Genomic DNA, 72,089 nt, shown 5'->3' on the forward strand with positions numbered 1-72,089 from the left:
TGGTTTTGGAATTGGTCGTTGTACTCCTCTGCTATCGCCGCTGGTACTTCGTGTCTCTTCATCAAAGTAAGAATATCTCTTTGCATTTTTAGTTTCATTATTAAGCCTCTACCAAACACCTCCTTAGTTTCAAAATTGTTTTACAGTAATTTAGGTAAATTCATTATTCATTAAAGTACATGGCTGAAGTTGGATTATTTTGATTGTGCTTTTTAGATATTTTAATTTATGTGAAAAGAAAAATTAGCATAAGACTATTGGAGACACGAAAAAAATGGTTTTGGGAGATTTAATTTTAATTAGGATAATTGCTTCTAGACGTAGTGTTAGTTAAGTGCATAGTACCAAACCTAGGAAGGTTACTTTGTGGATCTGTAATGCGACTCTTATGGTGGCTATTGGAATTTGAGGCAATGGTTTAACGGAAAAATATTGAGGAGAGCTGGTGCAGAATGGTGGCATTTTGATTACATAGGCTAGGGTGGTATGATGCAAGTGGATAGTCTTCACAAATAAAGATTAAGAAGCCTTTTGATTATTTGCAGTGTCTGATTAAATTTTTTTTCATGCTACTTAAATGATTGAGTGCACCCGACTAAGTTGTATTTGTCATAGTTTATGTTTGCTATAATGTTGTTAGTAGGTTACTATAGTAGGGGAGGAAGAATTATTATGTAAGGTAATAATGCTTGGTTATGCTTCAATTATATTACAATTAACAAATATAAATATAGCATAACTTGTGGTTGAGGTTGGACTAGGAAGTTTATTGCATAGCAACTTTTGTTGCACAATGCTCTGGTACTCCGGTGCCTTTGAAGTTTATATGCATTCTTGACTATATTACTGATATATAATCCTTGAAAGAGATACCTCAAAAGCAAATCATGTATATCTAACAATATTACTGACATGGATAACTAGTAAAACAAACTAATATTAATATTATATAATTTGAAAAGTTGTCTTTTGTTTTATTTAGGTTACTATACTAGTATGTAAGCTAGTGCAATGCATGGGCCAATTTTGTTAAGTAATTGAGATAGGAACAATTGCAGTCTATGAAACGGCCCACTTGATTTACACAATACATAGCATTCATGCATGAGTAATATGAAATTACATTTATAGAACAACAAAGGCTAATCTGCAAAAGTTAGAAGCAGCCTAGACATCCCTTCCCAATGGCAACAGTCATTTATAGCACTTGGTTGATAACCATAAATATATCACTGTGAGTTGGGGGTAATTATGTTAAAAACATTCCCCATATACTTCACTACAATGATAAAATTAGTTTGTATTCGTATATCCACCTATCATCTCTAGCCAACCCAGGAATCAAACAAAAATAGGTGAATCTTTCAAATTAGAGTTTAATTCCTCTTCCGAATTAGTTTAGAAAATCTTCTACCAGTCACAATATATCCATGCATGATTAAGAGAGGAAGAGCAAGTGGTGTTATTATATATAGTACTACCACTTCATGCATGTGTGAATGAACAGAGAGAGAGAGAGTCCACACACACCCCACATGAAAATGAAATAATGCATGATAACTGAGAGAGGACAAGGAAGGGGAAGCAACTAGAGTTTGTGTCTTTACTGTCTTCGCAAACAGACAACTAATATTGACTTGATTTCTATGCATAACTGAAACATTTACCCGTCACATTCTTAACGCCCGGTAATTTCTTTATTAATTTCCTTTTACCTTTTCTCGATGTAATCTCTTCATTTGATTCTCTTCATCCCTTCATTTAATGACAAGATATTTAACCACTTGGCTTTCTCTGCTGCTCTTGGTGTTACATTGGGACTATTTCAATTGCAGTAGTATGTTGTAATTAACCCACTTGGCTTTCTCATGCTTGTAACTAAGATCTTATTGCTTGCACGATTGGTGATTGAATAGGATAGCAACTTTACAGATTTAAATGATTTTCCTGGTTATTTAAAATGTTATATGTGTCACGATAGTGGAGTGGAGATCCTTCTCCCTGTTAAAATGAAGAATTGAAGGAACTGTGATATAAATTTGGGGGTGAATGGGTGGGGGAATAAATGTAGAATATTTCCATGCAGTATATAGAATGTCTATTGCTGGCAAGAAAAATAGCTTCAGATTTGTGATTAGGCTCATTGTTTTTTAACTGAGTAGGCATCTAAGAGGGGTGATGACATTCAATATGTTAGATATAGAACCAACTAAAGAGAAACTTCATGATGCACTAACTTTTGAATTAGTGAAAAATGAAAGGAGAAATGACCAACTTGGTTAGTGGCATGGAATATTTGAGTTTTTGTGCTGGATATCAACATATTTTCAATTGACAGATGAAGACTACGTATTCTTTAGATAACATATTGAATGTCATCACCCCTCTAAGATAACCACAGTTCAGTATTGGTAGCCATCTAGCATAAATTTAGTCTCTCTCTAGTTTCCAAAACTTTGTCTTTCCATTAACTCTAGAGACGCAACTCATGGAAAATGCAGATTTGACTAACATAATCCCAAAACTGAATCTGATTTCAAGATTGTGAAGCAACTGCATATTTAAATTAAGTATAAAGTGATTCAACCTAGCAAATGCATCACAAAACAATCAAAAGAAGAAAAATATGCTCTTAATTAGATATTCGAGAAATTATAATGATGTGAATTTCCAGGAGAGCCTCACATGTAATTCTTTTAGACAAATTAATTTTGCCTTTTGAAATGTAGGTTTATTGTAGGACATCCAAACTAATAAATGTTTTCAAATAACCAATTCTACTTCAAAAAAAAAATTCTTGTTCTCTCTCTTTGTGATATCATGTATCTCCTAAATGTAAAGTCACAAGTCATTTTACCACCAGTGAACGTGCAAAAAAATGATATTTGTTGTAAAATGTACTTTAATAAACTTAGGTGGATTTTGTGCCTTGAATTCAAAGTTTTATATATATGATCGAATTTTACTTGATATATCCAAGTTTGTGTTATATCTCACTTAACATTGAAATATTTAATTTGTAGGCACTATTTGTCTTGTTGTTTGCATCGTGATCATGACATTCGTTGTTGGACACTATACTGATCATCATCATCGGTACGAAAGTTTTTCATAAACTTTTGATGCTCATTTTTGTTACAAATGTTTTTGTACGTTGTTGTCTGTCATTAATGTACTTTTCTTTATATACAACTTTTGTTCATTATGAGTGAACCTTAGATTCCCGTTTGAGATTGAATATAATGATTTTTGCGGACAATTTGCATTAATCATTGTATTGAATCTTGAATTGTCCGTTTGGACAGTTTGGAAAGAGTCATATTTTTATGGTAGATTCATGCGTTAAGGTTAAGATTATTTTTTTGAATTTGATGAAATTTCAAAACAATGCATTTCTAGTTGTTATCTGAGTGCATACTTGATTGTCGAGGAATTAATGTTACTACTTTCATGTCGTGTACTTAGAGATCAGTGCGAAATGCTGTTGAAATTTCGTCAAATTTAACAAAATAAGCTTAACCTTGACGTATGAATCTACCATAAAAAAAATGTCTTCCTGAATGGGATAGGGCTGCACCTTAAATGAAAAAGTAAGATTTTCATGCATCGAATAACTTTCGGAATATCACGGAGTTATTATTTAGATAGATCAAAGTTGGATGAATGAAAGCTGCATGAGCCCTGCGTATGAGGAAGGCGTGGAACAATTCCTGCAATTTTCTTCGGAAAGAAGTCGACGGATGAAAACGAGAATTTTTTTTGTCTGTGCATAAATTGTTTGAACAGGAGACGACATACATGAGCATCTGTTGTGTGATAGGATTAAGAAGATTTATACAACATGGATATGACATGGTGAATTGACAGACATGCAGAGTGGGTCCCAATTTGAATCGTTTGATGTACAAATGGGAGATCGCTTGGAGGATATGATTCATGATCTTGGACAGGAGTCTTTTAACAAGCACATGCCCCTATGTATGATACATTGGAAACTGATTCAAAGAAGCCTTTGTATCTGGGGTGAAAGAATTCCTTGATGTTGTTGTCAGCAGTGTTAAGTCTAGTTAATGTGAAGGCCAAATATGGGTGGAGTGACAAAAGTTTTAGTTCATTGCTTCAAGTAGTGTAAGATATGCTTCCAGAGGAAAACACATTGTCAAAAAGTTACTATCAACCCAAGAAGATACTATGTCCGATGGATATGGAGTATCAGAAGATTCATGTTTTTCCTAATGACTGCATACTTTACAGACATGAGTTTCAAGAAATGCACAAATGCCCTAAGTATGGGGTATCCCAGTACAAAGTGAAGGATGATAACGAGTGTAGTAGTGACGAAAACTCAAAGAAGGGCCCCCCAACGAAGGTGTTGTGGTATCTTCCAATTATTCCAAGGTTTAAGTGTCTGTTTGCTAATAGAGACGACGCAAAAGACCTTACATGACATGCAAATGGGAGAAATTGCGATGGAATGTTTCGTCATCCGGCTGATTCCTCCCAGTGGAAGAAGATTGATCGTTTGTATTCGGGTTTAGGCAAAGAGGCAATAAATCTTAGGCTTGGACTAGCCACTGATGGAATGAATCCATATGGTAGTTTAAGCACTCAATATAGTTCGTGGCCAGTTTTGCTAGTAATTTATAATTTGCCTCCTTGGTTGTGCATGAAGCGAAAATACATGATGTTGTCTATGATGATATCTAGCCCAAGACAGCCAAGAAATGACACTGATGTTTATCTCAGTCCCTTGATTGAAGACTTGACAAAGTTGTGGGACGATGGGGGTTTTAGTGTTTGATGGGTTTCGAAATGAGACTTTTCATTTGCATGCAATGCTTTTTTATACCATTAATGACTTTCCAGCATATGGGAATTTGAGCGGTTACAGTGTTAAGGGCCATTGTGCTTACCCCATCTGTGAAGAAGACACAAGCTATGTACAACTGAAACATGGTTGAAAAATAGTCTACACTAGGCATCAACATTTTCTGAAACCTCATCACCCTTACTGGCAATTGAAAAAAGCATTTAATGGAAATCAAGAGCATGAAACTGCGCCGATACTGTTAACTGGTGACTAAGTCTTCCAACGGGTTCAACACCTGAATACTATATTTGGAAAGACCCAAAAGAAGGAAAAAAGTAAGACTTGTATATGGAAGAAAAAGTCGATTTTGTTTGATCTTTTGTACTGGTCTGATCTAGATGTTAGAGATTGTATTGATGTTATGCATGTGGAGAAAAATGTATGTGATAATGTCATTGGGATGCTTCTTAACATTCAAGGCAAGATGAAAAATGGTTTGAATACTTGTCAAGATCTAGCTGAGATAGGTATACGAGGACAAATCATAAGGTAAGATGAGGACAACATTTTTAGTTGTCCTTTACAATACACATTGCATCTCAACTTTCTTAAAAATGCAAGGATCCAATAAATCATAAGGTAAGATGAGGACAACATTTTTCAGTAATAGATGGGCAAGTAGCACATGGCATGACCTGCTTGAGATCTTTAATTAGGAAATAGCATACCTCATTCCCTACATAGAACTCTTCTAAGCAGATGAGGCATTCACTACAATTAGTAGGAACAACCTTTAACCTGAACTTTGGTAGTTCCAAAATTAAAGCTTCAACTACTTCTCTCTACGCCAGAATAATAAGCAACACATTGTCAAAAACATAAAATAGATGGTATGACCAATTAATGAAATTCAAGCCATATATAATACATTCCATTAACTATGTGACAAACTGATAGTAAAGTTTACTCTGCTTAACAAAGAATAACATGATCTATTGCTTTACAGAAGTTCTAATATGAAATCAAAAAGACTAGAAACATCAGTTAAAACTACCTAAGCTAGAGTTAGGTAAAGTTCTGGATGATATGCAGCAACATCTTGGCCAATGCCCCATGTTTCTTAACCTGCAGCTTCAAATGCCCAATCAAGCACTCGGATCATTTGCACATTCTCTGTGCAAAGGATTCCCACATAACCCTTGGTTCATTGCAAACACAGAAGGTTCATTGAATGTAGCACCTAGCATGTAAGGAATCTCACCCTCAAGGTTATTACTAGACACATTTAAATACTCCAAACCAGAAATGCTTGATAGTTCAACCAGAATTTTCCCTATCAATTGATTCGAAGAAAGGTTCAACACCATTAAATTCGAAAATTTTGACAATGAACCTGGTATATACCCATGAAGTGATTACTATCCAACAAGAGTTAACTCCAAGCAAGAAACTCTGATATTTCATCTGGGATATCACCTTTCAACCTATTGTGCCCTAAATTAAGCTCTTTTAAACAAGAAAGACGAGAGATATCACCCAAAATGTTACCCTCTAGAAAATTTGACCGCGGCTGCAAAACTTCAAGTTGCCAACAACCACCTATTTCAGGAGGTATTTCACCAGAAACACCATTGTGAGACAAAGAGAGAACCGTCAAGGAACTAAGGAACCCATAAGTTATTGGAATGTTACCAGCAAATTCAATTGAACTGAGATTAAGATACCGCAGACTAACTATGCTGCTAAAACCCTTAGGAACATCACCACTCAAACAGTTCTCTTGAAGCGCCATAACTTGAAGACTCGGTAACCCGAAAACCTCAAGGGGCAACTCACCTGAGGGTTCTGCTTGCTCAAATCCAACATCGTTAGTCTCATCAAATTCCCCAACCAACTAGGAACCCTACTTGAAAACCCACCCTGAGCGGCCTTCGTGCACGCCAAGAGAGTGTGGACAAGACGCACGTCAACTTCCTGATGGTCAACGAGGGCAACATGACCTATGGGCTCAGACGTGGCAGAGTCTGCTGATTACACTAGAGATGGCTTGAGCCGCTTGTTGATGTTGTTGTTAGCCATTTCAATTCAACTCCTGGAGGATAGAATAAGAATTGGTGATTTGGATTTGGGTTATAGGAAAAGAAAATTAGGTTGTGGAGTTTCAAGTGAAACGAGAGAGAGAAAACAGAGAGAGAAAGAATGGTGGAAATGGCAAAGACGGAGGGAGAGAGAAAGAGGGCTTTAGAATTTCTTTAGGGCTAGGGTTTCATCTTTGGAGACTGAGAATACCTATTCCCACTGGAGAGCACGAGACAGTAGCTAGAGGGACACTTTATTAAAAATAACAAAAAACTACTAGAGGGACAACCTTTTAAGACGGTTTTTGAAAAACTGTCTTAGTACATCTCCTATTATTTACAAAATTGCCACCGCCTAACATTCTAAGATGGTTTTCTGGGAACGTCTTAGAATGTGCATCGTAAAAAATCATTTTTTTATTAGTGAACTCCACCAATTTAGACCATCTAAGTTACTATCGTGAGAGGCTAGCCTATTTGCAGAAGTATTTCCTTAACGGTAGGTGTGACCAACTAGAAAATACATAGACTTTGTCAACAACACTGCATTCTTCCAACTGTTCTTTAGCTACTAGGGGACAAACTTATCATCTTTAAAGGCTTGGACAACCAACTAAGAGTCACACTCAAGCCAAAGCTTCCTCCAACCATGAGTGTGGGTAATTTCAATTGCTTTTATAGCGGCAGACAACTTGGCAAACAAATCATTTTTTATACCCATGCCAAAAGCAAAACACCCCAAAATATTAGCATGATGATCTCTAAAGATCCCATCGTAATCAACTAGACCTAGTGATCCCTTTGCTACTCTATATGAGTTGCATTTGACCCATCCTGCAATTGGATGATTCTAACTAACTGCTTTATAGTCAAAGGTTTCCTAGGATGACAATTTACATTAAAGACCTTTAGCTTAGAGAATTCTTAAATGGAAGGAAACATCACACTTCGAGTGCAATCACCAACCAGCTTGATACTAACTGCCAAACACGTAATGGCTTTGTAAAAATTTGGTTGTTGGTTTTGAAATCTAATCTTGTTTCTACTATCCCACATAGTCTATAGAACATAAGTAATAGTTGCCAAATGGTATCGCCAAAAATTTATACTTATGACCATTACCAATGATCCAACTGGTGTTAGAGCTGATAGTGTTCCAAAATTACTTCATTCCTAACCAAAGAGAGGATGATGCATAGTTGTACGACTGGAATATGTCCTTAAGCACTGTAGATCGCATTAGATGGGCCACTTGGTCCTCAGAGGATGAAAACTTCCATGTAAGCAACGAAATAGAAGAACAGTTGATAGCTTTTAGCGATCAAAGACCAAGGCTCCCCTCGTTAAGAGGTTTATAAGTCTATTTCCAAGAAACATTCACTAGTTTTCTATGCTCACTATCATCAGACCATATCAAATTCCTAACATGCTTCTCAACTTCATTGGTCAACGCTTCCAACCATAGATAAACACGAAAAGAGTACATTCAGGCTCCCTCTATGATTGATCTAACTAGTTGAACCCTCCCCATCAAAGATAGAATTTTCCTTTTCCAAAAGGATAATTTATGCTTGACCTTGTTTATAATACTTTAAAGGTGACATCTTCTTGGTTTCCCCTTAAAAATTGGAACTCCAAGGTACCCAAAGAGAGCTAAGTCATACCTGAATCCCAAGATACGAGAGATCTCCAAAAGGCATCTTTGATTAATGTTGCCATGGTAGATTATAGATTTGTCATGGCTTATGATTTGCCCAGAAACGCAATCATCAACATAAAAAAGGTTAACCAACTCCTTTATACTTTTTACCGTTCCCCTACAAAACACAATAATTTCATCAACATACATTATATAGGAAGGTATGGTGTAATTTTTTGGGCTTGCCATAGGTTGTAATTTCCTTGCCTGCACTAAGCCAGAATACCATGGCTCGGTGCCTCCTCAACTATGCAAAACAGAAGCTGGGATAAGGGGTTCCCTTACCGGACACCCATTGTGCAAGAGAAAAACCTAATAGCCTTTTCATTCACTAAGATGGGCAGTTTGGCTGACAGAAGAATAGCTCTAATCCAATCAACAAAAACTTGTGAGAACGCAAATTTCGTGAGCACCATGATAAGAAAATTCCAATCTATCATGTTGAAGTCTCAACAACCAAACACTCTTGATGTAATGATTCTAACTATTTATTTAATGTTATTTTAATATTGTTGTTTTTTTCTTGTACTTATTATCATGTTTATGGCTTGATCAACCATGCTCGTGTAGTGTTATAAGGTTTAGGCATTGAAAAATATTTATTTCTTAAGAACGGGAAAAGAACATCTAGGTAATCCATCTTTAGGAATAGATGATATTATTTAGCTTAAATTATGCATCTCTGTTCATAATGCAATTTGTCTGATTTATCTCTCATGCGAAGAATCATGGCTAGAGTATGCTAGTGGATATAGGTGATAATTGAAATAATATTAAATAGAGAAATATCATTAACATTGCATCAGCCGTAGTTCTGGTAGGCTGAGCACCCAATATGCCCGTAATTCTACATCAAATTGTCACTTCACTGCTCCAAGTGTTTGTTTTCTTACCCTTGCACATATTTGCTTTGTAGTTTAACTTACGTTGAATTTACATTTATGCGTCATCATGTTACAAATATTCAGTTCAATTCATTAATTGCTTAAAATTGGACATATATAAATCCTGAGTACAATCAAAGTTCCTATAGACTCGACACTCGGTCTTACCATTTTAAAGTACTATTTGTACGGATTGGTATACTGGCCAAGGAGTTAACAATAACTTACCACATCATTTTTTATAATTTTAATTTATTTATATATTTTTAAATAAATTATTTAATAATTTATTAATTATATTTTAATTCAAAGTTCAAGCAGTATATAAAAATTAATTATATACTATGTATTAGCACAAATGTTTTATAAATAAGAATGAAGATAGTAATATTTTTATATAATTAAATATTACAAGTTCTTTCAAAAAATATTTAATCTTCTATAAATTACATTGTCCTCTATGTATTTTCATATTTTAAAAATAGTGTTATTTTTTCATTGTCAATCCTATAAAATTAGAACTAAAATATAATAAAATTAGTGTCAATTTATTCTCTATTTTGTCTCTTATAGTTTTTTACAGTCATTTAAAAAATAAAATGTTTTATGGGATAGCAACAAATTTCTTTTACGAAAAATATAAAAGTTAATTAAATAAATTCAAGTAAAAAGAATCATGGGAATAGAATCCCTTACTTCCCATTCTTATCTCATTAATAAGAAAATAGATAAAAAAAATTCATTTACTTTATCTACAAATACCTGGTAAAGTATCAATTTTTCAATCCATAACAAATTTTATCAATGCATACATATGAGTAAGGTTTTTGCTTTTCGGCTGAAATATACATTTAATCTTTTATGTTTTCAAATTTTAATTATATTTAGTTTGATCTTTTGTTGGAATTTTAGGGAATCCTTATAAAATACCAATATAACCATTAGGAATACATTACGTTAGATTACCAAGCAGAGTTTTAGGAATACCTGAATCCATAATGATTGATCAAACAAACACAGTGGAATTTGAATCTGTAGGTGATTTCTGATCTATGTACTCTTCTTAGAATTTGTTACGGAATGTTGTAGAGATAACGGATAACCGGCTAACAATGTAACTGGTGGCTTCATGGTTCTTCCTCAACCAGAACCTCTTTATTCTTTAATAGGACATTTGTAACTCTTCTAATGGGGAGAAGAGAAACTATGTGTGATGACTCAGTATATTGAGGACCATAGTCTTCTTATAGTGTGTTAACCTAATAGGGTACCCATTATCTCCTAATGGGTCAACATTGACATTTGCTCATTTAAGTCTATATCATCTGATTTAGTTGTCAACGGACTCACTTATTGCAAACAAAACAAGCTTATAATGAAATGATAAACTTCAACTTTATTTTTGTAGAAAATCCAAACAATAAAATGTTTGAAAACCATAAGATATTGAACATAAGTAAGACTCCCACTAAACTAAGGTACTATAAGGAATTACACCTATATGAGCAGTGTGCTTATGAAAAAACTTTAAGTGTCAGACCTTTAGTTAGTGGATCAGCTAGCATGGAATGAATCTTTGTATGTTCTATACAAATTTGTATTTTCTGAATTCTTTATTTAACAACCAAATATTTTATGTCAACAAACTTTTACTTGGTTAAATCCTTAATAAGACCACTAAGATATTGTCCCAATAAACACTCGATGACTTCTTAATGTTGTCAACAACAAGCAAGCTAGTTACAATAATTTAGCAGTCGTAAATTCTAATATGATGTCTCGGCAAAAAATATTAACTCCACCAATATGGTTAAATATGGATCCTTATGTGGAGTGATTGCTATTAACATATTTCATAAAAATCGAAGTCAGAATACCTAATGATCTCTAAACTTCTAGATTTTCGATATGAAAATATGTAGTTTCTTATTATATTAAATTAGCACATTATGCGCTTCACTACTTTCTAGTGTTGCATACCGAGATTAATCATATATCACCTTAGGAATCCTACTAAAAATTATTTTAGGACAATAAAAAAAATAAACTTAAGCATACATGATAAATCGCAATATAACTATTTTGCAACAATAAATCGTATAATGATAGTAGTATGTCATCAACATATAATACCAAAATAATAAATTTACTCCCACTAAACTTTTAGCATACGCAATCATCAACCAAATTTACCTCAACACCATAAGAGATGATCTTGATGAATTTTGTAATACCATAAACGAGATATTTGTTTAAAAGCACAAGTGAATTTCTTTAGTTTGCATACCATAGATTTTTTTATCATCTTAAACAAAGTTTTCTGATTGTACCGTATAAATTATTTCATCAATGTTTTCATTTAGAAATGTAATCTTTACATCCATCTATGCAAAAATATTGTCAAAATGATCTACAATGTCATTATAGTCCTAAGGGAGTCTTTTTAAGAAATCTGAAAGAAAGTCTCTTTGTGATCAATGTATTCCTTCTTGTAAAACTTTTGGCAACAAGACAAATTTTATATATCTCAATATTACCCATTGAATCCCTTTTGACTATAGATATTTATCTTTAACTTATGGGTTTCACACTTTCAGACAATTTGACGATATTCCAAATGTCATGTTCAACCATCGGTTTTATTACATCATTTATGACATCAATCCACTTGAGAGTTAGAGCACAACATGACTTGACTAAAGTCGATTAGACCTTCTCAGTCAACCAAATGTTATATTCATGTTCTTAAAGAAATGTAACATAATCATATCAAATTACATTTTCCTTTTCTCTAAGAGTACGTTTGGATAGAGAATTTTAACTGACGAAAGTAATTTATCAGAGAATTTAAAATTCTTTAATCTAAAATTCATTGTTTGAATTTTTTTATGAAGAATTTAAATTTTTGGAATTTGAAAATAGAATTTTAAACAACTAAAAATGTGAAATTTTAATATCCTTCTAATACGTGAGAAATTGAAATTCTCTTCTTCTATAGACGCTCGCACCGCACCGCAACCTCTTGCTCGCAACCTCACACTCGCACTCTTGCTTTCACACTCACAACCCCCTTGCGCTCACTCGCACTCACAACCTCACTTTCTCTCTCAGGTTTGTCTCTCTCATGTGCTTGTATGCATCATCGTGAGATAAACTGTCGAGGCACCTGACTTGGTTTGTTATGGCAACGTTGATGAGGGTTTTGAGATCGTCGACATGCTGGTACAAAGTTTTCATGTTAGGGTAGAGCTCAAGGTCATAATGTGCTTCTCTAAGCTTTTCGAGGGTTTCGTCTATGGTTTGGAGGCAATCGTGAAGCACGGTTCTTTCATGTTTCGTTAGGTCGTGTTTGGTTAGGAGTTTCTTCACAGTGAAGTAGTTGTGCTCCACCGCGCGGAAGGTTATGCTTAAGGAGAGTTGGATAACGTTGCGATGGTTGATGGCTTTGTGAGTGATGTTGGGCTCAGAGGCTATGGCAAAGAAGTAGAGTTCAAGGTAGAATGAAGCCTAATTTAAAATGAAGAAATTTAATTTCTTTATCCAAATACAGAAATTTGAAAATGAAAGAATTTCAATTGAAGCATTTGAAATTCTTAGAATTTTAAATTGCCTCATCCAAACACACTAAGGATATTTTTAATGGCACTTCTTGAGGCTATTGAGTTTGAACTTTAAGCAGTACTTTAGAGGAAATCTCAGTGTTGTCTTGTCTTTTAATAATGTTAGAAGTAACATCATTATTTAATTATCATATTCATTTCTTGAACAATGGTAAGTACAAAGACTTATTTATTGTCAATAACAGGTTATTCTTTAAAGACCACACTTCTTATGTTTTATTCCCCTCCAAATTTCCTCAAGAAGTCTTGCATGTCTCAAACATGATCTTAAAGTGGGATTATAAAACTTATATATGCGAGAACTCTTAATGTAACAAAAATAAAAATTGTAACTAATTATCTTTAAGTCTAGCTTACCTTCGTGCAACCTATATGACATCGCTTAGGCTGGAAATCCCCAAATGTGCATATGCCTAATGCAGGGATTTTCCTAGCTCACACCTATAGGGGTTATTAGTGACTACTTTATTTGGTACCTTAAAAGGATATAAATTGCATTTTTTTAATGTCTTTCCCCAAAGCGACTTTGGTAGAGAAGAATCAAACTTTTTATCATATCTGTACAAGTCTAGTTTTATCATTTTGCAGCTTTGTTCATGCTAGGTTTTCCTAACATTATATGGTGTAGAACAATTTCATAATTATTGAAGAAAACACATGGGGGACTCCAAACGTTGTACCTTATGTCATTTCTACCTTAGTATTCCCTACGGTCAGATCTGACAACCTTAATTTTCTTTCCTAAAAGACTAAATCCAAAACTTCTCATAATTTAAATAAAGAGGAATCATCTATGAACATAATAAAATATATTTTTTCATTCAATGAATCCATAAAGGAATAGAACACAAATATATGTATGTATTAGTTCTAAGACATCCTTAGTTCTTTCAGCACTTGAATTTCTTTTTGTTTGTTTATTTTCCCTTTATATACTCAATGTAGACTACAAGGTCCAACCAATATAAAGGATCCATAATTTCCTGTAACACAAGCATTCAAATTCTCTAATAAGAGATATGACTTAAGTGCTTATGTTATAAAGTGATGAAATTCTCATTTAATTTTAAGTTTTGTACCACTCAAAATTGTTTGCAATAAGAACACTCAAATATCTATAAAAGATCTCATAACTTACAATATTTGAATCACAAAAGAGACTAACTTTATTATTTATGATTGAACAAGAATAACTGAATTTGTCCAAATTAGAAAAGAATTTTGGTTTAATAAATAACTCAATATGTCTCAATCAAATTCAAATGAAATTGAGTCTTTTAAAGCAACATAAAAGTTCCTAACTTTATGTCATTGTCCACATAGATGAATCTTTCATCATCACTTGATGGATGACTCCATAGGTCGTATAGACATGCTTATTTGAGTAGTAAAACCAAAATCTACCCACTAATGTCTTTCGGTACAAAATTGAATTAACTTTAAAACAAACAAAAATGAGAAGTTTACCATTCTTCACACACTAAATAGTGTAATTGAGATTTTTTTTATATATGCATCATCGTATAAAAGCAACAAGAAAATTCCTTATCTAGTTCTTTTGTTTCTTCTCTAGAAAATAAAAATTAAAAATTAAAAAATTATGTAATATCCTCAACTCTCAACTGACTCCCTTTTCAAACTCTAAATTTTATGCATGCAGCTTTGGAATTCAAATAATATGAGTAATTTAAATCATAGGAGTAACAACAATATCAATTAAAGAAGAGAACAATATGCATACAATGCATAAATAATCTTTATGATATATTTTAAGACCCAAACAAGATACCTAACACACCATTAATCCTCAATCTTTGGATTAAGGAAGACTAACTGCAAGTGATACTCTCAACGCATTGATCGGACATTGGTGATAAGTCCTGTCAAACAAAGGTTGTCTTTGGACACTCCATTGCTCACATGAAAAACTTATATGATGATTACTCCAGTCAAATAATGATTGTCTATGAAAATTTCATTATTCATATGGAAGATCACACTATTTATAATCACCACATGTTTACCATCACAAACATGTAATTATTCTGCCAAATTACATCTTCCTTTGGGCCAAGCACAATTCGCATGAATAATTTCATGCAACTTCTATGTAAATTTAATCAAATCAACTTACGCAACATAGATTACTTTGGCAACATGATATTTCAATCAATTTAACAAGCAAATACAAGATAATTTAATATAATAAATGGAAGATCTTAAAATTACACAACTTTCACATATAATTAAGTTATATAAAAAAATATATAACAAAACGTGCAACTATTTTGCAGAACAGACCCATTACAAGATATCTAATACAACATTAATTCACAGTCGTTGGATAGAAAAATTAATTTGTAATTGATACTTTCAACGCAATGATCAAATATTGACAATAAATTTTGTCAAATAATAGTCTTTCTTTGGACCAACTATTATTTACATGAAAACATCTTATAATTGTCACACATTTATCATCACAAGTATAATATTATTTGGCTAAATTGCGTCTTCCTTTAGGCCAAACACAATTGCATAAATAATTTCATAATGATGTTTATGTAATTTTAATCAAATCAATTTTCACAATAGGGATTGCTTTGATAATAAATTTCATTGATTCATTTAATTAAAAAAATACAAGACATACAAATAAATGAAAAGGATATGTTATTGGTAAATTTTCACCCAATTATAATAACAAAAAATATAAAATATTAATTAAAACAAATAAATATAATATCCTTAAATTATATTTAACGTTTTCATTGATTTATACTTAAAATTTAACAAGTAAATATCACATGCATAAATAATATTGAATTTGTATATGAAAAAACTTAAATCATATACGTAATTCATAAAGAGAATAAACAAAAAAAAACTAAGATTTTATTCTCTCATATGAAAGCAAATACTTCAATTTTTTTTAACCGTAGGCATAAATACTATCTGTCAAATTGATAATTTCATACATCCTTTTTAAATTACAAAACACAATTTTATAAAGACAATGTCCCAACGACATTAAATTTTTCTTTAAATGATTAAATCATTAGTAATTGGTGATGAAAACTATGCCTTAACATTGCAATTGACATATCTCAAATGACCAATGACTTCGCATGGTAGAATTTTCAAACATATATATTCCATTAGCCCTGCAAAGTACTAAGGCTCTATTTACAAAAGGTACCAACCTAGACCGTCATTTTCTCACATTTTCATGAATGTAATGAAGTACTGTAAAAAAGAGAGAGAGTATAAAAGAGAGAGAGAACAATCCCACTCATTTTTAACCAATAAGATGAAAAAAAATCCAAAAAAAAACATTAGGATTCACCTAACAAAGTAAGATAGGTATAACACAAACCAAATAACTTTAATTTCCAATAATGGTATCTCTGATACCACTTGTTCAAATTTTATGGGGTCTTTGTAAAATACCAATATAATCACTAGGAACACATTATATTATATTATCAAAAAGAGTTTTAGGAATACTGGATACATAATGATTGGTCAAACAAACTCAGCGAAATCTGAATCCCTAGGTGATTTCTGATCTATGTACTATTCATAGGATATGTTACGGAATGTTATAGAGACAACGGATAATCAACTAACAACATAACCCGTGGTTTCGTGATTCTTTCTCAATCAGAACCTCTTTATTCCTCAATAGCACCTTCGTAACTCGTCAGATATGGGAGAAGAGACTATGTGTAACGACTCGGTATATCGGAGATCAGTTTTCTTATAGTGTGTTAACCTAATAGGATTTTCATTATCCCTAATAAGTCAATACTGACATTTTTAGTTGTCTAACGGACTCACTTAATTTGATCACATAAAATAAAACCTATTAATGATAAATAGTTAATATAAGTGCCTTATAATATTAGTTCACATTAATTATTGAAATAGAAAATTCTAACATTTTATATTTTAAAATATTTAATTTAATATTTTTAAGTGAGTTAAAATGATTATTCTAAAAAATAATTATTTTTTATTTTGAGACATGATTTTTTTCACTCATTTACGATGTAAAACTTATCTCATTTCATGTATATAAAAATTATAAAACATAACTAATGTTTGAATTATAAAGGATCATAAACATGTGTAAAAAGTGAATCCAACACACAAACAAAAAATTAAAAATATAATATAAATTCTATTTCAGTTCTAATGATCCAGATTCATTTTTTCGTGATTTTTATTATATGTTTTATATTATTTTATTTAAGTATAAGTTGAACTTCAAACTCCAAAGTTTCAGTGATGTGGTTAAATCTAATAAAATAAGTTTTAAGTCTCAAATTAATAAAAAAAAGTTTAAAATCATGTAAAAAATGATCATTATTTTAAAAGAATGAATTTGTCTCTTTTTAAGAATACAAAAGATTAAATTAAATTATTTTAAAAAATAAATAACCAAAATGAATATAATCAAAATATTAAAAGATTAAAAATATATTTTAATCTTATTTTTTCATCCGTAACCCGTTCTTTTAGTGTGGATTTGGTTGTTTGAAATAAAAAGAAATGAAATTGAATTGGTAAATAATATTTGAATTAAAATAATATGATAAAACCGACACTATTTTTGGAAAAAAAATCCCTTAAACAGTAATCTCTTCTTGACAACCAAACCAAGTGTTATCCTTCATATCACACTAGCAATTATTGGTTCTCCTTAATTAATGGTCATCTACGATTCTAAAGTTATGATTACATGGCTGAATAAATCCATAGCTATATTGGTAGGCATTAAAACATACGGTATTTAATTTTAAATCAACCTTTAATAGCTTTCTTCACCTGTAAAATATATTATCAGAGGTGCAGATGTCTTGTGCATATTTTGAAGAAAAATAAATCCTGAGTTTTTAAATTTCTTTGCGTTTACGCTTCTATGTTCGTTGATTTTTTAGTGTGCCGTTCTTGTTAATAATCTGAATTATCCCTTTATGCTTTTGTTTATGTTTTCTATTCTAGTTTTAGTGGTTGAGACTTAATTAATGTGTAAATAAATTAGTTATATATTCATAATTTATTTAAATTCAACTCGTTAAATGTTTGATTAAATTTATGAAAAAAATGTTAAACATATATTCCACTTCTGAACTGCATATGGTAAAATGGAAGAGATAGAAAGAAAAAAAAAATAAAGGATGAAAGAAAGTAATAATTGATGTGATAAATGCTATGATGAGATTAAAAAAATGTGAGATAGAAAAATTGATAAGCAATGAAACAGAAAATAACTAATTTTAAATAAGTTTAAATTTGAAATCAAATGAATTATTTAAATGAGTCAAGTATGAATAAGAAGAATAACTCATGTATATATTATTTTAACATACGTAATTTTATTTATAGAGTTTAATTTTCATATATTATTACTATACAATTTTTTACAATGTAAATCCAATAAAAGCCATCTTAAAATGACTTTTAAAGTACATGTTATAAAAAGTAAAAAAACAATATCATACATAAAAAAAATTATGATTTGATGATGATTAATGTAAAAAAAATTTAAATTGTTAGTATATTTTAATTAAATTCTTATTTATTTGGAGCATTTTAATTTTATGAGTAAATAGTACATGCATTTTTTTGGGACGCTAAATAGTGCATGTATTGTTAGTGGTAATAGATTTTACATGGCCAACTAATCAAAAAGATGTTATATATCATCACTAATATGATCTTTAAAAAAAATTGTTGATTTTTAAAAAAATATCACTAATATGATTTTTATTAGTTGATAATGTAAAATTTTTTGTACTATCGATGCATATATTTTAAATTTTTTCAATAAGAATTATATTTTAAATGAATGCTTATCCACCATCTTAAAAAATGAAAACCAATTATAAGTTTCTTACTGTAAAAAAATATCTTTCTTTTATATTCTCTTAAGTAATCTTTATTGACACCACTTATATTCTTTTCTTTTTCCTTTTTTTAATATAAAAATGTCTACAAAATATAAATTTATATTCTTAAAAAATAAATTCAATATAAAAATAATAAAAATCCAATTATAGAGAATAAAATAAATCAAATTCATACATCACATTTTAAACAAGTTAATCTTAGAGAAAATGGGTTATACATGGAAGTTTTACAATTAGAATCTATCATTTATAATAAATTTTATTGATTTTTATGATAATTAATTAATGATTATAAAACTTATATTAATAATAAATTATGATTGATCGATAATAAAAAAATATTTTATTTTATTAGTGCATGTCCATTAAACTCTTAATGTTAAACTTAAATTTACCTATTTAAATAAAAAGATGATATTTGAACATGTTTTTCCACAATCGAATCTAAACTTGAAGTATTGAGTGCCTTGTGTCAAATTTAGCTAATGTTTTTCAACTAGTAGCTTGAACTTTGAAAATTTTAAAGTTGGGTTCTAAGAGCGATTGTCTCTTGTCCTCATTGTCAACTTTGCTTCGAGTCAAGGTTGATATGATGATACAAGAATATAAATCTGATCTTCTATAGCCTTTTCCTCTGTCCTTCGAAAATGATGCAAAGGAAAATCACAAGGCAACCATTGACGAAGGATTATATATATATTTTAAGGATGGATGATCTAAAGTTGACTTAAGAAGTAATCATTTATGTTTTTTAATTAAGTGGGTCAGAATTTGAATTTTGATTAGTCCTTATATATGAAAAAAATTATGTTGGGAGTTTTTAATTAAGTGGGTCAGAATTTTAATTTTGGTTAGCTTTAGATATGAAAAAAATTATGTTGGAAGAAAATATTTACCTTATGTGCATTCAGAGTTCCTAATGAAAATTAATTATCATTTTCGACGATGATTATTTTGTATCAATTCATGGTTAGAAAAAAAAAATTTAAGGATGAATGGATCTGAGAGTTACATGCTAGATAAATTGATTGATATCTTCCAAGATATTATGTCCTAAAATTAAGGAAGTAGCTATCTAATTGTGTGTATGTTAAAGCATTTTTAATGGATGATATTTAAGTAAATTATTTTGAGTGATTTATCTTATGTTAATCGGTTTCCACAATGCTACATTGTAGTTAAGCAATTCATATATATTTGTTACCAATGATATAGTTGTAAGCAACTCTTAAATTATTCCCCCTTAAATGATTCAAAAATGACAAGAAAATATTTTTTTTACTCATTACCAACAGTTGATTATATAAGCAAATCTAATATGACACGTAAATCACCTCCAATGGTAAAAAAATTAAGCAACGATGTCTAAAAATAAGCAACTCGTTAAGCAACAAGCATTGAAGATACTTTTAGTATGTAGATCTTAATTGCAAAAGTTTGCACTTAAAGCAACAACAAATAAAGATCCTTAATATGTAAATATTTAAAGTATAAAAAGTAGGATAAATAGTTAAATTTGTCCTCCAAAGTGTAAGACATTGACAAATTGATTCTTAAAAGATGAAAAATTCAAATTTAGTCTCTTAATATGTAAAAAGTGAAAAAATTAGTTTTGCAGACAATTAAATGACAAATTGGTCCCTTAAATTTTCAACCTAATATCAAATTGATCTTAAAGAATATAACTTATTATCAAATTTATCTTTAAACATTACAATTTAATGATAAAATGATCTTACGAATTTAATAGCATGACTAATATGTCTCACTTTTTGTACATTACTAAATTTATAATTTTCATCTTTTAGGGACCAATTTCTTACCACATCACACTTTTGAGGATGAATTTGATTATTTACGCTGAAAAGTATTCAACAATACTAGTAGCATATTATATTTCATACAAATATATTTTTCTACTCATAAATAACACAAATACTAAATATTACATGTTAGTAGGAGTTTAAGTTATTGGTGAAAATTGAAATTTTTAATATTATTTTAATGTTTGGATTAGCCGAAAATTGAAAATTAAAAGAGTTTAATTGTCATGTACTATAGAGTAATATAATTTTACACGGTTGTAAAATAATTTTACATTGTTATTCAATTACAAGGTTGATACAAGTGGTAACGATTTGTGTCTCTTAACAAAGCTGCTTATGATTTAAATTCTATCCTTGAGTATGGAATAATACATCATGTTGGGAGAGAATACTCGCATTGTGTGCGTTCACACGATCTTTGACGAAAATTAATCATTGATTTCAATGGTAGATACTTCATACTAATGTCGTGATAAACAATTTTTTTTATCATTAGTATGATTTTTAAGATAATTATTATAAAGACTTAATTAGATATTTTATCACCCACCTTTTATAAATATATATTTTTAATTTTTTTTTCTAAACAAAACAGTAGAGAAGAAGGTAGAATGTAGCACTCACTGGATCAACTATTATAGTCGTATGGGCTTTGGCCGAAACGTTCTATGGGCTTCTAGCATCCATTAACTTTGTGGGTTGAGGCTAATGGACCTCATATACCTTAACTAACATATCCACTCGGTTGCCTTGCCTTCTTCAGATTTGAGACAGACCTCGCCTGCGAATATGTTCGGGCGTCGCAGGTTTCTTTCCTTTCCTATGGTCATCGGAGCAGTCATGTGAGTTTTCCTTTTCTCTTCCCCCTATAGAACCCAATTTTGCTCTTGAAATACATGCTCTAATTTAATTACTGTTATATATAATTAATTGATTCATCTTGTTAACTATGTGCCGCGATGATTTTTATTTTATCTATCATATATTATATTTGCTCTTTCTTCAAATTTGGGATTACTAAAACTTATAAGCAAAATGTTTTGTTGGGATATTAGCATGTAACCCAATCAAATTAAAATCTGTTTGAAGATTTTGAATTAGATTGGTCTTAGTTATGTAGCAAGACTTTTGTATGGCTATGCAGCATTGGTGTTGTTTCTGGGAAGGCAATATTTGGACCCCCACTTGATGAGTATTGGAAAAAGAAGCAACAGGAAGAGGCAGCTGCTGCTTCTAAGGAGAATGACTCTACCTCAACTTAGTTCACAACACAATCATCATATTTTTTCTCTTTTTCTTTGGACTTTTTAGACGAGAATTGAAAGACCACATTTGAATTTAATCTTGGACGGGTCACTGCACTAGCTTTTGCTAGCAATGGTTTTTGAAGCAGAGTGAAGTCTTTACTGTTCTAGTATAGGGGGTTAGTTTTGGTTCTCTTCCCCTGTCTTTTAAATCGAGCTAGATTTGTAGAAAATTCACTGTACAACCGATTTGTTGCCTACAATTTACAAGCATTAACATTATTGCACTTGCCATCAATCTAAAATTTTGTTATAATTCAGTAAAACAGATTGTTCCTTGACCTGCATGTACAAATTTTGTAACTTGAATTAGTAACCGGATTTATCTATCTATACACTGATTCCTTGGATTCAATAAAATTCATACAAGGAATTCCAATTTTTGCTGTTGTGTTTCTTGTTTATCTGTCTATTCCGTGGTGCCTATTACGATACTACGTACTAGGAAATCTAGGCGTAAGTAATCTACCTTGATAGTAAGTTATGTCATGAAGCATAGGTTTTATGTACTAAGACTAAAATATAACTCTACCTAAGCAATGAGCATGTACACTTGCTCAATAGAAATGATGGAATCAACAATACACCGAAATATCGTGTTTATAACAATGCTTCACAAACAATTCGGTTCAAGGTTGGGTTCCACTGATTACACTCTCAAACAAATGATACGGTTGGAAATGCTTAAATTACATCGATTTTAATCTATATATATGAACCAGGTATGTAATTTGATCCCTGTGACCTCTATACTGGCAAACATTTGTTAGTTTTTGTTAGAAATATCAATGGGAGAGATTCGAACCTGTGACCTCTCTCTCTCCCCTCTCCATTCTCCCTTCACCCTTAAGCCCCTTGATACTGTTGGATAATGAATGCTGGCTTTTCTACTAATTTGTTCTGGAAAACAGGTATGCTGATCTAATGATTGGTACCATATTGAAACTGAAGCATTTGGGATTGAAGATGAGATAACAACAGAGTCTTGTCCTCCTGAATGAGGAAGGTTGTGTTAGGCCCTCTCTACTCATTGTAAAACTTGTTAATATACCAAAATGATTAAAGATTAGACTTAAGCGAATTCAAAAATTGAATTAATAAAAAACTGAGTCCTGAGCAATTGATCCTTGCATTATATACAAGTTTCTTTCAAGAAAGAAACTAATGGTATTGACTGGTATTAACTAATATATCTAACTAACACAACTAACAGTTAGGGCCCCTTTTCAATGGAGGGTTAAGACAAAAAAATAACAGTAAACGGAAAGTCTGCTTAAGCTCTAAAGATTCAATATATGTATGCAGGAAGGTTAATATTTATGGCTACTTAAATTTTTTGATACAATGAAAATTGCATAACTTAACTAGGCTAAGTTATATGGTATAATTCTTAAAGTATATAACAGTAAGGGGAAACAAATACTATGTAAGATATCTAAGAGTTCATTGATTGAATACTTACATTGACAGAGAGATGGGTGTATGATACGAAATATTAGGCCTGTAGGAAGGAGAAAGAGAAGAAGGGGGACTGAGAATACAAAATAGTGAAAATAACCAAGCAAAGAGATTAAAGGGAAGTAACACACATAACTGTAACCTTTGATGTTGAGTGGGATTGAGAGGTCCTCTTGTATCATGAGAGGACCATTATAATCCTATTTTTAATAGTGAATATATTTTGCTGGATTAGGTCTTGTAGTTTTTCCTTATTTACACTGAGGGTTTTTTACCATAAAATTTTGAGTGTTATTTTTCTACTCATTTTATTTTATTTTCATTTAGTATCTATTTGAGTTCACATAAATAGCAGACAATTTGTTATGTTAATTCCGAACACTTTCTTCAATAGACAAAGGAGAAGTTCAACACTATTCGAACTTGTCAACACTTGATAGGATATGTTGACAAGAGTCTCCTCAGCACCATTACAAACAGAAACCAACATGCATGCTACTCGAGTTTCATGTTTTGGGCTAATTAAGATTAACTAACCCCGAAAAGAATTCATCAAACGTATTTATGTCCATGATCTTATCAAGATAAATAGCAACGACTATGCTCGTAAACAATTGGCTGGAATTCCCAATCCGCTCTGTACAAAGCAAACCCAACACCAGCTAGTCGAAGATCCACTTCTTCCAATTGCAGCTCCTTCAGTGGAAATTAGCAATTATGATCTTTGTTGTTCTAGACTGAACAAAGAAACTTAGGTCCACATGATCCACTAGGGCAAACCCATACAAATAGAAGACATAATTGGACCACACTTCCATTTTGATTTCTTTTTCATCGCCATATACTACAACGAAAAAACTTATTTTATACAACGTAGACGCATTTCCATTTTGATTTTTCACAATTATTTTGCTACTTATTGGCATGGAGAATGGTGGGGGTATAGGATTTCCTGTGGAAATGAAAGTTATTTTATATAATAATTACCATTCTCCCATATCATTCTCTCACATATTTTTACTTTTATTTTTTAATTAATAAATTTTAATTTTTTTTTAAATTTACTAGTGTCAAACAAAAATGTTCAGGGAATAATATTTCTAAGAATGTGATCTCCGGAAATAAATTTTCATACCTGCCACTAGTGCACGCCTCCATCGTCTTCCTGCCACCAACCGTCATCGTCATGTTGCGGCCACCCAACTGTTGCTTGCTGTTGTTTGATGTTTTTTTTTAAGAGAGTGATGTTCGTTGTTGATAAGTTAAAGGTTACAAGAAAGTTTGTGTTTACTTTAGGAAGTAACAGTTTACTAAGTGGAGGAGTGATGCAGGCCCATTAATATCTGATATCCTGATTTGTGACGACATACATTTGATTTCTTCACAGTACATGCTGGTTCTTATCTGTTATTGTGATAAAAGTTGCATCTGTTGGACAATTGCCTTCTTGATCTTGCAGTTATTTCTACTTTTTTTTTTATATCAGTTATTTTCCTTTTTTAAATGATGAAATTTTTTGTGTATCTCTTTGTTCTACTTCTGCCAGCTGCTGGAGCTGGATTTACTGGAAGCAAAATGGCTAGGAGAGAGTTAGGGGTGTTGATGAGTTTGAATTCAAGGCTATAGGAGAAAACCATAACCAAGGCGTAGGTTTTGATACCTTTCACATCCCTGTTTTCTTGTGACATTGCTTGCTTGCAGAGACTAGGTAGGGGTTGAGATCTTAGCCTCTAGATTTGTCTTTGAAAAGGAAGATTTTATAAGGCCATGGGAAGGACAGAATTACAACTTGGAGAGGTACAATAGTGAATATTTTCCTTAAATAATGAGTGTCATTGGTCAAGGAAGGAGGTTTCACTTTCACCTTGGAATTTTTGATGTTGATGCAATATGTTGATAGAAAATTACATTGAAATCAGCTTTATTTTAGTTCATTTTATCTTGACTTTAGAAACTGTGATGTTATTATTCATATGATTGATGGTAATGATCCCTGCCCAAAAAATGACCTTTCATTTGGTCTTGCCAAAAGTTAGGTATGCACTGCAGTGGGAGTCTAAGAATCTGATTGCTGTGAGCACTGCAATTCAAGATTGGCTTACTTCAAGTAATTGGTTTAGGTTTTAGGGTGCTTATAAAACCAAGTTATTAGTTTATTATTAGTGCTGTGAATGACGTTAGTATTGCTGTGACTTGCATCAGGACTTGCGATGGAGCTGATGAAACGAGGGGCAATGATGACTGTTTTGAGCTCACTCTTAACTGCTTTGGCTTGGCAAGCTGCGTTACTTGCAGCAACTGACTTTATAAACAGTAAATGGACAATAGCTATTAACAGGTGTATTATATCTCCTTATTCTGTCTAGAATAGAACATTTGCTTGGTAGTGGGGAAGAAGCTTCTGCTTGCTTTTGTTACTTAATATCATGTATGCACTTCAAGGTGTTAAATGGTTAGAATATCAGTAATTAGGATTCTTATAGTGTAGGATTCATACTATGTTGAGAGTGTTATTGGGATAAGCTTGTACTAGTTGCACTACTATAGTGCTTGATCCTAGAATGTTATTATAAATAGGTGTATTAGGTGAATTTTTAAAACAACACATCAGACATATAATATCAGTGTTCAAATTTTCAGTACAAGGTTCAAATATTTTTGCTGAACTGTAGAATTAGTGAATTACTCTGACTTGAATTATTAGTCTGGGTATTTAACAACTGCATGGGACTAATTTGAATTAATTTCATTTTCTGAGGGAATTCTCTTGTCATAAAACTAATCTACTTTAGTATCTTAGATTGTTATTTTTTTTATACAGAAAATCTAAGTTGTCCATGAATTTAATGGATGGATATCCAAATCGATCCCATCTATATTGATCATATTATTATTATTATTATTAGATTAGAATTCGCCTCACTTTTCACCACTAAGAATCCTAAAATTTATTATTTGAAGATTGCATTGTTTTTTTTTATCATGTTTTGATTATGTTTTAATTTGGTAATTGTAAAAGTTATTTCTAAGAGTATTGATTTAATTGATCATTGATATTCAAGTTTATTAATATACAAAGCTGCAAGCTGATGTCAAGGTGGTTTGGATTTGGCATTCCAAGGAGTATTATTTTTTTCTTTTTCTTATTGATAAAAAGGGTTGTTAATGTGATAGCTTCACCATCTCCATGAAAAATTTGTTATGAGCAGTTTTCTTTCTTTGTTTACTCTTATCTACTTGCTGAGTTAATCTTGATTTTCAGATCAAACAAAGCTGGTAAGTTGCTTGCTGAAGTATTGTTAAGAGGATACCAGGGAAATAGGTATTTGACTAATTCCAGAGTTTCTTTTACTCTGGCTCCTAGAAAATTGTAGATGATGTATTATTGTTGGTCTCTGAATTTCAGGCCTGAGACACTCATAGGTTACTCACTTGGGGCAAGAGTTATTTTCAAGTGTCTACAGTATTTGGCTAAAACTGAAAACGGTGGTAGGTATTTCCAGTTTCCTCTTTTTTTCCTTTGTTTGTCCTTGATGTGTTTAGATTATTTGACTCCATATTAAATCTTATCCTTTTTTGTTTTTCTGCTCTTTTATGTTTTTAACTGTAGTGATGGATGCATTAATTTAATGTCCTTGCATACTCTTTCCATGTTTATCCGTTGAGTGAGGTTACCATATTACTTTTAATGTCTGCCCTGCTTATTATTGACAGCTGAACTAGTAGAAAAAGTTGTGCTTCTTGGAGCACCCATCCCAATCAAGGATGAGAACGGGGAAGCAGCTAGAAAGGTTAGCGGAGGATTTAATTTTTCTCCTGATAGAATTTCCTCATCTTTTTAATGAAAATGAATCTTTTCGAACATCCTGGCATTCTGTAGATGGTAGCAGGAAGATTTGTTAATGCTTATTCAAGGAATGACTGGATGCTTGGAGTTGCCTTCCGGGCCAGGTATATGAAAACATAATGGTAAAATTTCTGCAGAGTTGTAGATACTTAAAGTTTGCTCGCACTACCATAGCCTTAGGATCGATTAATGCTTGCAAAAGGTTGATAAAAGAAACGAATAACATGAAATTATATGCAAGTTTTTGTATGTACACTACATAATCTTTCGTGGGTTGTCATCAATTTTTAACATTAAACCGTTTTCGTGTGTGGTAGTTGCCATTTGTCTCACCTAACACAAAATTACTATATGATTATGTGGGGTTTGCCCTGTTCTTTTGTTGGAGAGAAAGCGGGTGACAGGGATATATAAGGTGTTTACAGTCATATCATACAGAATTTTCCTACTTATTATACGTATGTTTAGGTAACTTTTGTAGAGTTGTGTTATCATTTGGGATTTTCTTAATAAAATGTAAAATGATTCAATTTTAAAGTATTGTTTTTAATAGACAGAAAGTAAAAATTATTATTTATCATTATATTTTTTACAATTTTGAGCCGTCTACTCACTAAAGGATTAGCTGGAATCCAACCTGTCGATATTCCCGGGATCCAAAATGTAAGATGTTTCTTCATCCTCTTTGCCAATGTATAACACTATTTTTCCAAGTCGCAATCTTATTTTCAATGATATCATTCATAAATTATGAATATTAATGTTTAATAAAATGGGTGTTTGTTTTTGCATTGCATTGAAGGCCATTCGTCTAATCCGTGGGCCACACAAAAGATCTTAGACCAGCTTCAATTGGATACATACTATCCTGTATATAACAACATTTCTTGCACACAGTGAACCTTTTATGGAGCCGCTCTGTTTCTCTGTTTACATTTCTTCTGCTTTAAAGTTTGACCGTATTCTGATATTATGTATGAAATATATTGTTATAAAAATAATGTAAAAAATATATATGTTGTACTACAACAGACATGAGTCTAGTTAAATTTAGAGCAGTGCTATTTGTCACGATAGAAAACAGCATGAATGTATAAAGTGATGATGTGTACCAATATTTGTTTTTCTTAAATAAGATTTAACGAAAAACAAACTTTGGGCATTTTTATGAAAACTGTTTTGAACTTGTAATTGTTAGCATTTTTCTTAAATTATGTGTTTAGAAGTGCATTTGTAAAATTGATTTTAAATAAAATTTATATGGTTAATATTGATTTTCAAGTAAAGAGAATATTGCTTGAATAAATCTTTTCTGAACATTTGGTGGAAGCCAGTATGGGTTGGATTATTGGCTCCCACCATCAAATTAACTTGAATGATATCTGGTGCCTTGAAACCTCCATTGTTGAGGCCCTTCATCTACAAGAGGAGGTCTGGAAGAGCCTTATTGCCTCTGTTTATGATTTTAGACAAAGGAACTCTTGGAATATTCCTTCTATGCTTACTTTCCGAATTCTTAATCTGCTCTCTGAAATTCAAAAAGTTCCTATAACTCCCAATCTTGTTTCGGACATTACTATATGGGGTCCTGCTGAGAATGGAATTCTTTCCTTGAAAGAAGCTTACAATTTTTATAGAGTTCCAATAGAATCCGTCTGTGGGCTACCCTCATATGGTCCCAAGTGGTTTTTCCTGGGGTGCATATGGGTAGGGGTTTGGCTAAATTATTATTAAATCCATCAAAATTTTACAGATGGCTTGGATGGGCATTGCTACGTACCGGACGAAATTGTTGGTACACCAATAATTTCGTGATTTTCTCATTTTATCCTTCCATAATGAGATACTAATAAGTTAATCCATAAGCTTTATACAGAGGTGTGACTTTCAGGTTATTAGTACGGCGTTTTAACCAACTGAATTAATAATCCAATTATGTTATAAAATAAATAATTTTGTTATATATAACACTAAAAATTTCAATGTATATTTAATGCACATGTAAATTTAAATAATAAATTTTGTGATAATTAATTTTGATATAACTCATACGAATTATTTAATCTATATATTTTTTATAAATAAAAAAATATTTACTATTAAAAAAAATTAATTTATTAAAAATAAAAAAATACTTATGGATCACATAATTCGTATGAATTTAAATCGTACGGATTAAACTCATATGAATTACGTGATCCGTAAGTGTTTTTTTTTAATAAATTATTTTTTTAATAGTTAAATTTTGTATTTATAAAAAAATATACAAATTAAATAATTCATATTAGTTAAATCAAAATTAATTATCACAAAATTTATTATTTAAATTTACATGTGCATTAAATATACATTAAAATTTTTTAATATTATATATAACAACATTATTTATTTTATAACATAATTGGACTATTAACTTAGTTAGTTAGAGTGTTGTGTTAATAACCTAAAATTCACAAATTCCATTAATTTTAAATTAATTCGTAAAACATATTTTTGAAAAAAAATTAAAGAAAGAACACTTACGAATTTAGCTTCATTCGGATCAGCTAATCCGTAAGTCTCATATGGATCCCTTTTACGGAAGGGTAAAATGGGAAAATCATGAAATTATTGGGTGTATCAGCAATTTCACTGGTGCACATAGCAATGTTTGATTCGGATTTGTGTAATTTTTTTTATAGACCCAAATTAATTCGACACAACCTAATTCGATTATAAACAAATTGAATTGAGTTGGGTTAATTTGGTCTAAATATTTCTTTAAATGTTTTTTTATTTTCTAAAAAAATAATTTTGTTTAGAACAATAATTTATTTGTCTAAAATTTTGTAAATATATAATGATTAAATACACTCAAAAGAGACTAAATTATGAAAATATTTGACTAATATAATTAATGATTTCAATACTAGTACCATATTTTTATGTTTGAAATAAAATACGATATTAGCATGTGAAAACAAACAAAATCAAGATAAAGATAAAAATAATAACTTAAAAAAAATATAAGTGGTTTAATTTAGTAATTTAATAAATTATGTGAGTTAAAAATTATTAATATATTTTATATATATAACAAATTAAATTGTATGAGATATGAGTTGGATCAGGTTGGGTTGAGTTAAAAAAATAAAATCCATTATCCAATCCATTTATGTTCAAATTGAATTCAACCAAACACTCTAGAAATCCGACTATAATAGGGTCGATTTGTATGACAGGTGGACATGTGAACACCCCTAGTTTTGGCTTCAATCTTGCTTTGGCGTTTGCTTTATAACTGGCTATCAACTGATGAAAACCTTAAGCATAGAGGTAGTCACCTTGTTTCTGTTTGCAGCCTCTGAGGTAGAAATGAAGAATCTTCATATCAGCTTTTCCTTACGTGCTCTTTTGCCACCAACATATGGAATTGGCTCCAATCCATGTTGCTGAGATGTTCCTTAAATTTGCAATTTGTTGAAAACAACTTGTGGGTGATAAAGAAATTACAAGGATCCCAGCTGAAGGACGTAGTCACCGCAGCTGTTATTCATTTCTTTTATCTGATTTGCTAGAAACCAGAAGTGGTTTAAGCAAATCATTATTTCGTTTCACTTTGCTGTTGGCCTCATCATCTCAGCCTTTGCACTGACGACTAGCTGCTTCAAGAAGGGTAATATGGCTAACTCCATGAAACACTCTTGTTGCTGAGTTATTCGTTGCTATATTAGAGCCATTGAAAGGGCTCACCAAAGGGGTTGGCATAACCTTTGGTTGGAAATAGACTCTCAATTGGTAATTGACGCTTTCAACGATCCTTTGATTGTCCCTTGGAGCCTTCCTGGACGATGGAGAAACTAATAATTAACTCTTTGTAAAGATATGATTTTTGTTTTTTCTCACTTGTATAGGGAAGGAAATACTTACCCCGACAAGTGTGCCAATTTTGTGGGAACATCACAGATTTCTTTTGTTAGGAGAGATTTTGTTAGAAATAGGAATCTGCTGCCTTGTTTTAGGATCCTCTGATTCCCCATGGTGGTTTTGGTATAGTCTTCTCATGTGTTTTGTTATGTTGTTTTCTCTCTTTTATTTATATATACTGGTTTGATACTCCTGTCTAGGGTCTCTTCTATTCCTTTACCTACTCTCCTATCTACAAATCAATTTTTTTTAAATGCTTCAATGTTTTATATTGAAAGCAAATTTGTTATAGAATTTAGTGTAATTTTTTTTAACTCTAGCATACTTTTTATCGATTCTATTTTTATCAATTCTAGTCACACCGAGATTTTGAGACAGTCAATTTTGCATAACAGTAATTAAATTTTTTGTAAGGTCAAATTTGCAATGAATATAATTTTTTCACCATGATTTCAAACACACTTTAAATTCATTAAAAATGTAGCGAATATTTTTGTATTGTTTTTTATATATAACAAAGGTGAAATATTTTACTGATAAATTAAAATTAATTAACATATATAATTGATTGAATAGATTTCAAAGCATGCATAAGGCAAAAGATTAAGAAAGAAAATCATGCAATTGTGTTCATTTTATTCTTGATGCATGCATAAATAACCACAATATTATTACAAAATTAAGTGTTAATCAGTATTGATTGAATATAATACTTATTACAAATTAAGGATGATTTTTTTAGATCAATAAATTAAAATGAGAAATATTTAATATAAAATTAAAAGAGAACTTAAAAAGTATCCACAATATTATTTTAAGTATTTTAATAAAAATATTTCAATTTTAACTTCGTTCTTGTAACACTCTTTTGTATTTGTCAAGATTTGATTGAAAAGCAGAAAATGTATTTTAAAATCATTGGATTGTATATTTTTTTGGCATTCTAATAAAAACATTTTCCTTTTCATTTTTTATTTTTCCTATAATTAATATAATTTCAGTGCATTTTTGCTTGCACCGTCTCTTTTCTTTCCCCTTTGTTAGGAACAACACCACGCCACCACCTTTGTTTACGAACTCGTCAGACTTGATGACTCATCACAACGTCACCACCACCGCCTAACGACGTAGAGCACCTTCTCTCTCCTCCAATTGGCCATTGCTTAAGGTACAACCGTCCATTTTCATACTTCCCCATGCCAATCAATTTTTTCCTTTTTCTCTTTTCAATTTCCCCATTTTCATTCCCATCATTCCTTTTTGTTTACGCTGAAACAAAAACAAACTTCTGCGCTCTCTTCGTGCGGATATAATAATAAATCGTCGGTTGTCGTTGTTTGTTCGATTTGTAGTTGACTTGCTGCGAAGGTTGCTTTGATCATTCGAAGCGCCTGAGGGTTTTGTTCTTGGAATCCGAAAATGGCCGCAGTTCGGAGGCGGGTGTGGCAGTTATCTTCAATTCCAGGTTTCGGGGCTTCGAAATTGGAAGTGTCGTCGTCGTTCCAAAGAGCAATTCTCGATCCATTTCCTGTTTCGGGGACCAGACACTTTTCCCAAGTGGTGAAATCCAACGGCAAACACTCGTTCCAAAGAGCAATTCTTGATTCATTTCCTGTTTCGGGGACCAGACACTTTTCCCAAGTGGTGAAATCCAACGGCAAACACCTGTTCCTCGTTGACACCTTGGCCCTTGTAATTATAATAATGATAATAATTTACATACATGTTCCTTTCCTATTTGTTACTTATTTGCTTTGACTCTTATTTGTTTGGATTTTGCTTTTATTTGCAATTCTGAAGAAGGGTGAGTGATTTGTTTGTTTGATTTTTGGTGTGTATAGGTTAGGAGACTGGAAGGCGAAGGAGTGCCCTCAAAGCAAGCCGAGGCGATAACCGCTGCCATAACTGAGGTTTTGAATGACAGTCTCGAAAATGTGTCTCAGTCGTTGGTATCAAATGGTGAGATGCAGAAAGTAAGACCCTTTTAGTGCCAAATACAATCTTTGTTTTGTGGTTCTGGTTCTGTGGATTTAAAATCCGCCTTCACGTTTTTGCCCCTAATATTTTGTACTAATGTGAGCTGCTATGGCCAATTTTCTCGTTAAGATTGAAATGATGCAAGAATCCAACCTGTCTAAGTTTAAAGCGGAGGTGCAGAGCTCACAGGTATTCCGTAGTCATGTGGATGTTATGTTATGTGTCGAGTTTGAGGTTTATGATTTTGGTGCATGTGGATGTCATAGGGCTTGGTACTGGTAGTGAACATGCTAGGGCTGAATGAAAGATTTGTGTGTTGCTTATAATCAGTGCAGGCAGTAGGCATTCTATTTTACTGTCATAAATATGGCTTCCATGAATTACAGTCATTTAGGATGAAAAGTATCTTTTACATTTGCTTATTGACAGAATGTTTTAGTGAATTGTGCATCCTGCTTTTCCATTTTTAGGTGAATGAAATGTGCCCGTTGTTGTCTTTGTTCTAATGCAGCAATAGAAGATGCTAATAACATTGTTTGATCATGTTCTATGAAACTGAAAGTAATTAGAATGAAGACGCAAGTTTAAGCTGATCAGTGTTGTTTCTTCATGTTGAATGTCTTTGTTCTAAATCTAATGCGGCAATAGAAGATGCTAATGGCGTTGTTTGATCATGTTCTCTGAAACTGAAAGTAATTAGAATGAAGACATAAGTTTAAGCTGATCACATGTTTCTTCACTGTTTTTCTCCATATCTTTTGAGGCTGGCATTTCTCTTTCTTTTCTTTTCTTCCCCTTCTTTCTACACAATGCATCTCTTGTAGATGATCTTCTCTGTTGTCTCTAGCATCCATACCATAATGTACTTTGGTGTGACCATGATGAATTATTCAGTGTCGGATTTCTTGAAACAATTCAATTATGAGATTTAGTAGAAACTCATGATCTGATAACTCTTCAACTTTTGTTGTCACATTTCATAATTATGTTATATTTATTTTAGTTGTTAACTTTGTGCTGCATAAGATAGTCAATGACATGTTCAAACCTCTGAGGAAGCTTGTAACATATGATGTTTGTAAAACCAGATAGCGTGGAGAAGGAAAAGGAAGAAAACAATCACAAATTTAAAACTGAGGTATTTAATTGAGAATACCTAAATCATTTTTGGATATAAACATAAAAATGAAAACATTTTAAATTAATACGTTTATTGAACTGCATTTGGTTGAAATAATTTCGAAGATCTTTAAATTAAATGGGCTCTATGTTATCTTGAAATTATCATGTATTTCTAGTGATGGTAGGATGAAAGTTTGGCAAACTTGAGATTCTACTTAAATTGGTTGAGCTTCTGTATACTCAACTAGTAAATAGATAACAGTTTACTTAATATGAATAAAAATAATATTGAAAAACCTATTAATGACATATATGCATAGCATAATACTCTGAACACATTCACCATTTCAACTCCATAATAAAGCAAAGTACCGAACCACAATAATGTTGATAGTACATCAAACTATTTAATGATCACATCATACATAAGTTCACGAAAATATAAGTTTCTAAAGTGAAAATATTTGAAAAAAGAGCTAATTTCTTGAAATCATTTGAGCCCTTGTAAAATGGTACATTTATGTTTGCTTCAAAACCAATGCATGAGTAGCATAGAACACTGTAACTATGGGGTCATTATGGGGAAAAATTATATTTGATGTACTGTGTAATGTTGTGTGTCGCTATAGACCACACCTCATGCTATTTATAATATGGTAAAGGGAATCAATATTGATTACAAGATCAATCAATTAGTGATTAATAGGAAGTAGGATATTCTAATATTAAATACGATATCAGTAATAATAGACATAATCTCACGTAATCTCATACTCCTTCTCAAGCTGGAGCATATGTGTGATATGAACCAAGCTTGTTACAAATGTGGTAAACCCGAACAGCGACAATGAAGACCAATGTGACGCTCACCGGAGATGCGTCACCCGTCGTGTGCATGAACTTCACGCACTAGGGCCCTGTGTGGGGTCGCTTGCGGCTGTGTTTTGAGTTGGTTGCGCACATGGACGTCGTGGTGGTCTTCGGCAATGATGATAGGCACGATTCACCCATGAAAAAGCAGAAAGGTCCATTGGGGACACCTTGAGGCAGAGGAAGAGAAGACTAGTGTGACGGTCTTCGGGATGGGCGACAGTGGTCAAAGTTAAGGGTCAACGAAAAGGCGTTGGGAGTCTGCCAAACAAGGACAGAGCAGCTGTGCGGTACTATTCACCCCGAAGAAGGGCTGCACGGAAAAGGAAAACAAAGGAGAACCGCCAAATAAACATGAAATGACCCCTAACTTTTGGGGTAGGTGTCGGTCGGACGTGCTGGTAAAACTTTTGGCGTTGATACTGTTTGGTGAGCCTAGGATATCCGCGTGAGGGCGCGCCTGGTGTCCGATGGTGGTGCCATCGATGACATTGGGTGGATTGTTTGTGGGTGCTCCTGATGGTGGGTTTGTCGGCCAGAGAGGTCACTTGAGCTCTGACGGTGGCCGGTGGCAGTGCCTGGAAAGTGACTGGCGATGGGAAACTCATTGACTCGATACTTCACTTAAAGAGTTTATGCAAGTTTACATGAGTTTATCCAAAAATGTTTTCTCTACTTAGAATCGTAAACTCTTAAGAGTCCACAAGTTCAATTAAGAGTTTGACAACAATGGTAGGATGTCTTGGGGAAACAATTGCAATCCTCAAGGTTTCTCTTGTTTAATAATGGGGAAGCATAAGATTAATTTAGAAACTGAATGGTTTGCGAAAATATTCTCTTTTTCATTTTTTGATTTCACTTTTAATTATAAAAATGCTTCCTTGTTTTAACTTTATTTCTTGTTTACAAAATATTTGTATAGGAAACAATGAAAACATTGTTTTCAAATGGAAATGTGGGATTTTTGTGATTACAAGTGAAAACAGAAAACCTTATTGGTCCCTAGTTTTTCCCCCAAATGGAAAGGTCCAACTCCTGCACCTACACCTTAAATATACTTGTTAATACGTAATAGATATGTGGAGAATGTCTTTTGCATGTCCCTCAACATTTGCTTAGGAGTTAGGTGAGTAATTCAAATGATTGGGTAGTAATTCATGGGGTGCCAAATACATACATAGTATGTACGATTCTTTCTGTTGCAATTATGTTGAGACATTTATGCTGAGAGGATATCAATTTTACATTAGGAACTGCTTTGTTTTTATTTCTTGGTCTTAATTTCACTTGCTCTTTATCCTTGTAATTTTATTTACCTCAATTTGTTATGTTGATATTGATGAGGTTGGTTTTGTTTGCGTGATGCTGTAATATGCTGAAAAACTTGTAATTCAGGGACACCATTTTTCTCTCTTACAACATGAGACTGAGAAGCTTAGGAATGATATAGAGAAGATGCGTAGTGAGCTGAGGTATGCTTTATCAGTTTCAACAATTGGCCTTGATCAACTACTATAGATGTATTCATTTGTTCTGTTGCGATTTTTATGGTGCAATCACATGTTTTGTGATGCAGGCATGAGATAGATAAAGTCACTGCTGGGCAGCGATTAGATTTGAACCTTGAAAGGGGGTAAGAGTTAAGAATTAATATGCGGATTGTCAATGATTATAGAACTTTTGTTAGACTCTCTTTTTTTATCTGTTCCTGCTGATAAGTCACTACAAATGCAGGAGAATAAGGGAGGAATTGTCTAATCAGAATGCTGAAACTAACAACCTGACAAACAAACTTGATAGAGTAAGCAATTATGGATCTGTCTGGGTAAGCTCATCCAAAAGCGGAGAAGAAAACAAGAAAAAAAAAATAAAATGAGTTTCTTCGTAAGCTCATAAGCTAATTTGTAGAATTCTCGATGTTTTAGAGATACTATATGTGAGAACTTCTACAAATTAGCTTATGCATAATTGAATTTTAGCTCATGTACAAACTTATTTCATTTTTTACTTATTATTTTTTTCCCTTGAAGTGCTTCTGGATAAGTTTATGAAACAAGCCTTATGTGACATTTAGAAGTTGTTATTTCATCCCATGGAAACTTGGCTATTTGCATTTTAAACACCCTTTGCTATAATTCATATTCAGGAGATCCATTCTTTAAGAGCACAACTGGAAGCAGCCAAATATGATGTCATAAAATACTGCATAGGAACACTTGTTTCGATCTCTGCTGTTGGTCTTGCTGTTTTACGCATATTGATGTAAATGGACTGTATTCCAATTAACATCCACAAAGAGGAGGTGGAAAAGAATAAGGGTAACTCCGTAGCTGCATTGAAGATTTATCTTCTGTCAGAGAAACAAGTGCAACTTTTTATTTTGGTCCATACCAGTGGAGCTGAAAGGAACTAGCTCCAATCAGGCATGAATTGGGCCTATTTTTTAAGCCCCATTCTATATTCTTTTGTTAATTTATTTGCCATGCCCTTTGGGATATTTGTGCAATTTGTGCGTGGCTGTATGGTATGAATACAATACAAGCACCTTGGATTATAATGCCTCGACCCTTCTACCAAAGTGGAAGGATCAAAATGCTTATTGGCTCCAAGTCTATGCGAATTAGGTTCCTTTATTCGCTTCAAATTCACGATGTTGTACAATCGATTTATAGGCATAGTAATACATAATATTATAACCAATGAAGAATAAAGAGAATATATTCTCATATATTGGTTAATTGCTCATACCTGTCCATAGAATTGACTGTAACCAGGGTTTTTAAAACTACTGAACCGATCAAAATATTAAAGGTTCATGACAACCTCTAGCCTGTGTCCTGTGTCCCTTTAAATGTGTTTTCTCCCTCACTTTTCCTTTATGTTCCTTTTTATTCCCACTCTTTTCTCCTACTTTTTCTCCATTGTTTGCTGCAAGCACAATCATCGGAGCCATTGGAACAACCATTGCGGTGACATGAAACCAAAGACAATCACCTGCTTTGGAGGGTGAGACGTCACTTTCATTATTGTGTGCAATCTCATATGTGAAGATGAGTTTGTAAGAGATAATTTTTATTACTGTGTGCAACCTCATGTGGGAAGATGAGTTATAAATCTGCAAACAATAGAAAATATGGCTGTTGGCGAGAATAGCAATGCGACAGATGGAGTTTGCCTTTGAATGCGAACACAGAAGTCGAGGGTTGGTGGCGATGAAGATTCCTTCCTTTCACCTTCGTTGTGTATTGTGTTTTTTTTTGTTCCCGATTTGGGTTTTTCATTACTTCATTAGGTTTTGTAATTTTTGGATCTTCACTTTCATTCACTTCTTGATTGCCTTTTTTTTTTTACATTTGTTTCTTTGATTACCCTTCTTGATTCTTGAATTGATTTTGTTTGAAATTCTTGGTCTCATTCATTCACTTTGAATCTTGATTTCATTCCTCTAAATGCCATAATAAGTGTTTTGGTTTTTCAATACTTACTTTTGTGTTTGTTGGTCGAACTTGATGAAGGGTTCATTGTCAACAAAGATGGAGATGATGGAGTCTGAGGCAACATCAGTAGAGAACGAGAAGAGAAGAATTAGAGGGTAAATAAAAAGAGAAAAAAAGGAGAAGGAATCACAACCATTCAATTATAAAAAAAAATCGGATGGCTGGCGTTTAGGAATTCATGCTTGAAACAAGTTTCAACTATTAATTAAGTAATACATAAGATAATATTAAATAAATATAATATCAAAACTTTATAATACCAAACTAAAGTAAAACATTTTATAGGTCCTTAACATTCAATATATAAAAAAGTCTAAATTAAATATACCTTAATACAAAGGTTTAAATTAATAAAATACAATAATGTCCATTAACTAGAAAGTTCTATCTAGAATATAAAAGAGAAAATGAAAATTAATACTATATAAAAGTATAAGAAATCAAGATATAATTAATAATAAATTAATATAAAATAAAAAAATTATAAGTTTTATAAGAAATAATTAATAAGAATTGATAAAATAATTTTTACATATTTGTAATCCTTATATTTTAAAAATTGTAAATTATCAAGATTTTTTTTATTTGTATAAAAATATTTAGATTATATTTTTTTAAAAAAATGTATATTTTAAAAATAACAGTTCAAATCGATTTTTGGTATTAGTTTTCACTAATTTTGGACTAAGTTCTCACCGTTTTAAAATGATTTAATTTTTTGGAGTCAAGCGTAATTCAATTCAATTTTAAAGACTACGACGGTAACCTTCACTTGATTTAATTAACTTATAATTTTTCTTATTTATTTATTTATAAATCTAAAATAATGATACTAAAATATTTATAATAATTCATGTTCAATTACCTAATAAATCCCTAGATATCTTATACTTTTTCTATATGTAGTTACAATCACATTTTTATTATAAATTATAATAATCAAACTTCGTAATATTTACCACCACCTATATTGCTCAATCAACTAATAAACTCTTTGGTATCTTATACTTTTCGTACGTAGTTGCAATCACATTTTTATTATAAATCTATAATAATCAAACTTAGATTTCATGATATTTACAACAACTAACATATTAACATATTGGTCAATCAACTAATAAATCTTTTGGTATCTTATAATTTTCCTATGTAGTTAACATCGCATTTTTACCTTCTATTTGATGCCCACTAAAAAATTAGTTTCTAATATTCAATTACAATTTATTAAACTGTTGAGTTGATATTAAAAAATCCCGAGGGGATACATCATATGAATATCATGAGCGTATTTGAATTTTAAAGACAAAAAAAATATTTAAATGAAAGTGAATATGAAAAAGAGTGGGAAGAGTGAAGGCTTAAGAAAATTAATAGTCTTAAATGTCTATATAAATAGAAGCATTAGAATGCCTAGAATATAAATATTAAAATGAGATTCTAGATATTTTTTTTATTACTTTAGGATATGCTTGATGAAATTAGTTTATAAATAAGTTGAAAATTTATTAGTTAGGCAAAAACTTATAAGCTAAAAAATAATATCTAAAAACCTAAAAGTTTATAAACTAGTTCGTCGAATTGAAAGTATTTAATAAGATTAATTAATAAGTGTAAAATAATATAAAAGGATATATTTTGGGCATTTTATATTCTCTTCTGACTTTTTGGTTTTAAAAACTGTTATTAAAACCAATTTCACACTATTGCTAAAAAGTATTTTGAAAACCAAAAATCAAAGATAGTTGAGACTTGAGAGATGCTTTCTATTTTTTTTTCATCTAGCTGAATCTTTCCCTCAATTCCACATTATATTTTGTCTTGCAGCACTTTTCACCCGTTATCCGAGCTAACTTGTATAGTTGTATTTTGAAAACTAAAAATATTTCAGACCATGATATATATGTGGTTTCGAACGTAACTTTCCCCGGATGTTTAGAGTATTTTTAATAGAAATTTTTTAAGTAGGTTTTTTAAGTTATTTTTTATAATTTTTACGGTATTTTTTGTAGTTTCCAGTATCATGTTATTTTAAGAATTCATACATAATTTTGTTTCAATGATAAAAAATTTTAAAAAACTTTAAGAAACTCACACTTTATATTTTTTTTATTTTCAGTTAATTATGATTTAATTATAGTGTTATTATATCTTAGATAAATATTATTTTTTAATACTAATCAATATTATTTTTTAAATTTTTTTTTCTATCACGTAAATTTACTTTAATAGAAAAAATTTATAAAATTTAATTTCTTCACTTAAAGAAATTTTTTAAGAAACTACTTGGAGATGCTCTTTTATGTTGTGACATTTTCATCAATAACAACAAATGGACTTCTCCTAATGTCATAGGTTGTCTCACTATGTAAAATTGATCCCCCAAGGTCCTTGGAAGACTTGATTACGATAACATTGAAAACTCCAATTGACATGAGCAATAATTATACTTTTTGAGAACTCCATACAAAAGGTAAAGTAGATAATCAAAGTTGCATTCATGGGCCCAGATGCTTTCCCGTAAAAGGTCGGCATATATTATTTTTTATCTATAAAAATTATGAACAAATAAAAAATTATAATAATTCATGTATTTTATTTAATTAATTGAAATAATTATTTTTATAATAGGAAAACGACTTTAATTTCTAAAATTAATGAATATTATTCATATGATTAAAAATAAGTTAAATTTAATCAGATTTAATTTATCTTAACTATAATCACGAAGTCACTTCAAAATTTAACTCAAGTTTAATATAAATATATTTTTTTGACTCAATCTCAATTCAATTCAAACTTGTAAATAACTAAATTTGATTAAAATTATAAATGTTTTATTTTTATTTATTTCATAAAAAATAATATGAAATTAATTAAAAAAATTGGTTCATAAGTTAATCTACTAAAATTATACATAACTCAAGTTTAACTCATTTAATTTGTGAATCAAATTTAGAGAATCAATTATTGAGTTCAATCTTGAACTATATTTGACTTGGTTCAATTCATTACTAATCTTAATTATTGATATTAGTGCTAATTACAGGACACTTTCATGTTATCCATAAGTTTTCTCCGATTTCTCTCCAACCTCCAAAGCAATGAACATATGAAAGACATGATTTAAATCTGTTGCAATCCAAATCAAACTACAAGGGGAAAAAACGAAGAGTGTTGAAAGACAAGTATGAGATGAAGTCTTACATCAGGTAAGAATGAGAATATTAGACACCATATAATTAAGGATAAGACTTGTAAGTCTGAGCCGTAAGGTTTTGGATTAAGGTGTAGTATCAAGTTCACTTATGTGATTGTTCATGGACATAGAAATTCCTTATATTGAAAGTCTTCCTGCAGGGATGAGTTTATGCATAGGAATAAGAAGATTGAACACTATATAAGTGAGATGTGGTATCAAACTCATGGTTGCTCATGGTCCATTGTAGGGGTGCCAAAATGAGCCCAAACTTGGTGAGCCAACCTGACTCCCCAAGGGTCCGGACCGGGTTGGGCAAAAAAAAAAAAAAATACAAGTTTTATAGTATTGAGAGAAAACAAACCCAACTCACTTAACTCACAAATTGGGTGGATTTGAACCGGGTTGTCCTATGAAACCCACCTAAGTAATAACTAATAAATTAATAATAGATTGTGTATTTTGTCTTGACAATTTGGTATTTAATGTTGTTAAACTATGATTAAGACTAACGTTTGGATTTAAGACTTTTGAAAGGTATTTTATGTATTTGAGAATTGAGATATTTGATTTGAATGACTATTTTCATGATTATATTAGATGCTTAAATGGTTATTTAAAACATTTGTATATTATTTGTATTTTTATTTAAATCATTTGAATGTCTGTTTGAAAAAATGTCACTTAAAAAAATAGAAAAAAATGTTTTTAATTTTTTAAAATTTTATTTTGGGATTTTTTTATTATAAAAATTTTGTGAGTTAACCACCAACCCATGGTAGGCTGGGCCATATTGACATTTTTGTGGTTCATTTAAAAGTAAACTGGACTGATTCGATCCATTTAAATCTTAACCTGTGATGGGTCAACCATGTGGGCCAACTAACCCATTTTGACACCTCTAGTCCATTGGTATAAATTTCTCTGTTATTTACCTCCATCATATTATTCACAGTAGGGACCTTTACTCAATGAAGAATAAATAAAAAGAAATAGGAATAGCCATTACTCAATGAAGAATAAATATAAAAAAAATAGGAACATCCAAAAAAGATATCAGTGTCACACAGTATTACAAATTAGCATATTGGGTATCCCAGTTTATGGAATCTTGCCAAACTATGTAAAAAAATGGCTTTTCTTTTTGTTGGAATCCTATGTAGTATTAATTTGAGTTTTAACTTCAATTTTCTTTTAGTTCGAATGCTCTGCTCAACAATGATTTACTTTTCCTTTTTGGGCAACGTAGAATTTTGTTCTCTTTCCGTTTTCCTTTCACACTTTGTCTTATTTGTTTGCATGCCATATATACTTTGGAATTTGGATACTCTACATGAAAAATTATCTAAGTATGGTCACTAAACTTTAATTAGTTTAATATATCATCATGGAAAATAAGTAGAGAACATAGAATTGGCATGTGTAGATAGGGGGTATAAGCTAGCTAGATTCATTGCAATGGTGTTAGAGACCTTACTCTCAATGAGCTTAGCTTATTCTAAGTATAAAAAATGACCTCAAAGGGTGGTCCTATCCTAGCATCTTCGTTAGAGGTGATCAAACTAAAATTGTTTTTTTTTCTTAAAGAAAAAAAAAGTGCTTTTGTTTGTGCGAAGTTTGCCACAAAATTAAGACACTACTATAAAAATGGTTTTTTACGACATTGATTTTACATTAGTCGATGAATAACCAACTTAGAAAGAATACACGATGGTATTTTCGTAAATAAATGCAAAAGTTTTACGACAGTTTTATGAAATCCGCCTTAGAAAACTGTTATTGTAGGACATTTTTATAAAACTGCCTTAGAAGACTATCATTCTAAGAATGTTTTGTAAAAACCGATCTAGAATATTTTCCATTATTTTTAAAATTCCATTTCTCTCTCCACTCGTCCTCTAACTCTTAGACTTCCCCTCTCCCTCTTTACTCCCCCTTTAGGTTTCCCCTTTCACTCTAACGCGACTCCTCTCTCCTCCAATGCTTCACGCTCCACCGCATAAACCCTAATAACCCCCTCCTCACTCCCCTTCCCCCGATCCCCTCCCTCGCCATCGACTCCGCCTACGCCGTCCTCGGCTACACCATCTACGTCCTCGGCGGCTCCATCCACGACGTCCCCTCCCCCAACGTCTGGCTCCTCGACTGCCACTTCAACCGTTGGCTCCAGGGTTCCTCCATGCACGTTGGCCGTGAATTTGCCACCGCGGAAGTCCTCCACGGTAAGATCTATGTCCTCGGCAGCTGCGTCGCTGACACCTGGTCCCACTCCGCCAACTGGGTAGAGGTCCTCGATCCCGCCACTAGCCAATGGGAGAGGGTTTCATGCCACTGGTCTGACGGAGGTCCATGAGAAGTGGATGCACGCCAGCGCCATCGTCGGGGAGCGGATCTACACCCATTATTGGTATTTCCACACCTCCCAAGTTCCCATCTATTTAACACCTCCATCTATGGAATTGGTGATGGCCAATGTGTTTCTACAGGTGCTATCGGTATTGGGGTTCATCATGAGACTTATCACAATCCTCTTGTGCTACATGGGCTTTCAGGATTTCTTTGAATCCAACATTACAAGGCCGAAGAGGGCGGTGTCGGTGGTGCTGATGAGGGAAATCCTGCCGGTGGTGAAGTTCTCAGAGATGGAGATGGCGGTGGAGGCAGTAGAGAGTTGCGCAGTGTGCCTGTATGAGTTTGAGGGAGAGGACGAGATCAGATGGTTGACGAACTACCGCCACATATTCCACAAAAGGTGTCTGGACCATTGGATGGGGTACGATATGAGAATGTGCACCCTATGTCGAACACCCTCCATACCCCACCATATGCAAGCTGCCTTCAATGATAAACTTTGGGCTGCTTCAGGGATCCCTGACTTCTATTACTATCATCACTAGATTAGCCTCTACACACAACTCATTTTCTTTTTTTCTTTTCCCTCGCAATTATAGGAAAAAGAAAAAAATCCTAGATCTTCTGTTAAGGTTGTTGAGTATGTGTTCGTGTAAATATTATACGAATTTTCAAACAAAATGCAATGCGGACAATTGTGCTTATATATTTAGATTCTTAATTCCAACTAGCTAGTTGCGTGCAGATTTTCTTTCTAGTAGTGTTAAAATCTTATCTGACTATTTTAATTTTTTTTTATCAGTTTTAGTGTTGTAGTACTCTCTTCTTTACTCATTTTTGTTCCTTTTCTTTTTCTCTTAACTGGGTGCTCAGATTTGCTATCATTTGTTGATATAAATAATGTTGAAGGGGGATAACAATGTAGCAGAAGAAACTTGATTTGGATTGTGAAGACGTGTTTGATTGGTTGGAAGGCAAATTGAGTGATAGGAAGAAGGTATAGCTGTGTGCTGCGTAGAGGTAGCCTATGAAAACTGTACCGACACTGGTAGTGGTAGCTTCCTTTTTCAGTTTTATCTCCATGGAAGTAAGAGAAAGCTTAGCATTTTGCAACTCCAAGAAAATAATTTTATTCTTTCTTTTTTGTTTCTTGAAGGTTGACCTTGATCCTGCAAACTATGAATGTTTCTTGGACATCAAATTAACTCGTGACAATAATATCACTACTAGAAAAATATATCAGGTGAGTTTATTGCCTTTTGATGTTTTCTTTTTGTTTTTGTCCAGGTGTGCCTTATGTTTATTATTGTTTTATTGTTATGGATGTTTATAGTTTGTTATTGAGAAGGACAGAAGAGGATAAGAGAAGTTGGATTAAAGTACCTCGCATAAGCGAAGTTTATGAAAAGGGGGTTGAAGATTTTTTGCAATTTGCTAAATGAAATGCACCTGCTTTAGCTGCAAAATATTTTTGCCCATGTGTTAAATGTGTGAATGGGAGACATCAGTCGTTGAATGACATTAGATCACATCTTATATGTGACGGGTTTAGTCTGAGTTACACAAATTGGATATGGCATGGTGAATTGCCACACGTTCCAACAACCTCTCAACCTGACCCGATTAATGTACAAACCGAAGATCAGATGGAAGACATGATATGTGATCTTGGCCAATAGGGTTTTCAGGATGCTCATGTGCATTATTATGAAAATTTAGAAACAGATTCGAAGAAGCCATTGTATGTGGGGTGCACAACCTTCACTCGGTTATTAGTTGTGCTAGGTTTGGTGAACTTAAAGGCCATATTTGGGTGGAGTGACCAAAGCTTCACTAAGTTGCTTGTGTTATTGAAGAATATGCTTCCTGAAGATAACATTTTACCGAAGAGTCACTACGAGGCAAAGAAGATATTATGTCTCGTCGGTATGGAGTACCAAAAAATCCATGCATGTGCTAATGAATGTATTCTATACAAAAATGAGTTTGTGGAAATGCGTAACTGCTCGACATGTGGGGTATCATGCTACAAAGTCAATGACATGGAATGCAGTGATGGTGCATCCACAAGCAACAGTCGTCCAACAAAGGTTTGTTGGTATTTGCCAATAATACCAAGGTTTAAGAGATGTTTTGCTAGCGCATATGATGCAAAAAATTTAAGGTGGCATGCAGATGGAAGAATAATGGATGGGTTGCTCTGACATCCCGCTGATTCTCCATAATGAAAGACAATTGATCGATTGTATCCACAATTTGGACAGGATCCAAGAAACCTAAGGCTTGGTCATGCTTCAGATGGAATGAATCCTTTTGTTAACTTGACCACCAATCATAGTTATGGACGGTTTTGTTAATAATTTACAACCTTCCTCCTTCGTTGTGCATGAAGTGAAAATACCTAATGTTTTCTATGATGATAGCGGGTCCAAAACAGTCAGGAAATGATATTGATGTTTATCTGAGTCCGTTGATTGAAGACTTGAGAAAACTGTGGGTAGACAGGGTTGATGTTTATGATGCATATGTTCAAGACACCTTCAGGTTACATGCAATGATATTTTGCACCGTTAATGACTTTCCGACTTATGGGAATTTAAGCGGATATAGTGTCAAAGGACACCACACATGTCCTATTTGTGAAAAAAAATACTTGTTGCATTCAACTAACACATGGGAAGAAGACAATATATACAAGGCACAAAATATTTTTGAGACCTAATCACCCATATCGGCGACTAAAGAAAGCATTTAATGGAGATAATGAGATTGAAACTGTGCCTCAACCATTAGGTGGACATGATGTTTATGACTGGGTGAAAGACATTGTAACTATGTTTAGTAAGACACAAAAAAAGGATGCGTCTACGAAGAACATTTGGAAGAAAAGGTACATATTCTTTGATGTCCCTTATTGGTGCGATCTAGATGTTTGACATTGTCTGGACGTTATGCATGTGGAGAAAAATGTGTGTGATAGTTTGATTGGAACCCTTCTTAACATTAAGGGTAAGCCAAAGTATGGTTTGAAATATCGTCAAGATTTGGTTCTCATGGGTATACGACATTAGCTACATCCAGTTTCACAAGGTGATCGAACGTATTTGCCCCCAGCATGTCACACAATGTCAATGCCAGAGAAAAAAAGTTTTTGTCATTGTCTAAAAATGTGAAAGGTTCACAAGGATACTCTTCAAATATCAAGAGCCTTGTGTCAATTAAGGATTTGAAATTGGTTGGTCTTAAATCTCATGATTGTCACGTATTAATACAACAACTTTTGTCAGGGGCCGCTCGTGGGATCTTGCCTGAAAAAGTTAGGGTTGCCATCACTCGCTTGTGTTTTTCTTTAATGTTATTTGTAGCAAGATTATTGACCCACAAAAATTGGATAATTTGGAGAATGAAACTTTGATTATCTTATGTGAATTGGAGATGTATTCCCCCCCCCCCCCTTATTTTTTGACATCATGATTCACTTAATTGTTCATCTAGTTCGTGAGATTCGGTTGTGTGGGCCTGTTTATTTACACTAGATGTATCCGGTTGAGCGCTACATGAAGGTATTGAAAGGATATACAAAGAATCAATATTGACTAGAAGCAAGCATTGTTGAAAGATACGTTGCTGAAGAAGCAATTGAATTTTGCTCAGAGTATATAAATAATGCATCACCAGTCAGGGTTCCTCAAAGTCGTCATGACTCCACGACTCAAGGTAGGGGTACACGAGGATTTAATGTTGTAACGATGGATCGGCAACAACTATCACATGCTCATTTATATGTACTAAACAACACAGCAGAGGTCATCCAGGACATAGATTGTCACAAAAAACATGTCTTAGATACGCACCCAAAAATTAACAAGATGAGGTTGTTGCAAGAACACAATAGAACTTTCATTAACTAGTTTAGACACACAATCTTTGTTGATGATAGTGTTTCGAAGACACTAAGATTGTTAATTGTTGGTTTAAATCTAAATGTTCCCACCTGGCAAAGATATGATATCAATGGCTATTCTTTCTACACAAAGTCTCAAGATGCAAAAAGTACCATGTAGAACAGTGGGGTTAGTGTTGACGATCAGTCAGATTACTTTTGTAGTGTTTCTGATAATAATCTGATTCACGCGTTCATGCCTTACTATGGAGTCATTGAAGATATCTGGGAGCTTGATTACGGTGAATTTAGAGTGCATGTGTTCAAGTGTCAATGGGTTAATGGAAATACCGGAGTACGCCAAGACAAACTGGGATTTACTTTAGTAGACCTGCACAAGGGTGGTTACAATACGACCCATTCATCATGGCAGTGCAAGCTAGACAAATGTTTTATGTCGAAGATCTGTGCGACTCGAGATAGTCAGTGGTTCTACAGGGGAGAAAAATTTCTATCAGTAACCATATTGGTGGTTCATCAATTGATGTGAGCGAGATGCCATGTTTTTATCAACAAATGCCCTTCATAAATGGTGAAGATTAGGATGATGTTGTACATGCAAATCGAATTGATCATGATGAAGGTTTATGGGAGAATATTCATATGTAGCTGCTTATGTTTTTACCAGTAATTAATGTATATCACATATCGCATAATTGTAATACATTTATGTATTTTAATATTTTCAACTTAATGTAGATTTTATTTGTTTATATAATTGACATTTCTGTTTATATTACTGGCATGTTCACATTTATGATGATGATGACATTTATGTTTATATAACTGACGTGTTGTGTTAATTTTATTTGTTTCAATTGTGTACACTCATGACGACACCCCCAACCTCCCCTCCATATTTAGATATTCCTTCGGATGGTCCGTCTAAGAGGACTAGACAATCCACTCGGCTAAAAAGGTTGACTGTCTGAAGTTTGGATCAGCTACGACCCAAGTTAATGTCAATCCAGCCACTGGGACAGGGTTAGGCCCTCATAAAGAGAAGTTTCATAGATATCTGGGAGTTGTAGCACGAGAGAAAATTCCTATTGTCCACTCCAATTGGAATGTTGTACCAGAAACTTTAAAGAATCTCATATGGGGTGACATTTTGGTAAGTCCTTATTTAAGTTGACATTTGTATATATTTCATTTAATAATTTAACAAAATATTATATGTCATTAATTGTTACTTAAAAATTTTGTTTTGGAGGGTAAATTTAACATCCCCGAGGGTGACAATGCGAAACAGAAGGTGATGTCAACGGTCGTTACTCGATGGAGGCAATTTAAGTCCTCCCTGACAAAAAAATATGTTTATTCTAACAATGAAGGTCAAGCAAAAGATGATCCTTCTGTTAAGTATGGTATTGATGTAGCAACTTGGGCCGAATTTGCAAAAAGCCACCAAACCCCTAATTGGCAGGTTTATTTTACTACCTAGTTCTCTATGCAGCTTGTGAATTTGTTAACATATTTGTTTTTTCTAATCCTTCAAAATGTGCCATTTTTTGTATGGGAATATGAAAAAAGGCCTAGGAGATTAAAAAATACAATGACTGTCTACACTTGTTGTCTCGTGGAGGTTACAACCTGCTTGAAAAAAAATTGATGGACGAAAAAAGGAAGACACGAGAACACCAAGCAAAATTTACTGAAAATTCGTCAGTGAGTGTGGACTCACTGTCCCCCATTTCTAGACATGTGAAGTGGAAGATAGCCTGCACAAAGCGATATAGCCAAATGACCTCTACAGCCGCCCAAGAAATATCTGACAAAATTGTGAGTAATTACCTCGGTGTTTGACAGTGGGAACTAATTAACTATATAATAAAAATCTTTGTTGCCTTGTGAATTGATGTTGTGTTGTTAACAGGACTCTTTAGAAGAGCAGGCCACATAGGGCAGCTTTGTTCCTTGTAGTCATGAGGATATATTGAACATGACAATTGGCTGACCAGAGCATCCAGGTCGTGTCTGGGTGGTGGGGACAGGTGTGACAATCAGCCAGTAGTTTGGTCAGGCCTCACGTGGCTCCACCACTTCCTCTATATCGATCATGCAACAACAATTGGCTGAAATCATCGATAACTTAAAGGAAGAATGGAGGAAAGAAGTTGAAGAAGAAAACAAGATTCAAGAAGAATCGTGGAGGAGGAAGGTAGAAGAGGAAAACCAATGCACTTTGGAGACAATTAAACAAGAGTTGAAATAAGCCATCAAATTGGAGTTATCCCAAATTGCATCACAACACCCACCCCCACTTCAGCCACTAGATATACAAGTATTAGCTCCAAGGGTAAGCACGAAGGGGAGTTATGCAGAACCTAACACAAATCCATTAGGTAAAGATACTTTTGATCTGCACACTAATTCCATGGGCCTGTATGTAGTAGCTAAGCAGTCTACTCAACTAGTGGCATTGAGAAAAGTGTATGACACTTCGGCCACCATACACAACGTCCCTTATGCAGATGATGTGGTTAGGGTGAGTGTTGTCAAAGTTTACCACGGTGATGCTCACGTCCCTTTCCCGACATCAGAAATTAAGTTTGTCAGGGAGGCTGTTGGCACTTTCGTGGGGTGGCCAACACATCTTGTGAAACCCATATCTGATGAGGTATTTAGTTTTGTCTATGAATAGTAATTTTAATCACCTCACTCATTGTTTGTTAGCGTAATTCCTTATTTTTTGTTAACCATGTAGGATCCAAAAAAACGTCTGCCCATACCGGTTAAATCTGCTGAGATGGACAATGTAGTGGTTGCAGTTGATCCATTGGGAGAGTTGGTCAAGAACTTGTTTGAAATTTACCAAAAGCCAATTGAGTTGGTGTGGGATGGGGCGAAATTTGGGATAGCTAATGTCAAAGATGACTTTTTCATCACACACGCAGATGTTAGTGAGATTATTTTAGGTGACAAGTGTTTGAACATATCCATACTATAGTTGTGGCTGATGTAAGTTAATTTGGTTTATTAGGTGTTCCATTTGTTAACTGTAGATGTAAGTTGGTTAAATTATACCATTAACAAAATTTGTTAAATGTTTGAAACAAGCATAGGTTATGGATCACTATATGGTTTCCTTGAACCTCAGTGTATTCACAATGCAAAGAACAAACGTGAAGATTATCAACATTACATTGAAACATGGGTCAAGAAATCACAACGAGAAGTGTACTTGGGACCTTACCTAAATCAGTAAGTTGAATTCATGTTGTACAATGTGGATATTATGTGAACTATTGTTGCCTAACTAATGTTTTTCGTCTTCAGGGCACATTGGCAACTTGTTGTTCTATGTCCACGGGACAATATTGTTGTTTGGTTTTGTTCTTTGCATAACAAGCCTGATGTTAACATCAAGACTATAGTGAACAGGTTAGTTATAACATTATAAGTCAATTGATACTTTGCAATTGTACGATATACTAACAATGATTATTTCATTATATACGTTAATGTCATTTTTAAAATAGTGCAATGAAAACATTAAGCATTACTTTTGAAGGAAAGGCATAGCAACCTGTGCCTCGGTGGATTGTACCAAAGGTATGTCATTATATTAAATTAATATAGCGATCTCCAATTACTGATGTGTGTTTGTTTGAAATAACTACCTTAAGTGAACATATTACATGTAGAGTCATGTTCAAACCAGAGGCTACGAGTGTGGATATTATGTCATGCATTGGATCTAGTGCATAGTCAGCGACGGTTTGAAGAATGAATAGAATAGGGTATGTTTACTATAACATATTTTAGTTGTTACTATCGTTTCAGCTCACTAATTCCAATGTGTTTATGTACATAAGTCATTTGATATGAATGTATTTCCAGTGGTTTTGTGATGGAACACTGCTCAGCAAAGAGTCCATGACAACACTGCAACAAATAGGCGGGATATTTTCTCCAGATTAAGAACTTCAAAGTTAGAAAAATTTAGATAACATACAAACATGTTTCTTTGAAACTAAACATTTTCATTGTACAATCATTTCATTACAAACAATTATGATGAGTTTGGAATAATTTTAGCAGTCATTTACATTTGCGTTAGTATTACTTATATTGTAACCTTCATTTTCATGTTGACAATGATAATGTTTCCATTGCATTTTTTTTGCCGATTTTTTATATCAACATTACATTAGTTCATGGTTTGTTGTCTCTATAACCAAATTTATGCAGCTATTGAATGGTTATAACTCTGCTGCTTTGGACTTAGACCAATGTAGACCATGAATGAACTGACTAGAGGAACTAGTAAGCAATGACATTTCACATTGTTGTTTAATCTTCATGTATAGAACTATTGTGTTTTCTACTTTTATCAATTCAGGGTGCTGATCCAAAAAGGAGAGATAAGTTAATTGAGCTGCTTCCTCAGGATGGAGTTTATGGTCCCCTTGACCGGTAGTATTTTTGCTAGAAAGCTCATGAAGCTTTCTGTTTCAATTGAAGGACCTATTCCATTTACTTTGCCCCCTAATCTAAGGAGCTTGTATGTTATCATTATCATCTATGAAAAGCTATTTACTTTTGATATTTGACCCTTATTGTTCTAAATACAGTGATATTATTGGTATGACTCTTTAAACAAGTTTCTTCTTAGTAGTCCTTTATTATTGCTTGTTTGCGCAGGATCTGCCTCAAACATTTCCTGGTCATCCTGCTCTGGACGAGGATGGTAGAAATGCTTTCAGACGATTACTTACTCCATAAGCTCGACATAACCGCTCATTTGGTTACTGCCAATAATAGTCTAATAACTTGTTGCCGATACTTGTTTTAAGCAGTTCCTTCTTAGCTGTGTTTTTTTAACTTGTTTTTTCTTAGAGAAAAAAAACTGAATTTGAGCTCATGCAGCATTGCTACATCTAACAGAACTGTTGTATATGTGGTTACTATTAGGTGCTTTATTGGTTTTTGTGTGTGGACAATTATGAATTTTGGGTTATATACTTTTATTATTTCTCTTGTCTATAACTTTTGGTGCTAATTTCTGTATAGGCTATAAATGAAAAAGATGCGAACAACATCATTTTGTCATACCTTATACATAATTGCTACAAAGAGTCATCAAAGTCATTTATTTCTTGCACTGGGATGAAGCAGCCTGCAGATCATTTGGAGAACATGGAAAAAAGAAAAAGTAGGTTTTTATTGTTGTATTTCAGTTTAAAAGGTGGATTGAAGACCTTTGGTTGCTTGTGAATGTCATATTTTATTTGCTTGTGTACTTCAAACCCTGCTTGGTTGTCATTGTTGAGAGATTTGTATCATATAAACTTGAGCATTGGATTACCGGACCTCAAATTGAAGGGTGTTGAATCAATTTTTGCTCTTAATGCCACTTGAAACATTTATCGATTTTTGACAATGTTGTCTGAGTTTTGTCAAATATATTGTTTTCTTGCATACCTTTGAATTAACATATCTTGTTGCATTCTCTTGACTTTTTAATATTTCTCCGCTCCTCTCTACTTGTAGAGGATGCTGGGGATTGCTTCATAAATCTAAACTGTTTGTAATTGGAGCATATTATAGGTAGTAAGGCCTCCTTGATGGATAAATTCCATTCATCTTTAGGAATCTTCCACCATACATTAGAGGGAAATGTACTTAAGGCTATTGAGCTCAAAGGGCAACCGACACAAGATATTTTGGAGAACAATAACGATTTGTTGTTTGATCTTCTAAGCCTTCATTTTGTAGACCTTGTTTGCTCTAAGGAATGTTAAGATGAGATTAATTTTACTTCCAAGAGAGCATGTTACAAAGTTCTTGCTTTTATAGAATCTCATGTTATTGACAGGGCATAAGCTTTGGAGTTTGCTCATACCAAGTTGAGTCTTTTTAGTGTGAAGGAGCAGAAATATATGGAAAAAATAGAAGTATGTTTACCTTTTGCTAACAATTTATTGATACATGAGTGTGCTTTTAAGGTTGAAGTAAACATAAAGTTGCCTTTGATTTAGGGTTTTATGTCCCTTCTTGCTTATGAGAATCCAGTGGAATGCCCAATGTTTCATCTGATTGGCTTAGACTATCGGCAACAAGTTGTGGATAGTTTGACATAACTCCATATGCTCGACAAATTTAGTAGAATTTTCTTGTTTATTAACAATTCAATTATGAATCAATCACAACGAGTTAGTTCAGAATATTGAATATATTGTGGGAGATGATGATGTGGTACAAGTTCAAAATATTGTGTTAGTTTTGGACTTGTTTTTATGTGTAGTTCATATTTTTATCTAATTTTGCATGCTAGTTGTTTAAAAGTATATACTAGTTTTTATCACCAATTGGCCATGGTCAACTGGGCACTCGTCTAACAACCGGTCCAGTTTTAAAAACATTACTGTAATCGTGTAATGCTCCCATCCTGTTAATCTCTTGATTCACTTTTAAGTTTTGGCAACAGAGTTTTCAAATTTCATGACCAAAACTGTGCCCTCTTATGTTAGGGTAAAGGCTAAAGGGATGATCTACACAACAATTGACATGTTCTACCTCACAGATGAGCAACTAGCAAATTCACCTTCTAAAAAAGATGGCATAGATGAAGCCACTGAGACCACCCTTAGAATGTATGGTTGTGATCTCATCCAAGAAAGTGGAATTTTTCTTAGATTGTATCCTTCTGATTGTGATCATTTTCATTTTAAATTACCATGTTTGGGCCAAATTGTTGTTACCTTAATTATGTGACAGGCCACAAGCTGTCATGGCTACTGGGCAGGTTTTATTTCATCGTTTCTATTGTAAGAAGTCATTTGCACGGTTCAATGTCAAGGTCATTATTATGTTGTGATATATTATTTTCTCTTCTTTCTCTCTTTGCGTTTCGTGAATTACTATGCTAACAACATCTCTTTGTAGAAAGTTGCTACAAGTTGTGTGGTAGGCTTCAAAACTGGAGGAAAACCATAGAAATGCTAGACAAGTAATTAATTTTTTGTCACAGGATGGAATGCAGGAGGGAGAGTTTTCCCATGGAGCATTTAGACTTGTATTCCAAGGTCAGAAGCTTCTCATTCTCACCTTTCTTTGCCTATAGTACCCAAACATACTACTTTCATGTTTGTTGCCACATCTCAAGTTCAGACTTGCTTAAAAGTGGAATCAACTACAAATAGCTTCCACATTTTTTGTGATAGTATATCGTGATTTGAGCACTAAATGCATATAGTTGTAGTAGTTTCATGCTATGACTCTTGTTTCAAATCTAAGTTATTTTAATGTTTTCTATTTTCTTTGTTCATGAACATAAAAATGTTGATTTGAAAATGGAGTTGAGCATAACATAAAGACATATTTTGAAAGAAATGAGATTCATTTGTCATGTTGAACATCCTCATAAGTTCATATCTAATTACCTTGCTACCTCCAAAACACCTCCAGAATTAAGGCAACAAGCTTGGAATCTGGCTAATGATAAGTTCAAGAGCAAATGATATTATTTCTTTTTTATGCTGCTTGTTGGTATTTTTGTGCATGTTCATACTGTATGCCATGTTTTATTCATGTTGTAGTTGTATCAAATGAGCATATGTTTTGAAGGGTATCATACCTTATTAAGCTGTTGGAACTATTGATCTCATAATTATTAGCAAACACATGATGCTTCTTATAATCTTGTATGACAAACATTGGAACCTAGCATAATTTGTAGTGCGGTAAAAAATTTGTTTACTATTTAGTATCACTTGCCCAACTGCAATGCACTAGTATTTTTGGCTGTGGTTTTGTATTCACCTGATGCTTTCTGATTCATGGCTTTATGCGTCCTCAACTCTCTTTTCTCATGTAGTTTGAGGACTACATTGTGTGTTCGATTTAAGAGCAGGTTCCAAGTACCCATTCCTGAGAACCCACCGTGGTGGATGGCATTTGATGGGGAGAACTCTGGGATTGATGAAGTATATGCATGGTTCTGGGTCACCTTTATAGCCTTCCAAAGCCACAATATATACCAGTCTGCAAGGATGGGGACTTTACATTTTCCAACAAATCATCAGAAACAAAGTCTCAATCAACAAATCATCAAAAAAAGTTTCCCAAGTTTTATACCCCAGGTTAGTCATACATAATCTGCAAGAGCCTTATATTGATTTATTTTTGGTTTCATGTAGCCATTTTTATTCACTTTTTCATATAGAGAACATTTTAGACTTATATGATATGTATTTTATGTTTAGTTTAAGTGATGGGAAATGTATATAAAAATTAGTATACGTTATTGAAATAATTGTGGTTAATAACCTTTTAACTTGTACTGCTATAGTTATTGAATTTCAATTTAAGTTGCATGAAAATTGCAACAGTATGATTTTTCACATTCGTTGGGTTGCCAAAGAATAATTTATTACATTGAAAATTTAATGAAGAATAATATGGCACATCTTTATTTAGGTTGAAAATTTAATCCAGATCGTAGCTATATCTTTGTTATTTTAATTTTGATACATTTGCATTCTGGAATTTGATAATAACTTTTGATAAAAATGGATTAATTTTTGTATTTTAAATTTTGTATTTTCAGGCTGATGGTACTCCAAATTTCAAAAAAGATGCTTATTTGGGAGACAATTAAGCTAATTAAATCCCAAAATATGTTGCGTAACAAATACTGCAGTGATGATATACTTATTTTCTTTTTTCAGCATTAAAAATTATTATGTGTTTATATAACAATTTATTTCCACCAGAAAAATGGTATACACTTTCCAAATTATTATGAGTTTCATATAAGAAAAACATGATTTGAACTATTGTAAATATCAAACAAAAAAAAAACTCCAATTAAAAAAAAATCAAAAAAAATATTGCATTCTATTTGAGAAGACCGTCGTAGAATATATTGTATTCCATGACGGTCGTGTATCAAGGACCATCTTAAAATACAATATATTCTATGACAGTCACGTGATAAGGATCGTCATAGAATTAAATACTTTCTAAGACGGTTCTAGGCAACCATCGTGAAATGTGCAATACCTTCTTATGTCATTTGCTACAACGACAGTTGTTAATTATATGTGTTATTTAATCAATGTAGAATCCAGCTTCTGTAGTAGTGAGGGATTGAGGGAATTGATGTTTTGACATAGATGAGTGAAACTTTTTTTATGGTGCAGAGTAAACTTTTTTTAAAAAGTTATTGTAATTTAAAATAAATTTTTTTTATGATTAATTTGATGTGATTAAATGGTTATATTTTTTTTTATAACCTGAAATTATTTGTAATTTTTTATTTGATATCTAATTAATCTTCTTTTTATCATTATCATGTCGGTCAATTTGAAAGTAAAATAATACCTCTGATAAGTGCTTATATTTCATTAGATGTTAATGTACAAATATTTTACATTTATAATGCATATTCTATCTTCCTATTTTACTTTGTGTTTCGATTAAAAAAGTTAAATTATTTAAATTAATTAATTATTTTATTATTTTTTGTTTACAAGAATTATGGTATATGAGATTACTATCATTGTAATGAGATTTATCTATAATTGTTATTATTACTTATATATAAGAATAAGTATATGATTCAAATTTATATCTTATAATTTAATTATAAGAATTATTATTTATGTGTTACTAATTTTTTTTAATATTATTATATGCTAAGTTTCATATGTTACTAATTTTTTCTCATTGTAAATGAATTAAAAAAGGCAAAGTTATTAATAGTTATAACTCACTATTGCGTATTTTACGACTAATTTATATTTCTTATACGTAATGAATATATAGTATTCTTTATTATTTGAATTTATAAATAAAAAATCATAATATCTCATACTTTATTGTTATGAAAGAATTCTATTATTATTATTATTAAAATTTGAATTCATAAGAACAAAAAATTATATACTAAGTAAAATAAGATATTATAAATTATTTTAAATTTAATTACGTATTTATAAAACTATTATTTTTAATTATTATTTGTATGAAATATATGTTAAAAATTAAATAAAATTTAAAATAGGTTCTAATATATATACACACACATGTTATAACATCTATGATACTATTTAATATTCGAATAAAATTAAATTAAAAAAACAAAATATGCTGATATCTATACATAGTAAATTATTTATTAATTTCTATTTTTGATTATTACATTAAAACAGTAATTATATGGTCAAAGATATTTTATCATAAATTATTATTTATATTAATAATTTATATCTTTTATCATTAACTAAAATAAAATATTATAAATTCTTTAAAGTTTATCTACATATTTACAAATTCATTTCTTTTAATTATTATTAGTCATGAAATATATTTTAATATAACTAACTTTAAAAATAAATAAAGTTGAGAATAAGTGTAATTTAATATTCAATGTTTCTATTATAGTATTTATATATGTATAACACTTTTAAGATTTCAATAAACCTGAAATATGTTTCTTAAAACTAATTATCGGTAAGAAAAAAATATAAAATCATTAATCCTCCACTTCATTAAATCAAATCAATGACAATTGTCAAGTTAGAATTTTGATCAACAGCTGTAAATTTTTCAAGTGAAGTTCACTTAACAAATGTGCTAATAATTATGGTTGAATACATTAAACTTGCTAGATTTATATTATTTAAACAATTCTTTTATAGTACACAATATATATAATAAAATTTTAAAAATGATGTTTTTTTGCTGCGCATGTGATTGCAAAAAAGTATCTCAGTTGATTACTAAATTTTTTTTAACTCTTCTGAGCAAACAGTGGTAATGGTATATGAGTTGTCTCCTTCTAACAATGATTTCTCCATACACATCAAGCTCCAAATAAAAATAATAAAACATGTAAATTTACATTGTCTTAAAAAACTTATCCGCTTGATGTACAAGTCTCCCAATATAACATACTCTTCCCAAAAATAATTATGGGACAACAGAATTGACAAATCTTTTTTTTTAGGCTAACTCAAGAATTCACGTGGGAAGAGGAAGGCTCGAAAGAGGATATGCAAATGATGACTCGGTAAATCTTCTTCCATATAAAAGTTTGAAGTAATTAATAGGAAATATTGCAAATTAATTCTATTAAAATACATAATAATATCAATTAAAATGACATTAATTCATATTAAATAAGTAATGAAAGATATATGAGCCTTTTGAAATATCTAACTAAAAACACAAGATAAATTCCGTAATGTGACAGGTCATCAGAGCGGCAAACTTACATTGGGGGTGTATTTTCTTTTTGAAGAGAAAAATTATATTGGAAAAAAAATTCAATTTACATTTTTTTAGGATCCACATATTTTATATTTTACTTTAATTCAAAATTTATGTTTTATTTTTATCTTTTCTATTTTTCATTCTTTAAATCAGACCCGCTCGGAGAGAAAACGATGAGAACAAAATGATTACTTTTTATCTAAAGTTAAAACAATAATTTTGAACACGATATGAAAGAAATTGGCCTCACGTCCCATTCAAAATCTCACCTAAAAAAAATTATAAAATTTAATTTAATAAATAAGTAATTTTAAAATCAATTAAAAAATTATATAATATAATATTTATATTTTATAATATTTTAAATTTAAAAAAATATAAAAAAGAGAAAATCTCAAATATTAAGAATAAGTAGTGTAGATGGGAAAAAACAGGAAAGAGAAAGTGAAGGTATATTTATTGGAAAAAAATTCATTATAAGTTTTCTAGATTGGGGTTGCGATCTCCAATCCCAAATAGAACGTGGCCATGTGTGTTTGTGGCGTGTGGCTGAGTCACTGACTGGGTGCAAAAGCCAAAGTGGACGAGCCTTCACCACAGTCAAGTCAGCATAATCATAAACCTTCGTTAAGACAAAGCAAGCAAGATCAAGATGCTACACATTCACATATTCTCAACCACATCTTTACCAAGACTGCCAGGTTTTACAACAAATGTCACGCGGCACATCGGCAACGTGCGCTCTGGAAATTTGGCTGAGGTGTGAGAAAGATAACAATCTTAAATTAGTCACCGAAATCCAACAAAAGTGGTAGGGGACTAATTAGAATTGCATTTGGATATAATAATTGTAGTGTCAAAGTCCACAAAATATACATTGATATGATATGTCAATTCTCCAAATCAATCTTGACATAAAAGAGCACATATGATAACACCCAGTTTATTTATAATCTTCTGAATATTTAAATATATTGTCATCTTCTCATCTCTCGACAGATATTCAAAGTTACACATTATAAATAATACAATTATTTATTAGTAATTATATTTAAGTTATCTGTAACATTATCTATAAGTCATTTTTATCTACTGGTGATTATCTATAAGTCAGTAACTATCTGTAAGAATTGTTACGTCACCGTAGCAGTCCTTATCAATAAGGACCTTCAGCAACTCCCTCTTCATATTATAAGTAACAGGTCCCTCATACTCTAATGACATGTTAATGAATGCACACACATGCTCTCACAAACTCATGTATTTTCACTTATTCTCCTAACTCACATACTTAAACATTATAATCATTTGTGATTTTTTTTTCAAACTACATATTTTTTTTCCTATCTTTTCCCAAACTGCACATGTTTCTGGAAAATTTCTTAATATACATCTGGGAAGTCGGGTTTGGACACCCCACCTTCGTAAGGACTTTTTTTTTCAAAAAATTAATTTGTATGTTTAGATTTTTAATTTAATTTAAATTATTAAAATAATACAAATATTATATTATATAAATATATTTTTAATTGATTTTAAAAATAATTTTTTAATAAGAAAATAATAATATTAAATATAATTACTTATCTTGTATTATTTAATTTATATAAGACATGTTGTAGGTGAAAATTTTTTTAAATTCAAATTTTGTCTAATAATATATTTGTTTTAGTAAAAAAATTAAAAATTTTAATATTATTATGTTACTAAATATAATTTATTTGTTTGTGTCATTAAATTTTTTAAAAAATAATAATAATTTTTATTTAACAATTTATTTATAGAAGAACATTATAATACATTATAAATAAAATACTTAAACAGTTATACTTGTGTAAGGAAAAACTTAAGATGAGGGACAATTGTTTTTGTTATGGTCATATTGCCAGTAAATTTCACATTTTTTCTATTTCCTTTTAACTTTTAATAACAAAATATTATTTTAATAATATTAAATTTTTTATTAATTTTTTAATAAAAAAATATTATTTTAATAATATTAAAAGTTTTAATCGTTTTATTAATGCAAATATATTATGAGACAAAATTCAGATTAAAAAAAATGTTCACCTAAAAATATCTTATATAAATTAAATAATACAAGATAAGTAATTATATTTAAGAATATTATTTTCTTATTAAAATTATTTTAATAAAAAATTATTTTTGAAATCAATTAAAAATATATTTATATAATATAATATTTATATTATTTTAATAATTTAAATTAAAATAAAAATTTAAACATACAAATTAATTAAATAAAAGCCCGTGATCACGATTCTCAATGTAGCATAAAAATGGTATATATTAAGAAATTTTCGAAAAACATGTGTAGTTTAAAAAAAGATAGAAGAGAGAAGGTGTAATTTGAGAAAAAAAAATTGTTATTTATTTTACAAATCCTTCTTCTCCTCTAAAAAAAGATCACTCTAGTTGAATGTACAAAATCTCAAACCTCACCTTAATCATATTCACCCTGACATGTGTAAGTTCTAAGTTTTAGTAAGTACAATAATCTTTCTATATATATAATATGAAGATGATGCTATGTGAGCATAAGAGAAAAACATGATAAATGCCAAAGTCGTGCAGTATTTTTCTTGTGGGTTTTCCATATATCATTGGCCAAACATAGACTCATGTTTTGTAGTGTGTGCGTGAGAATAGCTCATACATTCTCGATTCTCCCTCCCCATATGTTTCGGCTCCATATTATTGTACTAAATAGTAAATACATATGTGCACACATCTTTTTCGGAATGTACACGTAAGAAGCTGCTTAACATAGATTTGGCACCCTCTTCCTAGTTTCTTCGATTAACAATGCTTTCACCAATAGAAAACTCTACTCCATCTCCATGCATCACCGTGAATTTTTTTACATTTGCTGTGCCAATGAACCGTAAGACTTTATCATCAGGTAATATTTCTTAAGAATTCGTTTAAACTAATGCGGCTTTTTAAGGTTCTTATATTCATTCTATTTTATTCATAAATGTAATGTTATATGTTAATTTTTGTTAGTGAAACAGATTCGAACCAATAATTTTTATTTTTCTCTTTTTCTTTCGATTACAACTTTAATCTTATAACTTTAAAGTTGTTAATTCTTATATTCATAAGCGATTGGTTTATTTTCTTGCTCTTTTTAATTACTTGCATATGAATAAAGTAATTATTTATTGATATTTGAAGTCAAAAGGGAATTTCTAAGACGGCAAGGTGCCAACCCTAATGATTATATATCAATCATTTTCTTGTGTTATGGGTTTCTGTATGTCATCACTTAGAAAACAAGAAAGACAGCGCTCCATTATCGCCTCGTTGGCCCATATGCTGTTTTTAAATGGACGCACTTTCTTCACCGTGCGTTTTAGAGTTTGAATGTTTCTAACTACAGCCTGGGAATCTATGTAGATACATGCACAACTCCACGATAAATCGTCGAAATAAACAAAATTTAACGAATTGAAAACTCTAATTGAGGCCTTGTTCGTGAAACAATTAAGATGGAGATAATTTACGAGCCTCACATCCACGGGGAGATTGAATCGCTCATAGAAAGAATCTATCCACCCAGGTACTGATTAAACCATTTCCTCGTGTGAATATTTCATTATTCTCTAGTTTAATAATTATCTATTAAAGAAAAATAACACTTACTGATTTTTAATTATTTCATTTGGCTCATGATATAGATTATATAAAAGATTAATGAATTCATCAAATTCAACTTGATGTGTTTCTTGTTCTATACGAGCAGGGTTTGTATAGACAACGATTCCAGCAGAGAATGCACAGTGGTGAAGGTACGTTATATTTAATTGTGTAGCTACATTCCAAATTGTATATAATAAAGGAAATTACATATCAGTCATATGAGTTAGGCTTATTATTCATTATAGTTGAACTTTCTTAATTGTGTGGAGTCCACCGTTTTCGCCCACAAATTTTAAACCAGTCCTTGTAGCTCTTTATGCATGATAATGATAAATCACTGAGCATTAGGAGATTTGGAAGAAAACAGTACACGTTCCTTAAATAGATATATACATATCCAATATGGAAATATATATCTCTCAACCTAAGCCAATATATATTAGAATGCACTATAGTAAGAGCTTAACTATTTGACTTTTCATTATGATCGAGAAGCCAAAAGCAAATAAAATTGTGGTACCAGCTTGTGCTTGCCCTAACCGCCATTACAAACAGTAAATTAATTTTACATATGTTAAAAAATAACTCTTGCTCGATCCCAGACAGTTGAATCAATCATTATTTTTTTGCTAGAAGCCAAATACTAATAGAATAGTAAACAATGAAGAGGTGAAAACAATTACCAAATAAAAAAAGCTTTGAATTTATTTATAAGCTTAAATATTTGTAAAGGGGACTGAAAAATCATAGAATTTTATTCTAAGTTCTTAATAAAAAAATTTATTATTTTGAATTATTGATATATTAAAAATTTTATTTGAAGTTCTTTATCATCAATTAAATGATATGTTACCTTACAAATTAAGCTTTTTAATATTATTAAGGGTTATGATAATGATGTCATTTTATCACTTAATTGACGACAGATTCAAAAAAAACATATTGAATTTTAGTTTTAAGTATATTAATTTTAATAAGTTGTTCGATGGTATAAATTACAGATTGATAGCGCCAACAGGCATGGGATATTATTGGAGATGGCCCAGGTGTTGACAGATCTTGATCTCGTCATTTCCAAATCATACATTTCTTCCGACGGTGGATGGCTAATGGATGGTCAGTATCCCTTAATATACAGTCTAGACTTTCATTTGTAATTTAATTGCATGCCATAATCCTACACAACCTTTAATCTTTTCCTAATTTGAACTGAGGTACTATTAGAAATACGTTTTTGCAATTTTTTTAAAGAAATGTTTTTGCAATTCTATTATTTGAAAGAAATAAAGTATCAGAAAGCTAAAAAAAACATGGGTAAATACATTAGGAGTAAACCATCAATTACCACACGATATTATAAGAAAAATTGTAAGTACCAAAACCAAAAGTTATATCATCATTTTTACTTTCTTTGTTTGTGTTCCTTGAAATTTCAAACAAGGAAGAAACCTCTTTTTTATATAATAATAATAATAATAATAATAATAATAATAATAATAATAATAATAATAATAATAATAATAATAATCTTTAACAACTACAGAAGTGGTTTTTTTTATGCAGACTACAAAAGTAATTTGATTTCACCATACACCAGCTGAATTGTTAATATTACAAATAATTGAACAAATTTAACCTTTAACTTTCGATAACTATTACATGAAAGTAGTGTTTATATGACGCAATTTAATTAATTTAAGTATACTAATGATAGAAATCAAATTAGTGAAGATTGTAATGTTATTGAATTTGCTCTTATAACATAAAAAGTCAAATTGACTCGTGTTTAATTGAAAGATTAAATTAATATTTTAACTTAATGTTATTATAAACACTTGGAAAAGATTAACGAAACAACCCGAACTAATTATTTCTCAACAGTTAACAATAATCTATAAGATTAATTGAATTTGCAAGTAACTAGCTTCTCGATGGGTCACTGTTGACTCCACGTTGCAGTGTTCCACGTGACGGACCAGGATGGAAACAAGCTTACGGACGTAGGGCTCGTTCATTACATTCAACAGGTAGTCTCTCTGTCTTTTCTATATTCCTCACACCGATCTCAAAACTTAAACTTAAAACCTAAAACCTAAAAGTATGAGATTTTATTTATTTTTTATTAAAAAAAATTTAATCGAAAAATATTAATTATTAGTTTTATATCTTTTTTTTTTATTGAAAAATGTTAAGTTGTGAATAGTTTTAGAATATTAACAGGAGAGATTCAAACTCAGGCTTTTCTCTTCCTCCTTCTCCCTTTAATCATCAATTCAATTTTATAGCTCCGGAAATTTTGTAGGCACTGTGCGAGTCTAGAAGCAGCAACAAAGAAATTTCAAGTGACATAGAGCTAACAAGCTGCAACGAACCACCACGAGTGGTGAACTTAGCAATAGAGTTGACCACAACGGACAAGCATGGCATGTTCTCGGAGATATCAGCGGTTCTATTGGGCCTGGGCTTCAACGTCACCTCTGCCACGGCCTGGACCCACAATGACAGGGTGGCCTGCATAATCCACCTCGAGGACGCAAACAAACTCGGGCCCATTAATGCAGAACGTCTGGCCCAGGTCCAGGCCCAGCTCCAGAACGTAGTGAAGGCCCGTGATGGGAAGAACGGGGAAGACGATAGAGTGAGGTTGAGGCTGAGGAGCTTCGGCGGCGGGCGCAACCATACCGAGCGGCGGCTCCACCAGATGATGTACGCCGACGGGGACTACGAGAGGTTGCGTGCGTGCCACGGAGAGAAGGGGTGTGAGGGGACAAACGTGTCCGTGGGAAGATACGAAGTGAAGGGGTACTGGGTGGTAAACGTGAGGAGCAGGGATCGCCCTAAACTTTTCTTTGATACTGTGTGCGTGCTCACCGACATGCAGTACGAGGTGTTTCATGCGGCTGTTAGCTCCAATGGCTCCATGGCTGACCAGGTACTTGGATTTTTTACATAGTTTCAAATATTGGTTTGAGTTTAGAGTTATACCGACACCTCTTAATATATAGTTGGCAAAATGTACTATCCAGTCCAACGCGGTTGCAGGTTATAACGAGTTGAACAAAAGTAATCAGATTTAATTCGGGCCTATATAAAATGAAACTAAGTCTTATAAAAGATTGATTTTTGTGAGCTTAACAAACATTGAATTATTATTGGATCGAAATAAAAATTTCACATCTAATTTGGGTTAAAAAATTTCAATTCAAGTCTTATATTTCATCAGTCAAGTTTGGATTAATCCTACTAACCCAATTTATTTTGTCACCTTTACCTCTCATTGTATATGATATTTTTCTTCTTACTTTTGTCACAAATCAAGCTTGAACTAGAAAATCACCCTACACAGATCTGCACATTAGGTGCAGTAGCTATGGAGATAAAGAAAAGTAGACTATTGCTCGAGAAGAAAAGAGGAAAAACTTATGAACAAGAAAGCAAAGAAATTAAGCAAGATGATCAAAACAAGCTTCTGTCTTATTCATTGAGCAAAATGAACTTATATACAGATTGAGAATAGATCCAGAAACTAACACAAAAGCAGTTACAAAGTTTGTTACAAATCTGTTAGAGTTCAAAATGAATTTGGCGGGAAATGACAGCTTCATTAAGAGCCCCCCTCAAACTGGGAATAGATGTTCATCATTCCCAGCTTGGAAATCATGAATTTGAATGAAGCTGGCTGCAAGGCTTTGGTAAATGCATCGGCTAGTTGCATAGAGGACCTGGTAACAATTTTAGAAGACCACTCAAACATTTCTCCCTAACAATGTGACAATCCAATTCAATGTGCTTAGTTCTCTCATGGAATACTTGGTTGAAAGCAATTTGGATTGCTGAATTATTATCACAGAAGAGGTTTGCTGGTTGATTAAATGAAATGCGAAACTCCAGGAGGAGATAAGTGAGCCATTGGATCTCACAAGTAGTTGCTGCTAGTGCTCGATACTCTACCTCAGATGAGCTACGGGAAACAGTCGATTGTTTCTTAGATTTCCATGAAATGAGAGAATTTCCAAGAAAAATTGAGTAACCAGTAATGGAGCGCCTGGTATCATGACATCCAGCCCAATCAGAGTCGCTAAAGGCTTGAATATGAATGGATCCTGAAGCTGGGTAGAGTAGGCCCTGTCCTGCTGATCCTTTCAGATATCGCAAAACCCACGAGGCAGCCTTCTGGTGATCTATGGTTGGGACATTCATGAATTGACTAAGTTGCTGGACAGCATAGGAAATGTCTGGCCTGGTATTAGTTAAGTATATAAGTCTGCCAATTAATCTTCGATAGGAAGAAGCAGCTGTAGCTGGCAGGGGGTCACCTTGGCTTTGAAGATGAGTAGTACAATCCATTGGTGTAGCAGCTGGACGACAAGCTAACATACCAGAATAAGAAAGAATATCAAGAGTATACTTTCTCTGGCATAAGTGGATGCCTTGAGGAGATCGAGCCACTTCAATTCCAAGGAAGAACTTCAAATTACCTAGATCTTTAATCTTGAAAACAACATCTAGTAATGAAGTGATCTGATTGATTCTTTTAATGTCATTCCCAGTTAGAACTATGTCATCTACATAGACTAGGATTGCTGTAAAACTCTCATTATTGAAGGAAAAGAACAAGGAATGGTCTGATGATGCTTTTTTAAACCCATTATTCAGAAGAAGGGTAGACAATCTATGAAACCACTATCTACTAGCCTGCTTAAGGCCATAGAGTGATCTGTTTAATCGACATACTTGATTGGAATGAGGGACTACCATTCCTGGTGGCAATTGCATATAAACCTCCTCATTCAATTCCCCATGAAGAAAGGCATTATTTACATCTAATTGCCTAAGATGCCAACCATTTATGGCAGCTAAGGCCAAAACCAACCTGACAATAGTAAATTTGGCAACTAGAGAAAATGTGTCCAAGAAATCTAGCCCCTTCATTTGTATATATCCTTTAGCTACTAATCGGGCCTTGTACCTCTCAATGGATCCATCTGCATGATATTTAACCTTGTAAACCCACCTGCAGCCTATTGCTTTCTTGTTATGTGGTAATTCTGTCAGAGTCCATGTATTATTCGATTGGAGAGCTTCTAACTCAGCTTTCATTGCCTTAAGCCAGCAATCATGCTGAGATGCTTCAGTGTATGTCTTTGGTTTAACAGTTGTGGAGATGGATAAGGCAAAATGTTTGTGGGATGGAGACAATCTAGAATAGGACAAAACTGAATCAAGAGGATGAGTTACATAACTCTTGCCTGGATGCATCACTGGAGCTGATATTAGATTGAGTGTATTAGTTGAATTGAGAAATGTGTGGTAATCAGTAAGGAATGTGGGGGTTTTCCTATCTCTTGTTGACCTCCGTAGTACTGGTTCAGATGGCATAGAGGTATTTGAGGGGTTAAAAGCAGGTGTATCAAATGAATATTGTTCAAATTGGAATGGCGTAGGAGAAATTATGGGTGGTATTGGCTGTGTTTCAATTTCTTGGGTTGTATGATGCAAAGGAAAATGATTTTCATAGAAAACCACATTTCTGGATGTTGTTAAATCATTTGTGTGAAGATTGTAAACTAAAAATCCTTTTGTATTTGGTTGAAAGCCTAGAAACACACATGGATGGCCTTTTGGGTCCAGCTTCTTCCTATTGGCTGACAGTGTGGAAATGTAACATAGGCATCCAAAAACTTTAAGATTTGATATATCACATGGTTTTCCAAAAAGTATTTCATATGGAGATGCATCTTTCAAAAAGGGAGTAGGTATGCAATTAATTAAATGAGTTGCATGAGTCAAAGCAAATGACCAGAAACTATGAGGCAAATCTGCTTGAAATACAAGGGCCCTTGTTACATTCAATAAATATTGGTGCTTTCTTTCTACAATTCCGTTTTGCTCAAGTGTTTCAACACATGTGGTTTGATGCACAATACCTTTTGAGCTATAAAAATCAATTATAAGAAATGCATCCCCATTATCAGTTCTTATAACTTTAACTTTACTATCAAATTGATTATGAACTAAAATAATGAAATCCTGAATATGTTTTCTAGCCTCAGATTTGGTATGCATAAAAAATGTCCAAGTGAATCGTGTGTGATCATCAACCACTGTTAGAAAATACATGTCCTAGCATTGATGTTTTTGCACTTGGTCCCCAAATATCTATGTGTAAAACTTCAAAACTACATGATGCATATGTACTGCTATTTAAAAAAGGAAGCCTTTTATGCTTAGCATAATGACATGCATTGCAAACTAAATCTTTATTGAATTTTAGAAAGGGATAAGTGCCTTGCATTTTCTGTAATCTTTCAAAAGACAGGTGTCCTAATCTAGAATGCCATAGATCTATTGGTATGATGGTACAATTTGGATGAACAATTTATGTTTCAATACTACAAGTGGCTGGTCTGGTTGGAGTGAGATAGTATAATCCATTTCTCATTTCAACTATACCAATCTTGGCTTGAGTGAGTGCATCCTGCATTAAACATGAATCAGAGGAGAAAATAAGCTTGCAATGGTTTGTAGAAACCAACTTAGATATTGAGATCAAGTTAAAAGAAAAAGCTGGAACATATAGAACTGAAAACAAAACTATTGAGTCAGAAATGCATACATCACCCGAATGTGTAGCTGACACATGGTGACCATTGGGAAGCTTAACTAGGATTGGAGGATTCAATTTTGTATATGATTTAAAAGAACTAAGAGATGCCGACACATGGTCTGTTGCACCTGAATCTAAGACCCAAGTGCAGTGTGTGCATGTGTTATTCACAAAGAATGGGTGCTTACCATGGACTGGTGTTGTATCAACTGAACAAGAGGCAATCTGTTTTGAACTGCTAGACATACTGTCTGAATTCCCTTCACTTGGTTGCTGGATTAAGGCAAGTAGAGCTTTGTATTGCTCAGGTGAAAATCGAATTTCTTTGGGCTTAATTTGCTGTGTTTGATCATTGGTGATTGCTTCATCTCTTGTCACCAAGCTATTTGCACTGCTCCTTGAATTAGAAAACTTAAAACCTGGTGGAAATCCATGTTTCTTATAGCAAACCTCAACTGTATGGCCTGTTTTTCCACACTAAGTGCAGATCTTATTATTTCTAAAGCTATTCATCTTGTTCCTCTCATTACTACCCGAAGGCATGCCATGTTTTTTATAACATACACTTTCAGTATGTCCAGTCCTTCCACAATAATTGCAAACCAGTTTTGCTGAACAGACTGGGTTTCATTTCTATGCTGTTAACATTTATCAAACTATTTCCAAGCTGCCTCTCCTGCTGTGCAACATAGGAAAAAATTCTAGAAATCTCTGAAAGTGGATCCATGAGAAGTACATGTGATCTTACATTTCCAAATTGCTCATTCAAACCTCTAAGAAACTGAATTGCCCGATCCTCTCGTTTTCTCTGTGCTACAGTTTTAAGTGCTATACAAGTGCATCGTGAACTACATGTACATGTAGGATCAAGCCTAAAATTCTCTAACTCATCCCATGTTATGCGTAGTTTTGTAAAATATTCTGTAACTGAGAGGTTACCTTGTCTAATCGAAGCTGCTTCCTGTTGAAGGTCTAAAATCCTGAGTAAATCACTTTGTGCATATCTGGATTTTAGATCTTTCCAGATCTCTTCAGCCTTATCCATCCATAGAATGCTTTGTCTAATTGTCATAGACACAGAATGTACAATCCATGAGACTACCATGTTGTTGCTCCTCTTCCAAGCTCCATAGGTCTGGTCAGTTTTCAATGGCTCAGCTGCTCTTCCATCAACAAACTTAAGTTTATTCTCAAAGCAGTCATCATTGATCTTCTCCATGAGGGATAATTTGTGGAATAAAGAACTAGAGATACAAGCAAAACCACGGGATTCTCGCTTGGATGCAAGTAAAGGAAGTTGTCTATGGCTGGGATGTGTGTATCTCTTTCACTCATTGTCACAATCGAAGATCAAAGCCAGATGAAACTCAAAACAGAGGTGAAGAAAGGATAAATTGCTTCGGAAACTTCTCTTGATTGCGCAGCAGAGCTCTTTGAAGAGCTCTGATACCATGTCACAAATCAAGCTTGAACTAGAAAATCACCATGCACAGATCTGCACATTAGGTGCAGTAGCTATCGAGATAAAGAAAAGCAGAGGCTATTGCTCGAGAAGAAAAGAGGAAAAACTTATGAACAAGAAAACAAAGAAATTGAGCAAGAGATCAAAACAAGATTTTGTCTTATTCATTGAGCAAAATGAACTTATATACAGATTGAGAATGAGAATAGATCCAGAAACTAACACAAAAGCAGTTACAAAGTTTGTTACTGTTAGAGTTCAAAATGAATTTGGCGGGAAATGACAGCTTGATTAAGATCTTTTTTTCTATCTTTACATTAATATGTTGTTGCAAAATTTTGAATAAGCATACTCAAAATTTGAGAGACGGATTCTAAACATTTTGATATTTATAAAGATAAAAGACATATTTTAACTTTAAATCATTATATATTATAATAATATCTTTAATTGTTTGTTACCATACTATATTCAAAAGGGCAAAGAAATAGTATGTAATTTCAAAAACTTCAAGGAGTATAACTATAAGTATGATAAGTAATATGATGTAATGGAAAGATTTTTTTTTTACATATATATAATAGGTATTGTTGAGTATTTATCACTGTTCAAGCCTCTATGGTTAACATTTTTTTATATAGTGCAATCGGCTAGTTTGTTTAAGTGTTTTTTTTTATATAAATAAAATAAGCATTTTTTAATTTTTTGATGTATTTGTCTAAACTATTTTTATATAAAATAAATAGTTTTAAAGTTTTTTTAAGAAGCAAATTCTATTTACTTAAAAAATACTTATTTTTAAGTTTTTTTTTAAAGTTTTAACACACTCA

At 32.2% G+C, this 72,089-nt stretch overlaps 4 protein-coding genes and 1 pseudogene across 12 annotated transcripts in view; all 5 read left to right on the forward strand.

Moving 5' to 3' along the window:
* Positions 1-21,569: 21,569 nt before the first annotated feature.
* Positions 21,570-28,470, forward strand: LOC100794555 (transmembrane and coiled-coil domain-containing protein 4). 8 transcript variants are annotated; one of them, XM_041011234.1, is made up of 10 exons: positions 21,570-21,674; positions 25,141-25,391; positions 25,631-25,701; positions 25,797-25,932; positions 26,857-26,916; positions 27,001-27,083; positions 27,309-27,385; positions 27,475-27,545; positions 28,061-28,104; positions 28,244-28,470. In XM_041011234.1, the coding sequence occupies exons 4-10, from the start codon at positions 25,805-25,807 to the stop codon at positions 28,339-28,341; spliced, it is 561 nt and encodes a 186-aa protein (XP_040867168.1). In that variant the 5' UTR covers positions 21,570-21,674; positions 25,141-25,391; positions 25,631-25,701; positions 25,797-25,804; the 3' UTR covers positions 28,342-28,470. The 8 variants fall into 8 exon arrangements, with proteins under 8 accessions (XP_040867168.1, XP_025982280.1, XP_025982282.1 ...); XM_026126495.2 differs by having other exon boundaries at positions 25,627-25,701; positions 28,061-28,470; XM_041011233.1 differs by lacking the exon at positions 25,141-25,391 and having other exon boundaries at positions 21,581-21,674; positions 25,627-25,701.
* A 3,893-nt stretch (positions 28,471-32,363) lies between these two features.
* LOC100810837 (protein FMP32, mitochondrial) lies at positions 32,364-37,949 on the forward strand. Of its 2 annotated transcripts, none has more exons than XM_006600849.3 (8): positions 32,364-32,515; positions 32,700-33,039; positions 33,189-33,320; positions 33,454-33,513; positions 36,712-36,788; positions 36,893-36,949; positions 37,051-37,141; positions 37,463-37,949. In XM_006600849.3, the coding sequence occupies exons 2-8, from the start codon at positions 32,767-32,769 to the stop codon at positions 37,580-37,582; spliced, it is 810 nt and encodes a 269-aa protein (XP_006600912.1). In that variant the 5' UTR covers positions 32,364-32,515; positions 32,700-32,766; the 3' UTR covers positions 37,583-37,949. The 2 variants fall into 2 exon arrangements, with proteins under 2 accessions (XP_006600912.1, XP_006600913.1); XM_006600850.4 differs by having other exon boundaries at positions 37,051-37,117.
* A 6,525-nt stretch (positions 37,950-44,474) lies between these two features.
* On the forward strand, positions 44,475-44,906 carry LOC100795608 (brassinosteroid-responsive RING protein 1). The gene has a single exon (XM_003550916.1). The coding sequence runs from the start codon at positions 44,475-44,477 to the stop codon at positions 44,904-44,906; it is 432 nt and encodes a 143-aa protein (XP_003550964.1).
* Positions 44,907-54,796: 9,890 nt separating this feature from the next.
* LOC100796663 (cyclin-L1-1-like) lies at positions 54,797-56,396 on the forward strand (annotated as a pseudogene).
* Positions 56,397-62,832: 6,436 nt separating this feature from the next.
* LOC100797191 (ACT domain-containing protein ACR1) overlaps positions 62,833-72,089 on the forward strand; it is a 12,360-nt gene continuing 3,103 nt past the window's right edge. Inside the window, exons 1-6 of the mRNA XM_006601402.4 lie at positions 62,833-63,110; positions 63,294-63,339; positions 64,192-64,306; positions 65,150-65,217; positions 65,493-66,142; positions 66,840-66,915. Coding sequence (XP_006601465.1) covers positions 63,040-63,110; positions 63,294-63,339; positions 64,192-64,306; positions 65,150-65,217; positions 65,493-66,142; positions 66,840-66,915 — 1,026 coding nt within the window. The 5' untranslated portion in view covers positions 62,833-63,039. The remainder of the gene's footprint in view (positions 63,111-63,293; positions 63,340-64,191; positions 64,307-65,149; positions 65,218-65,492; positions 66,143-66,839; positions 66,916-72,089) is intronic.

This window comes from Glycine max, chromosome 17 (assembly GCF_000004515.6).
Source record: "Glycine max cultivar Williams 82 chromosome 17, Glycine_max_v4.0, whole genome shotgun sequence".
Lineage (NCBI taxonomy): Eukaryota > Viridiplantae > Streptophyta > Magnoliopsida > Fabales > Fabaceae > Glycine > Glycine max.

Coding starts and splice junctions, on each gene's coding strand:
- LOC100794555 (XM_026126492.2), top strand. CDS start 21,622: ATGTTCGGGCGTCGCAGGTTTCTTTCCTTTCCTATGGTCATCGGAGCA. Junction 25,933..26,856: donor TGGACAATAGCTATTAACAG/GTGTATTATATC, acceptor CTTGATTTTCAG/ATCAAACAAAGCTGGTAAGT. Junction 27,546..28,060: donor GGAGTTGCCTTCCGGGCCAG/GTATATGAAAAC, acceptor TACTCACTAAAG/GATTAGCTGGAATCCAACCT.
- LOC100810837 (XM_006600849.3), top strand. CDS start 32,767: ATGGCCGCAGTTCGGAGGCGGGTGTGGCAGTTATCTTCAATTCCAGGT. Junction 33,321..33,453: donor CAAATGGTGAGATGCAGAAA/GTAAGACCCTTT, acceptor TTTCTCGTTAAG/ATTGAAATGATGCAAGAATC. Junction 37,142..37,462: donor GCAATTATGGATCTGTCTGG/GTAAGCTCATCC, acceptor ATTCATATTCAG/GAGATCCATTCTTTAAGAGC.
- LOC100795608 (XM_003550916.1), top strand. CDS start 44,475: ATGGCCAATGTGTTTCTACAGGTGCTATCGGTATTGGGGTTCATCATG.